Source organism: Rosa rugosa, chromosome 4 (genome assembly GCF_958449725.1).
Source record: "Rosa rugosa chromosome 4, drRosRugo1.1, whole genome shotgun sequence".
Classification (NCBI taxonomy): domain Eukaryota; kingdom Viridiplantae; phylum Streptophyta; class Magnoliopsida; order Rosales; family Rosaceae; genus Rosa; species Rosa rugosa.
The window spans coordinates 9,061,000-9,132,269 of NC_084823.1; the positions used below are offsets into that span (position 1 = coordinate 9,061,000).

The following is a 71,270-nucleotide window of genomic DNA, read 5'->3' on the forward strand; positions in this document are numbered from 1 at the left end:
CTAAAAGCTTTGGGCTTACAATAGGAGCCCAATTTGGAAAGCAATTAGTGAACTTCAGGTATAAGAGGCGCACCCCAGGGTTACGGGCCTCTTGAAGTTCTGGTAAACGAGGAGTAAATAAATAAATAAAAAGTAAATAAATAAGTGACTCCAAAATCCGATAAGGGTCCAAAACGTTCTTTTAATAAAGTCAAAGAGAAATGCATCAAGCTGGGCCATATGCCTCCCCTGTACGCTCCCCGACCACATGTTCAAAACCTGTACACTGTTGTAGGGGTGAGCTTTCATCCTTGCTTGCCCAATAGGGGCCGACCCTCCCATGCTAGATTTGAAAATAATATACTTGAAAATATTTACTACATAATATTGTGCACGTTTATCGAAAATACTTTAAAAAGAGGCAACCACAAACATTTATTCTCTTTTATAAAATATATATATGTAGCGTGCTTCACACAACTTGGACCTCTGAGATACTTACCTGCCGGCTACTCTGAAACAATCAGTGACCGGCCCGGTTCGTCATCCTTCGAGAACCGGCAACTACTTTGTAGTCCTTGTGACTACAAGTAGCAAAAGTGTCTATTTCCTGGCCCTGAGTGTCCTATGACTGTTCACCGTCAGTACTTACCTTTCCTCGATGCACATAGGAGCATAGCCTCCTCCAGAGGTTCACGGTTATCAACATCGTGGGATACCTAGGAATCAACCCGTCTAGGTCCCATTCACTTTCAGGTCACAAGTACAAACATACAATGGGTACTATCTCAACATACAAGTCTAGCCTCGGTTTTCGCAATTAGCAATTATCAGTTATGCAAACACAAATATCACGAGGCATCGACTAATGAACAACCAAAAACGTACTTGCAGGCAACATACTATCATACTAGAGCATTCTACATATAGAAAAGCCTGTAACAAGGAAGGGACAGCTCACCCTACCTGGATATGGAGTGCTCGTCCACAATTAGATTCATTCTCGACTTTCAATACTTCGTCCAAATCCAAATGCACACTCACGGGTCCTTTATAATAAAATTAACCAATGAGTAAGTTGATAACATTACAACTCAATTAACCAAGCAACCCAATTCTTTTACTCAAATCTCTTTAAGTCCATCGAATTATCTTTTGATCAAAACAACGATCTAGAACTTATGCTTGAAAGTCTTTTAGTAGATAAAATCTATTACCCATTCCCAAATAATCCAAATATGTAGCATTTGATCATTTGGGAAATGGGAATCATGCTCTTCGCGTGTGTCCATTAAGTGTGGTTCGAGTCAACCCTTTTTGATCTCCTTTTTGCTTGGCGTTTAAATCTTAAGCGAATAATTATCAATTACCATTCGCGAATGACTTTGATTCACTATAGTCGTTCCGAGATATGGTAACATTAGAGTACTTATAATTTGGCCCATTACCTTTAACTAGATCCTACTTTAGCTTAAACATGTAAACTTCACCATTTTCATTTCCGAGTCCCACTCAACATTGATAATTACTCGACTTCTTCATTTTCTTCCACCAAAACTATTTACCTTACAATATGACAATTCAAACTCCATCACCATTCAAACTAACCAAACTAATCTTCTTTACACATTTAGCCATTTCATACTTGTCCTTATTTAAGCTAAATTCTCAACAATCAATCACTCAAAGAAGCATTAACCATTCAAGGAGCATACCAAATTCATTCCATTCGATAACAACCACTAGAATTTTACAATCACCACACCAAAAGTACTCGGGTAGCTAGAGACCCAGTCCCTTACCATGTTCCTTAAAAGAATTCCTCGACTTGGCGCAGCGGTGGTTTTCAATTTACTGCCCTACATCCAAACCTCAAGTCTCCATCTCCACAACAAAACAACAACTTATTCAATTAATCTCAAAGTCCAAACAACAATCAAACTCATAAATTCATAGGCCTGCATTCCTTACCCATTTTCAGTTCTACCGAGACCACATCCTTCACCACGTACTGCATCCTGCAACCCCCATCATTTCTTCATCACTCCTTTAAGAACACATTCGAATTATCGAGGCCAGAAGCCTTCCCTTCTAATCTGTATTCCTCCTTCTCCTCCAAACCCAATATTCAAATATCCCAAATCGAAGAACAAAACATCAGAAATTCATTATTTCAAAAGTGAAACTCAATCGAATAAGGAAAGGGGCCTCCGGGTTGGCTTACCAGAACGATTGTTTACGCCAGCGGTATACACGGCGGAGCTATGACGGTCCACGTGCCAGCAGCAGCATGTGTAGCGCGTGTGGTGGCTCTAGTCAGAGTCGGAGGTCAAGAGTCTGGGTGTTTAGGAGGTTATACAACGATGATTGTATCCATGCCGGTATTGTATCCCAATTCAAACCAAAAATTGGAGATTGGAGGTAGGCAGTGGCGGTACTCTGACATGAAGCATGTTTATGGTCTTCCGGTGTCAGACGGTGCAAAGGCTTCAGGTTTTGTGGTGATTGGCCTGGTCTGAATTGATTGGTGATGGCGGTGAGTGCAGAAAGTGATCAGAAGTAGCCTTTTCGGCTAGGATGGCAGCGAGAGCTGTGGTGGTCGCATGCGGTGGCTGGAGGCGGTGCATGTCGTCGAGTCGGGTTGGGTTTTGGTTGGTTTTGGGGGTAGCGTTGACTGGTGGTGGCGGCTTCGTGAAGTGGTGGCCGAAGACGTGCTTTTCGGCGAAGGCATAGGGACCTTGAAAGAGGGGGGGGGGGGGAGAGAGAGAGACACGACCGTGAGGGAGAAAGGAAGAAAAATGATGCTAGGGTTTTCTCAATGGCTCCCCTTCTATTTACACTAGGCCAAAAATTCAATCAGACAACACATATAAGACGACAGCAAACATTTTAACTGTCGTTTGAAATAATCAGACAACAGCAAAAAAAATTCTGTCGTCTGAATTTTAAATCAGACGACAGTTGTTACATTACTGTTGTGCAATTGTAAATCAGACAATGGTTGTTTTTCCGATGTTGTCTGAATCATCAATTCAGAAAACAATTATTACATTGATGTTGTTCAAGGTTGATTAACACAATGGATGAAAAAAGATGTCGTCTAATTGTTTTTTATCATACAACAGTTATTACTTCTCTGTTGTGCAATTGCTATTAATGGTTGAAGAAGATGTTATCTGATTGTTATTCACACAACTAACAAACTATTATCTGTTGTGTCACTTTCTTTCAGATAATGCGCTTGAATTGATGTTGTCTGAATTTTAGGGTTTATATGCTGGCGCTCTTACACTTGGGCTGAATTTTCAATTTTCACTTCCCTCCATTCGACCAAATTTCAATGTTTACATGGAGTACTATATAAAGGAAGGATTCGGCTTCTCTGCTAGAAAAGAAGTTGCTAAGATCTGCTTGGATAACACTGTGAGCTCGCCACGTCAGCCTAACTCGATCTAATGGCTATTAAATTGACAACACAAAAAGCCATAAACCACACAAACGTCGACGTTAGAGTACTAACGTCAACACTGGTTCGATTCAAATCTCGAGTCTCCTCGCATCTCCCTCTCTCTCTTTGCCCAATTTCCTCCTTCCCCTCACCATCTAATCGTGAACTGAATCGAACAAGATCATGGTGGAAGTCGTCGGAGCTGAAGAAGCCGGTGTCATGGTCATGGTGGAAGTACTGCTCGACGGGAACCGGAACAGGAACGTAATCGTAGACTTGGGCGTGTATTTCAATTTAATTGATTTGGGTGTATTTCAATTTATTGGATTTGGGCGTGTTTTGTTGGGAGGTTGTAGGAATGAATTCTAAATTGTTTTGTTGATGTAGTAGATCGAATTTCAAGATTTTATTCATGGAGCTGAGCTGATAGCTTCAAATGATACACTTCTGTTTGATAGAATGTCTGTGCAAAACCTTAATCTCGAATTCTGTCTTTTGTAGGTAGGAGGTTTTCCAAGTTGGTTGGAAGGAGGAAATTGAGACTATCTTAGCTTCTTGTTGTCTTGGCAGGAGACTGATGGTGTGGGATCTTAGCAGGTAATCCCTTAACCAACCAATTGCACCATTTCATTTTATTACATAGGAAGAGGAGATATTGACGTTATCGTTTGCTGTTATACTAGATATCAAAACATTTTAAGTGCCTATTTTTTTACAAAACAATTTCGGAATTTCCTGATTTCATGCATGTATGTAGGGTTGTGAATCTATAGCATTTAGTGGTTTGGTTGGTAGCCCAGATGGTAAGAACAATGATTGGTCTGGACAGCCAGATCAAGTGAACTGTGTTATAAGAGGGAGATATGTTCACAAAAGAAAAATAAAAATTGTTGCGTCTTATTATGAATGTGGTTAGAATACTTTGATAAGTAGAAAAAAGCTAGACTGTTGGTTCCAGTTGGGGGTTAGGATGCTGGTTCATTGATGAGGACATCATTGTCAAACCATTTAGGGTTTATGAGTGGAAGAAATGGAAAAGGAGAACATCTAATTCGTTGGAGCCTTAAAGTTTCCTCTATTAAGTCTTGTATGCTTCAGCCTCACAAGTTTGAGTCTCATCTTTAATTGAGTCGTAACTGATAGTTAATGGGAGTGTAAGTGCCTTTTGTCAAGTCATGTTTTGATGAATAAATAATCAGAGTTTTCTGAGTTTCCTGAGATGGGATTGTTGGTGTGAAGTCTCGTAGAGCCTCTAATTCTTGTTTTCTATCCCCTGTCCTATTATTTCTGACCTAGTTTGCTCCTAATAGTAGAAGTTGTTGATCCTGGTCTCTAAGGCAGTAGGTATATTGCACCACTTGTAAAAAAACCGAGGCACATGAAATGGATAGTAAAAGATAAAAGGGACAGGAAGAAACAGAAAAGAAAAGGAAAAAAAAAAACAGAACAAAAAAGAAAAAGTAGCGGCCTTAGACAACAGACGAAACTGTAGGCATTATCCTCTTTGTATTGAAAGGCAATGTATATGATCAAGGCTTAAACTTTTGAAGAAACATTGACAGTTCGATATTGAGCAAATATGACATTATTGTAAGGATAAATTATGCACAATTTTGTATTTTTGTATTGTAAGGATAAATTATGCACATGTAGATGACAAATCCATATACATCCAGCAAGAGAGTGAAAAGTAATGAGTATATGAAATTCGATCGAATTTAAAAATCATGAAGTCTATGAAGCTAATGTTATTCATCTTCACCTTATCAGGTTTATCATGCTCATGTTGTCAGTGACAATTTGTACAAGAAGCCATGTTGTTGTAGGACTCACTTTGATCTCTACAACGAAAGATCCCGTGAAGGAATGAAAATTAGAGCACAACATGCTGGTTAGGATATGGAAGTGGAGCTGATGATGTTAACAAATAGTCTCTTTTTCATTGTTGAAGGCTGTTGGGTTTTGGTGAAGGTGTAAACTTTTACTTTTGGCCATGACTCCAATTTGGAATGAATTTTTAAGTTTCTATGTATGAAAAGATTGTGCAGGACTCCAATTTGGAGTGAATTGATATGAAAAGTTTCTATGTATGAAGAAATTCTGCAGAGTATTATTTACATGAATGAGAATTTCATTTTTTATCTTAACTTGGCAAATGACCAGCCATGTTATTCAAAGTTCTCAAGCTTCTTTAAGTAAAGTAGACAAGCAAGAAAAAAACTCACATTGATTGTAATTGTTAGTATTCGAAAGATGAAAACACGAGAGAATAATTCAAATTGAGGTGTGTGATTGCCTATAATAATCTTTTCAACATCTTCAGTACCCATTCAAATTATTAGCAATTATGTCAAATGCCCCAGAACAAATTCCCAGACCATCATGCAGATTGAGCATCACAAAGTCAAGGAACTCTTTCACCAGAAGTAAATCTTAAGAGTGTCCATTCATTATCAAATAGGTAATGCTTAAACTACAAAAGCACAGAGCATTGAACAGTTCCACAAATAAGCATCTTATTATATAATATGAAACTCCCAAACTGTAGAAGAAGACACCAAGCTGTACAAAGCAACGATTCTGTGATATCCTTCACCACAGATGGCAAAAAGAAGAAGAAACTAAACTCTAAGTTCAAATAGCATCAAAGACCAATCATTCATCACCACAATATGAGTCTTAACCATCATCTGGAAAATCTTGAGAGTTAAGTAATGCTTGGAATAAATTGAAATACACCCATCTCCCTCTCTCTCTTAGCCCAATTTCCTCCTTCCAACCAACTTGGAAAACCTCCTACCTACAAAAGACAGAATTCGAGATTAAGGTTTTGCACAGACATTCTATCAAACAGAAGTGTATCATTTGAAGCTATCAGCTCAGCTCCATGAATAAAATCTTGAAATTCGATCTACTACATCAACAAAACAATTTAGAATTCATTCCTACAACCTCCCAACAAAACACGCCCAAATCCAATAAATTGAAATACACCCAAATCAATTAAATTGAAATACACGCCCAAGTCTACGATTACGTTCCTGTTCCGGTTCCCGTCGAGCAGTACTTCCACCATGACCATGACACCGGCTTCTTCAGCTCCGACGACTTCCACCATGATCTTGTTCGATTCAGTTCACGACTAGATGGTGAGGGGAAGGAGGAAATTGGCCAAAGAGAGAAAGGGAGATGCGAGGAGACTCGAGATTTGAATCGAACCAGTGTTGACGTTAGTACTCTAACGTCGACGTTTGTGTGGTTTATGGCTTTTTGTGTTGTCAATTTAATAGCCGTTAGATCGAGTTAGGCTGACGTGGCGAGCTCACAGTATTATCCAAGCAGATCTTAGCAACTTCTTTTCTAGCAGAGAAGCCGAATCCATAAAGGAAATAACCCAGACTTCTCTCGTTTCTCCTTCTTCCTCTCTCGGACCACACACGCCCCTCTCTCCATCGATCTCTCACCCGGCTCCCCCTTCTTCCTCTCACCTTCTCTCTGTCACGCCGGAAAGCACGACTTCCGGCCGCCGACTTTTGGCACCGCCACCACCAAAAGATAGCCTAGGCGATGGAGAACAAAACCCAGCCACCCCGCCCTCGATCGAGATCGCCGAACCACAGCACACGATCCCTAAAGCTACGCCGTCGCTATTCCTTAACCCTCTTCGATCTCTGGCCATCTTTTCAACACATCGCCACCACCAACGTGCTCAGACTAATCCAAGATTCAAACCCCAGGATTTTGCTAGACCACCGAGGCCGGAATACCATCGGCCCCGTCGCCGGAGCTCTCAGCTCTGTGGTTCTCGTTCTTCAAGCTCCGGTAAAAATCGAGCCATACCACCACTAAGCAAAATGTGTAAGCTTTCTTTGTTTTTAGTCCTGTCCAAGCAAAACGTTTTCATTTTTCTATGAAACATTGAGCAAATCTTTCATTAATTCTTCCCAGTATCAAATACAACCACAAATTTGGACTATTGGTTATATAATCCATTAAATTTCCACTATCAAGCTGATGATGTCTCATTGCTCTGTAATTTCAGTACGTGATTGTTTTCAATGAGATGAAAGGAGATGGGGTCTGCTAAACAGGCAAGTTTGCATTTTTCTGATTCTTCTGTGCTTATAATTCTCTTTGAACCAATTCATTCCCAATGCGCATATAAGTTTATTGTCGAATTCAACCTCTTGGGATCAATTTATGTCTATGGTGCTAGTTTTTTTAATGTTAAATATACCTGCTGGATCATTTCATGCCTTGTTAAGGGATTTGTATTAGTTTTCTGTTAGCTTGTTTTAAAATGAACTCTTAGTCAACCAGGTGGCATTAGGTTGGGCTGGGGAAGTTGTAGATCTTATTGGGTACCAAGTAATGAAGACATTGAGTCCCACCCAATTCGTGAAAACCTGCATTCATCTCACTACTATTCGTATGTCAGAACACATGCCATTAGTAGTCCATTATTTGTGTTAAGGTTTAGGTTATTAGGGAAGACTTTAATGCTAACACTTTATTAGTAGTCTATTATTTATGTTAAGCTCTTCGTTGTGCTTGGATCTCTAATGCTAACCTGAGGACAAGTAGTTAGAGAAGTCTAGATGCGTCCTTTTATCGAGTTGTGCTTGTTTCTTTCAGATTAGGTTCTTATTCCCGAATTGATCTGATTTATTTGCTTTCCTCAAATTGTGAGCAGGAGGGAACCTAAAAGATCAGCAACCATTCTAGGATCAGACAATGAGGAATGATGCGACTAGTGATATTCAATTTATGATCTCACTGTCAAGGTAAAGCTTCATATTCAATCAGTTTGCAGTCCCTTTGATGGTTGACTTGTTAATTTTGTTAATGCAGGATGCTAATGGCAACGATGTGGATCTTAGTGTGTACAAGGGGAATGTTCTACTTATTGTCAATGCTTCCAAATGGTATTCACCTCATATTCGTCAATTCTCGCATTTACTGATTCTTTGTTTTGTTGTTCACTGCTATTTTTTCTTTTTCTGCTGATTTGTTGTAGTGGACTGACCTAGTTGTAATATAGTTGGATGATCTGTTGTAAAATGAAAATGGAGTAATGGTTTTGTAGAGAGTGCTAGCAAAGTAGCAAATGGTTTTGTACAAAGTGCCAGAAATGATTGAATCTATACTTTTCTTTTAAAAAGCTGAATTATTGATTTGATACTTGTTCTACTGTTTTGATTGTCAAATTGAATCTTCATTCTATTTTTTTTAGTATGTGTTCCGAAAGCTTGCTTCACCTATTCTCAGTCAATATTGGAAAACTCAATTGCGCCAAATCTTTGTAAGTCAAAATATAAGATCTACTTCTACTTCTTAACAGTTAATATTTGGCTTACTTCTACTTCTTTACAGTTAATCCTTCTTGTTTCTCCTCTAAAGGACAGCAGATACTATTTAATTGATTATCTTACAATGTCCTTTCCAGTTTCCATCCCTGCAAGAATTAAGTCCAATTCAGGTATATCTCTTTTGCCCACAAAAGGTCTAGCAGCATCTCTGTTTGCTGCATGAAATTGATCTTTGATAGTATATTAGTCTTCTAATTGCATAAGGGAAACAACATTCGAGTTGTTTGAGCATCAATCATGGAAACTTTTGTTTTAAGATTCATTCATGGAAGTTTAGACATTATCTTATAAGGAAGATAACAATTCTTTTCATCTTACCCTTCTGAATGACCCGTTATCTACTATATCACATGTTCAGAACTTAAGTTAGCAATAATTTTTTTTTCTTTTCCTTATTATGTATGTCCTTGGATCATCTGTGGTGAAACATTTGAATGTGGTGTTAAGTTGTGCTTATTAGCTTGGTTGGTCATCTAGAAACTGGACAAATATCTATTTAATACTTTGACTGGTTTTTAGTGCCTTCACTTTCATTTTCACAATGGAACCCACATCAATGCATCAGGGGACTCTGTGTGTGTGTGTGCGCGCGCGCGCGTAAGAAAGTAGGCAGCTTAAAAATCTTTACGTTTTGTTACAATATGTAACATGCTTGTTGGATTGAATTGTCTTTAAGATCTGGTTTTGGAGCAAACCAAATATGGGTTTCCACTCTTCTACTCCGCTAGAAATCTTTGCCAGAAAACCCAGAAAATCATGGAGATGTTCATAGATTGATTGAAAACCTAGAAAGTAAAAGCCAGACAACTATTCGACTGTCAGTTCGTCTTACCGAGTTACTGACGAGGAGAGCGAGGGCCGTCGACGCCTCGATGGTCGAAGAGAGGGGCTGAGATGGAGAGGCCCATGGAGAGAGAAAGAAGAGACGGCCACTGCAATCTGTATTTTGGGGGTGATAAGGATGGTCTGTGTCTTCGGATCTCGTCCTTGCTGATTGGGAGCTCCGGCTTCGGCTTCAAACTAGAGAACGGTCAGAGGCGGACAAGGAGGAGAAGAGCGGTCGGAGCCGGAGAAGAAGGAGGAGAACGGTCGGAGGCAGAGAAGGAGGAAGAGGATGTCGGTTGCTGGACGGCTGTCGGGGTGGTTAGGGTTTGGGAATGAAAATTGACGAAGTGTAGGAAAACATAGTCATGGGAAAACTGACTAAGCGTTGGGGGGAATGAAATTTTGGTTCCGTGCTTCCAAAATTTTGTACTTAGTAATTTCCGCGTTTTTTTTTTTTAATTTTGAAAAAAAAGGTAGATATCGGTCAAATATAAAAAACGATGTTAATTGTATGTATAGAAATCGGTTTTTCAGGAACTGATGTTAGAAAAACAATTTATATCGGGTGAAATCTTAACTGATGTAAATGACATGATGTCTATTAACATTATTCTAGTAGTGGTTGGGATAATTGGCTAGTAGAATATGTTGTAGTTTCAGCTGTTGTTTAGTCCAATGTATAATTCTTAGTATATAGCCTATTCACTCATCTCTGCATTATTATATGCAGGTTCTTACCCTGCGAGAAACTCAATTGTAAGTCACCTATATTCATTAAGATTGATTTGCCTCCTACCAAGTGTACTGATGGCTCATGAATATATAGCACGATTGTGTAGTGTTTAATAGCTGTAGGTTTACATTTGTTGGTATGTTCTGTTCTACCATTGTTGGTCTGTGGCATTTCACATTTGTATGATTGGTCCTGTTAAATACTGTGCTCTATATAGAAACAATGAACTATAGAGTGGTAAGAAGATTTAAATGTGTACATAAGAAGATTTAAATTCCATAAACTTGTGCTTTGCTAGTTGATGTTATAAATAGGACTATCTTAGCAGATAGAAAGGAGTAAATTCTTGTAAGAACTCTAATTTGCATTTCATTAATTGAACGCCTTTATCTCTAATATTTCTACAATCTCTTTACAGCTTCTTAAGATATACAATACTAGTATATAATGTATTCACTCATCTCTACATTATTATATGCAGGTTCTTACCGAGGGTAAACAAAAGGATGTACTTAAAGCTGCTGGTGCATTGTTTTCACATATTTGTGAGGTTTAGACAGGGTTAATGTGCATCACATTTATTATGGACAAGTATCGTGGGTGTTAATGCTGGGATAGAATGACTTTGTTGGATATATGGATGAATGTATCGAACCTTTACATAAAAAATGTGTTTTGGGTTGTCATTTGGATCCTATATATGCAGAATGTAGGTCTTTTGAATGTCTCTCGAACCATTCTATTACAGCTAAAAACTATTGTCCAATAATTGATCATCATAAAATGCCTAACAAAAACTATTCTATGAGTCATCTAACTATAATACTTTAAGGACTAAAAGAACGAGAAAGCCATTTTCCAGCAAAACAACAAACAACGGTTTTTTTTTTAAGAAATCTATAGTATCAATAATAGATAGACAATGGGATTTGCAAGTACATATTGTCTGATCAAGTCTTCAGACAACAGCAAGCATATAAGCTCCTGTTGTCTGGCACAGCCTTCAGACAATAGTAAGTATATAAGCTACTATTGTTCTTCGTGGTATTCAGACAACAGACGTGATAGTAGCTGCTGTTTTCCCTAATGAAAATGACAATTTTGCCCTTATGACGAACATCACAATTCTCTTAGCGGAACTCGTTCGGGTTTTCGTGTTCGTAATCTTCGATTGTTTTTCGTCGACAATACCCTTTTTAAATTCTCGACTTTGCCTTAAGTCCAAAACTCGATTTCGTAAAAGCCCAAAATCCAAGACTCTGCTACAACTCAATTTATCGTTTTCGAAACTTCAACAACTATTGCCTCAATAAACTTCTGTGACTTTCTAGGCCCAAATGAAAGAATCGCGGCCCAACTTAGTTCGAATAGCCCAATTGGTAGTCTCGACACCAAAATTAATCTCCAAAGTCAATTCCTTCACTTAAATCACTTTGTGAAAAATCTTATTGGCGAAAAATTACCTTCGAAAATTTATTTTTCAGAGTCCCACAAAACACTTCCCCAAATTCTCGCAAAATCAGAGAAAAAAATACACGAGCACGATTCCCAATCATATTCGAAATATCCCGTGAGAAATCAAATTAAAAAATTAACGATGTGCCCCACATGCCAAAGTATTCTCGATATAGCAACACAATTCATAAATAAAGTTCATATGCGAGATTAAATTATAAACCAAGTATCATACTCAATGCTAAACTCATCAAGAGCCGAATAAATAATAGATAGTTACAGTTTCCATCAAAAATCTCATTTTCAAAAATCTTTCAGAAAGCTTACAGTTGACAAATAAAACTATATTCTAATTCTGGAAATAGCCTGAAAAACAATTTGTCGAAAACTATCATAAATCATAAATCGAAGTTAGTTCCGAAAATACTCATTGGAAAATATATTCATAAAATGTAAGTCATCACTGAGCTCAATTCCATAATATAAAACAAAAGGAAAATGTTTGATAACAGTACATGAGGTACAAACTACTGAGAATTAAGGTGAATATACTTTCCAAAATATCACAATGGTGCCTAAGATTAAAAACCAGACCCAATTTAAGCACACACCTTTAATAACGCTGTTAATCCATATGCCATTCTCTTTATTTTTCAAAGGGTAATTTGATAATTTCCTATAAACCTTTGCCTCACCTACAACTCTCCTTCTCTGATCCAGCGCCGCACCTCATCACTTTCCCCTGCTTTTGTTTTGGTGTAAATACAATAGATTCTGTATGAGAGCTTTGATTTTTGAGTGCTAGAGTTTTAATTGAGTGGTTGAGATAATCACAAAGCCCCAAAACCCTTTGAGATTTTGAATTCCCAGAGTTTCCATACCTTTTCCGATGAAGATCCAACTGATTGATATCGATTCAGCTGAGAGAGCCATTCCGGATCGACTCGGTGGCCAAGAAGCATGTCTTTGCTATATCTGCAGTGGGTGACCTTGAAGCAATGGCAAGATCAATACCTTTTTCGTTCAATAGGTACAATTTGCCTCTAGCATGGGATACAATGATGGAATTTCACGTTTGGGGTGACATTCGCAATAGAAAGGCCAAAGAGTGTAATCAAGATAAAAGACAACCAATCTGGGAAGCACTTGGAACATTAACTCTAAAGCCTCTGCCTTCACCTTCTCGTCCCCCATCATTCTTCCTCTTTCTTAGGATTACTTTATCTCATCTCGTTTATAAGTTATAACATTGAAAAATCATCTTCTTTCTCTGCCGGTAGTGCACCGTAAAAACCACCGCTCTTTCAATTCAATTTTTTAGCTTGTTTTGAGCATTGGTGTTTTTGGGTGGATTAATGTTGGTTGCGGGGCTTATTGTGTTTCGTTTACTGGTTTTAGGACTTAGGTTTTTATGGTGGCTGGAGGTTCAACTGGTGGTAATGGCGGCAACGACAAAGGAGACGGTGAGGTGTCTCTTATTGGGTGTAGAGATAAATATTTGGGTATCCATAGTAATAACATACCAGTTATATTCATTTTTTGTTTATTTATTTTCATCATCCTTGAAGTGACGGATTTGCCCTTATAAATATGACGGAAAATATACAAACTAACGGAGAAACTAACGGTGTGTACTTAAATTAATTGGGTTGTATTTTTAAGGGAAAATGTCAATTTACCCAAATTTGAGCTACACTAATCCTGCTTATCCAAACATCTTGTAAGATTGCCCACTTACCCAACAAATTACATATTTTTTGCTCTACTACCCAATTAAGTATTATTTTATTGTTTTTTGTTTATTTTTAATACAATTTTGCCCTCCCTCCATCATTTTATCACTTAAAGAGAGAAGTCATCGGAGACTTCACAGACTCCGATCACCGTCACCGTACTCCGGTACCGGTCGCCGGAATCCAGTCATCTGCCGCGGGACTTCGGCGGCCGGTTACCGGAGTCCGGTGAAGTCTCCTAAGAGGTCGTCGGAGATTTTTATTGGGGGGGGGGCAATAATAATTTTATTGAGGGCCAATAATTAGTACAAAATGAGCATTTTCTTTTTTTTTCTTGTATATCCAGGATCGAACAAATTTAGAGGATGGTTGCTGAAAAAAAAAATTGATATTTTTTCTTTTATTAAGAAGGAAAGAGAAAAAAAAAATTGATAAAAGCACCTAGAAAACTGATATGGGAACCACCAAAGTTATGGCGGGGTGGTCGAGCCTCCAGGTGTGGAACCCCCACACCCGAGTTCGAACCCCCTCTCCTACACCTTGTGGCCAGCTTGTGGTGGAATTTTCCCCATAGGCGTGCAGTGGATCAGTCTGGCTTTGGCTGAGATACCCTGCATGGGGTGTGTGTATCGCTAACTCACTAACGCTGACACCCCCAAAAAAAAAGAAAAAAAAAGAAAACTGATATGGGTGTTATAGTATAATTAAAACCCACCAGTAGCTACCAAGCCTACAATGTCCTTCGTATAATTAAACCAAACCAGTAGCTTCCAAGCTCACCATGCCAATACGCCATAATTAGAGTCATCAAAACATTGATCAGTAGGACCCCATAAATAAAAGAGAGCAGCAACCACGTTTTGTGAGCTTGAGACAACAACAGTCCCATGAATAAAAAAGGGACGAGCAACTGTGCTTGTCAGCTTGAACCAACAGCACCTCCAACTCCCAGAACGAGTGAAAGCGTGACGTAGCAACTCGGAAGCACCGAGCCCCTCCTCCTCAATGGAATCTATAATTAGGACAAGAAGATAAATCATCATGAAACATAATTCAAATCAACATCATACATACCAACATAAACAACCCATATACAAATTCATTGAGATGATTCAAAAATCCAACTCACATAGTAGGCTGCCCAATTCAAGTTTCCCTTTTTCCAATTCTGAACTCTGAACAGAAGCCAGAAATTGAAGGCTGAAATCTTCACCACCCAGGTGCAGATTTCAACAAAAAGGAATGATTCCCTCCACTGAAAATACAGAAAGCCCACCTCATGTGATATCCCCAAGACAGACCTCTACGAAAACGAAAATGAGAAAGAAAGAAAAAGAATTAAGATCGGTCGGCGTCACGATCATCGAGGAAGAGAAGCTCTTATCGGCACGCTGGATCTTCAGGCCGTCAAACCCGACCAACGACGGAGAACCGGTCGGCGTTCGCAGATGAAGGCTGGGAGGAGAGAGAGAGAGAGAGAGAGAGAGAGAGAGAGAGACGATTTCTTCGACCTCGTCGCAGGAACCGACATCGGAGCTGTCCTTGCCGCCATGCTCGTCGCCGATGAAGGCTGGGAGGAGAGAGAGAAACTCGTCGCGGATAAAGGTCGGGAGAAGAGAGAGATTGAATATGACTGAAAGTAATTTAATAATTGAGTTGAGACTAAAAGTGATATTTTGCCATTAAATGGAGTGAGTGGGCACACAAATTTGTTAGTGGGGTAAGTAGGTTCATATTGACCCAAATTTGGGCATTTGGTCAAGGACCCTATTTTTAACCTCATGCACCATTGTGATGTTTTGAAAAGTATATTCATCTTAATTCTCAGTAGCCTATACCTCATGTACTGTTCTTAAAAATTTCCCAAAAAGAAAATCAAAAGTTATGACTGAAGTCATAATTTCAACTTAATATGGCACAGGGCCGGCCCTGAGTTTTTAGGGGCTCTAGGCCAAAAGCAAAAATGGGGCTCCCCATTGTAACATAGCAATATAGCAATCCCAATATCATTTACCAAAATATTATATTAATTCAAATTCTGCACTTGAATCTTTGTTTTGATCATCTTCCGCAATGATATTTTCTTCCTCATTCACTGGAAGATTTGGTTCGTCTGTACCACCACTTTCATTTATAGGCTGACTAAGATAATCATTTTCATTGGCATTAAGACCTTGACTCAGTTCTGCACTCTCATTTTCAGTCATTAACTGATCATGTTCTTCAACATCCTTCTCATTCTCATTCTCAAGTATACTTGCATCAACTGAAGTCTATGCTTGTTTATTATTTGTGTTGAAGTACTTACTAAGAGATCCGGCTTGAAGCTTAACTAATGCATCTCTCTTTTGCTTTTCTTTTCTATTTTGTGCACCCAAAGGATATTTTCTAATTTTAGCCATGATATTATAACCTGCAAAACGAGTGAAAGACAAAAATTTAGCCCAGAAGAATATTTTTGCACACTAAACAACTTATCTGATCATATATTCATGATATATGTAAAATAAGAAGAGTGCTAGCTTGCATCATTGATACCACTACGGCAACACTAGTACCAGTTATCCATCATTCCATTTACAATTATCAAGGAATCAAGGATGAACTTATATCATAATCAGTTTTGATCTCTATAACTCTATGTACCTACATGTACATTTGCAAGCATAATTAGCTATAATGAACTACGCTCATTGTACCGCCAGAGGTACTAACACCCACCAAAGGAGTGACTGACGGACAGACAGCCAGGCGGGCTACAGCCTGAGCACAAGATCACCCCCAGATCACCGCCGACGCGCCGCCACGCGCTGCGCCAAGATTACATCAGAAGCCACTGAAACTGAAGCTGAAGCACATCAGTCCCACATCGAAAACAAAGAGAAGATCAGACCTCCCCTCACCTATATAAGGTCCTCTCCTCTCTCCTCATTGATTACGCAACTCACTACTCATTTATTACTATGCTATCTATGTGTTTGGACTGACTTAGGCATCGGAGAAGTGAAGACCGCCCAACGCGGTCTCCCTTTGACGCCTTACCTTTCGTTTGACAGCTAGCGGAGATCGTCAGATCCAGACAGTAGCGGTCCGCCCGCCGGACCCACGTTAAGCAGCGGTTCAGCTACCGCCGAACTTTAAGCATCAACATTGGCGCCGTCTGTGGGAACCCTTGAACGAAAGGTCATCCCATCACTACCATGACTAGCGGTAGCGGGGGAAACGCTGAAGAGCAGGCAGACCAATCCGCCATCCCCCAACCCTCCAACCCAGCGGTAGGTGTTAACCGCGCACTATTCAACACCCCAGCCAACCCCGGCGGTGAGGCTAATCCAAGCAGCAGCCGCCCACCAGGCCAGGACCTCGCCGCCATGTACGAGCTGGCACTGGCGGACCTTCACAAGGCAAACAGAGAGCGTGAAGAGGAGCGCAGAGAGAAAGCTGAGGCCCAGAAACAAGTGGCTACGCTGATGTCACGGTTTGATGACCTAAAGAGGACGCTGGAAAGAACCGCCAATCCAGCGCAGAGCGAGCAATCACGCAGCACCAGACGCAGTCAGCCCAACACTGGCACATTGGTACCGGGACCGGTTATACAAATGCAGGTACCGCTGGACCCACCTGAACTATTGGGGATGGGGCCACCGCCCATCCCCCAGCTAATGTTAGAGCAGGAGGCGGAGTCAGTGCCGCGCACCAACCGCTCGGAAGCTAGGGCAAGGACTGAGGGCAATCCACCTGCGCCAAGGCGCAGACTTGTCCAGCGGAGTATCCAGGCAGGTTCCGCCGGTAATACAACAGCCCAAATACTGGAAAGGATGCAACAGTTGGAGCAGAGGTTAGTCCTGGCGGAGTCAGGCATCCCAGCACCAACTCAGAGTCCACTTTTCGCATCCAGACCAGGACCCTTCACCGCTGCGATTCTGCAAGCTGTCAGACCGCCATACTCAAAAACCCCAAAGATATCACACTATATCGGCGTGTCCGACCCCTTCGTCCACATGGACACCTTCAAGAAGGTCACCAACAATAAGGGATTTGACGACCCCACCCTTTGCCACTTGTTCAGCGAAACCTTGGACGGTGAGGCAATGAACTGGTTCTTCGAGTGTCCGCCAGGATCCAATGACTCATTCCATGCGTTATCACATGCCTTCCTCTCTCGGTTCATCTTATTATCCGCCGGACATCACAACACAAGTCAGCTGTTCAGCGTCAAGCAAGGGGGAGACGAATCACTGAAGGCATTCGTCACGAGGTGGCGAGCGGCAGCATCTCAGTGTCGCGACCTAGATAAATCAATGGCATCAGCGGCCTTCAAGCAGGGACTCCTCAAGGGGCCGTTCCTCTATCACCTCAACTACAACCATCCAAATGCGGCATATGACCATGTCATGAGTGAGGCGGTTGTTCACGCCCAGGCGGAATTCATCACGTATGGAGAAACCCCACCGCCACCGGCAACACCAACAAAGACAACACAGCCCTCCTCAACACAGCCCTCCTCCAGTCATCAGGAGACCGCTAATAAAGCACCCGCCGCACCGCCAACTGACAAAAAAAGGGAATGGCAACAGGGCCACTACCAGAACAAGCGGCAGAAGGACCAATACCACAACAAGGGCAACCGCCCATCCCAGGAGGATAACCGCAACAAGCAAACGGAGTCTTCTCAGCGGTATGCAGTGTTCACGGTCCTCACAGCCTCGTATGAGGAAATATACAACCAATGCAAGGATCAGATCCCACCGCCACCCCCAGCAAAATACCCAAAGACGGGAAAACCTAGAAATACCGGCAGGTGGTGCAAATATCACGAGGACAGCGGTCACAATACCAACAGCTGCAACGCACTAAAAACGGCCATTGAGACCTTGTACCGTGACGGCAAGATGGAGCAGTTCAAGGTGCGCCAACCGCCACCTGTGATCGCCAACGTCGAGACATTGGGCCGCATCAACGCCATCTATGGCGGTGCTCCAATCACTGGCATGTCTCACAGGGCAAGGAAGCGTTACGTACGCGCTAATCACCCAAAGGAGGTCTGCAACATCCGCTACGAGAGGTCCGCTAAAATCCCAAAGGCGGGTTGGGAACCTATCACCTTCTCGGAGGAGGAAGAGCGCGGAGTGCATCTACCCCATGACGACCCATTCTTGGTCGACGCCATTCTTGGCAGATTCTCAGTGGGGAGAATATTGGTGGATAGCGGCTCCGCTGTCAACGTCATCTTCAGCGGTTGCTACAACCACCTCAAGCGGAACAACAAATTACTTCAGGACCATGAACCATTGCTCAGTTTCTCCGGTGACGTCACGCAGCCGCTGGGCTCTGACTACATGCGGTTGACTATCGGCACTAGTCCATGTATGGCGGAAATACATACTGAGTTCATAGTCGTTGATTGTTTCAGCTCGTACAACGCTATCATCGGGCGGCCGACACTCAACAAACTCAAGTGCATCATAGCCGGATATATGCTCCTCATGAAGTTCCCCACACCCAATGGCACGGGCTGTGTGAGGGGAAGTCAGCAGTTGGCACGAGAATGTTATTCAACGACTATAGCAGACATCGTTTGCTCAGTAAATCCATGGTTGACAAACGCACAGACGAGAGGTTAGTCCTGACAGACGGCGTTTGCTCAGTAAATCCATGGTTGACAAACGCACCGACGAGAGGTTAGTCCTGACAGACGGCGTTGTCCGCTGGCGGTACAAGCATATCATGACAAACAACAAATTCCAAATTTCATTCCATATATTGAGGACTGGGACTCCTCACCCAAAAATATTCTTTACATCCAAAAATATTCAGCCTTAGCGGCTACACAAAAAAAAAAAGAGGGCGTCGAGCGCCGGAAAAATTTCAGCGTCTCAGGGATTGGCTTCAGACCCTCGGGCGGTGGGACTTGGAGTCTCCATGGTCCCATCCGGCCGAGTATGAGCCACCAAGAAGACGGCACGGGACACCTCCGACTGGGTGGGAGGAGGAGTCCGCTGGGGACCATCCGCCGGCCGCGCAATATTCTCTCCGCCGCCTGAGCCAGCGCCTTCAACTTGGACGCTTTGCCCTGCCGGAGCACTCTTCGCCGGCGGAACATTCTCCGCTTGTGGCACTGTGGGCTGGGACGCCTTCGCCCAGTCGATGGCACCCTTCTAGGTCAGCATCTCCACATTAGCTAGGGCGCCAGCCTTCGCCGCTTCAGTCATTGCTTTTTTGTAGTCCGCCGACTGTTTAAATTTCTCCACAGCAGCGGCGGCGGCACGGCTCCCTTCATCCCTCAAACGGGCCACCTCACCCTCCAGTTTCTTCACCTCCCCTTGCCTGGCGGCAGACTCCCGCTGCAGGATATCAATCTTCTTATCCTTAGTGGCTACCCGTTCCTGCAGCAGGGCCATGTCCTGCTCCAGCTTGCAGACGTGGTCATTTCGCTCCACATCCCGCTGGTTGGCCACTTCCAGCTTGCCACGAGCGTCCGCAGCATCGCAGTCCGCCTTCATCAGGCGCCGCTCCACATCCGCCAGCCTATCCTTGGCATCCACCAGCTCCCTCTCGAGTCCCTTAATCTCCTCCCTGAGCTGCACCTCAATCCGGGGCTGCTTCGACGCCGCCATGAACATTTCGTTCAGCCCAACCGCCAGGTGACCAAATGCCGAGCTGAAGGGCGACTTATCGATCGCCGTTGAGCGCGATATCCCCACTAGGCCGCCAAAAGACAACCGCTCGCAGAGATGGAAGAGAAATTCCTGCTCGCTGTCGGTCATGAACTCGGCGTATGCGGCAAAGGAGTCCAGATCGCTCGTAGGCACCTCTTTTTCGGCAGCCGCCGGTGCCTTGGGCGGGGCTTGTCGAACCTTCTTAATTCTAAACGTCGGCTCCCCCTCGTTGGCCTCCGCATGGTATTCCCACCCTGCCGTGGCAACGCAGAAGGTCCCCCGCCAGTAGGACATCGAATCCCTCAAATTCTCGATCAACTTGGGCGCTCCTTGGCGGCGGCTCAAATTCACCTGCCCCCTACAGCCTTGGCGCTTCACGTACACCAGTTCATAGAAGTGCAGTACCTCCGCCACAGTCGGCCCCTCGCAGCCGGACAGCCGCCACAGTGAGTTCATCGCCAGCATCAACCGCCACATGTTGGGGCAGATCTGCCCAAAGGCAAGACCGAACTCACACACCAATATCTGAAGGTTGGGCACGAGCGGGAGTGTCACTCCTTGGCGGAATATTGCCTCGTGCACAGCAGCGTACCCCGGCGGAAGAAATGAGGCCTTCTCATCCACCGTCGGCGGCCGCAGTTTCACCACGCCAGGCAACCGAAAAATCCGCTTCAACCAGTTGACAGCAACGGCATTCATCTGCCCTCCAGCCTCGTCAACGGGGGTCCCATCTTGGAGAACCCATGCCGACTCTGTATCTTCACCCGTCACATCTCCCCCGTCAGCGGAGCCACTGGCGGCGCTGTTACTTGCCAACCGCTCCTCACACCTATTCTGGGCAGCGGCTGCCTCCTGGCTGCGCGTCGGCGGTGATGTTGTGCTCAGGCTGTAGCCCGCCTGGCTGTCTGTCCGTCAGTCACTCATTTGGTGGGTGTTAGTACCTCTGGCGGTACAATGAGCGTAGATAATTATAGCTAATTATGCTTGCAAATGTACATGTAGGTACAAGTCCCCCAAGTCCCCAGTCAAGGAGGGCAATCTTGGTTGGGGAGTTGATCGGCGGTTTGAAGCGTTTCTTCCGCTAGACTTTGTAAAAGCATAATTAGCGTCAGTGCGTTTGTCAACCATGGATTTACTGAGCAAAAGCTTTATACCCTTTCGGGTGGGCCCCTGCTAGGTCCCCCAGGGAGTCCCCCACTCCCCGGCTAAGATGGACCTCCGGACGGTCGCTAAATTGTTTGTTGAGGGGGAGCTGCACGGAGCAGAGGGTGTCGGGTAGCGAGCCCAATCTTAGTACCCAAGTGACGGGGGTCAACGTACCTGATCAGGGCCGTCGTAGACTGTTGACAAGTCCTCGTGTCCCGTAGGGACAATCTGACTGTAACGCTGCGTGGCGGTCGTTTGTCAGAGTGAGGCGTAGCCTCGGGATCCGCCGCTGGCGGATGTCCCCCCGCTGGCTGCAGCAGGTAGCAGCGTCCAGTAGACGTGCTTGGCGGTATTTTATTGAGCGGTACGGCGCTGAATAAAATACGCAGCTTGTCAGATGAAAGAGGGTTCCGTTAGAAGTGTTTGTGTAGCGGAAGACGCCTCGTTTGCAAGATGACAAGGGAGAAGTTCCACTGTTGGGGACTGCGATGGTGACAAGACAAGTGAGGTCCGTTGGCGGGGTTTCGCTCAGCGGACACTAAGTCACTTGGAAGATGACAAGTGAGAAGTTCCGCTGGCGGGGTTTCGCTCAGCGGAGACTTCGGCGATGGGTGATGTTTTCCTAAGTGGTGGCTTCCATTAGACGCTTCGTATGATGGTGGTTGACACGTGGCCAACTGCAAGAGGGTTAGCGTCCGGAGGCGTGATCTCCTGACAAGACGGCGTTGAATGGTTACTGTTATTGTCCATGGTTGCATCCCAGCACCAACTCAGAGTCCATTTTTGATAGCCGTCGGGTTAGCGTCTGTGGGAGTGCACCACCTTCACCACCGACAAGGGCCTATACTGCTACAATGTCATGCCTTTCGGTCTGAAGAACGCCGGGGCAACTTATCAACGACTGATGAACGCCATGTTCGCGGAACATTTGGGACAGATAATCGAGGTCTACGTGGACGACATGCTAGTCAAGAGCATAAAGGCCAGCGGGCATGTGGCGAACCTCAAGATCATAGTAACCATTCTCCTGGCCTATGGCATGCGTCTCAACCCAGAAAAGTGCTTCTTCGGCGTCACCGCCAGCAAATTTTTGGGTTATATCGTCAGCGAGCGAGGCATCGAGGCTAACCCGGACAAGGTCCAGGCCATCCTTGACCTGGCGGACCATGAGTATAAGGTACACGTCCAGTGCCTCCAAGGCAAGCTAACCGCCCTTTCTCGATTCATCTCCAGACTCACTGACCGGTGCGCCCCATTTTTGAAACTTCTCAAAACGACTCACAAGAAGGTCATCAGCTGGAACCCGGAATGCCAGGCGGCGTTCCAGGGCTTGAAGGATTACCTAGCGGCAGTCCCACTACTCTCTATCCCTGTGCAAGGAGAAACACTGTTCATATACCTAGCGGTATCAGTGTCAGCGGTAAGTTGCGCCATTGTCCGGCGGGAGGGACAGGATGAACTCCCAGTGTTCTATGCCGGCAGGGGCATGAACGGAGCAGAAACTAGGTATCCTCCATTAGAGCAACTGGCCCTCGCACTCATCGTGGCCGCCAGGCGCCTCCGCCAATATTTTCAAGCCCACACAATCCATGTGCTAACCAACCAACCGCTGAGACAAGTGATGCAGAACCCTGAACATTCAGGTCGCCTCAGCAAGTGGGCCATTGAGCTCAGCGAGTTCGACATCGAGTACAAACCAAGAATCGCCATGAAGGGCCAGGCGGTGGCAGACTTCATCGCTGAACTCACTGATCGTCAACCCGAACCCGGCACGGCGACAGGGCCCGGAACGGAAATGATAACCGCTGAGGTACCAGCTCCCCTATGGTCAGACTGGAACCTGCATGTGGACGGCTCCGCCAGTGCCAATGCCAGCGGCGCCGGAGTCATCTTGACAGGACCGGGGAGGCTAAGCATGGAATACGCACTCAAATTCAACTTCAAGGCCTCAAACAATATGGCGGAGTACGAAGCACTCATTGCCAGCTTGCTCCTCGCCATCGATTCAGGGGCTGACAGTGTCAACATCTTCAGCGACTCTCAGTTAGTCGTTAACCAGGTCAATGACAGCTTTCAGGCCAAAGACCAACAGTTGGCGGCATACTTGGGATACGTCAAGACGCTGCTCAAAAAATTTAAGTTTCATACCATCACACAAATCCCCAGGGAAAAGAACGCCAAGGCTGATTCACTGGCGAGATTGGCTACCGCCCAACCACATCAAAGTCCAGCGGACACAAGAGTGGAGTGTCTTGATAAACCAAGTATCGCAAAAACCCTCGCGGAGATCTTCAACATTACGGTCAATCCCAGCTGGATGAACGAGATTATCGAATACAAACGTAATGGGACATTGCCAGAGGACAAGGTCAAGGCACGACAACTTCAGCGGAGAGCAACCCGCTACAATATCCAGAACGGCAAGCTTTACCGCCAGGGGTTCACCCACCCCAACCTCCACTGTTTAACCCCAGAGGAGGGAAAGGTCGTGCTGGCGGGAATCCACGGCGGGGAGTGCGGAAACCACTCCGGCGCCAGATCCTTGGCCAATCGCACAATGCGACAAGGCTACTTTTGGCCTACACTCGGTGATGACCCCCGACAGGTATCAAGATCTTGCCACAAGTGCCAGCAGTATGCTGATATCCCACATGCGCCGGCGGAGCCACTGTCAATTATCATCGGCCCATGGATTCACTCTACATGGGGCCTCGACTTGATGGGGAAATTCCAAACCGCCAAGGGACAGTTCAAGTACATCATTGTTGCTATCGACTACAACAGCAAGTGGATAGAGGCAGAGCCACTGACGGCAATAACTACCGCCAAGGTCATTCACTTCCTCTGGAAGAACATTTACTGCCGCTATGGCGTCCCTCATACAATCATTACAGACAACGGCACACAGTTCAACAACAAGGAACTCATTTCTTTCACCGCCAATCTTGGCACCAAGATGAGTTTTGCATCTGTCGCTCACCCCCAAACCAACGGCCAGGTCGAATCAGCAAACAAGCTAATCAAGAAACTGCTCAAAAAGAAACTATACACCGCCAAAGGCTTGTGGGCGGAGAAGCTTCCAGAGGTGCTATGGGCCATCAGGACGACCCCAGCCTCCGCCACTGGTGAAACTCCTTTTTGTATGATGTTCGGAACTGAGGCCGTCTTGCCTATTGAGGTAACTCAACCTACCGCTAGGGTCGAAGGCTACCGCCCAGAGACCAACAGCGACGGCATCGACCTGGACAAGGACCTCCTAGAGGAAAAACGACACAAGGCCCATTTGCACAACCTGCAAAACAAGCAGCGGGTTTCGCGTTTCTACAACGCCAGAGTCAAGGCCCAGAACCTCCAACTGGGGGACTGGGTAATGAAGGAAGTCATTCCACCGCCAACAAAACTCCGCCCGACTTGGGAAGGTCCATACAAAATAGTAGAAGTCGTTAGCCCAGGCACCTTCTACTTAATGGACAAGGATGGCGTCACAACAACCCACCCTTGGAATACCGAACACCTTCGGTATTACTACAAATAGTCATGTCGCTACCCAAGAGCATCTTGACTTAGCTAAATTTTTGTTCAATGTTTAGCTAAGGGAAGCTACCCAACGGGTACATCCCCACTTTTGTAAACACTGCTCGGTCAGCTATCAATGAAACGGGGAATTATTCAAACCATTGTTACCAAGTCTAGCACAAAGGGCAACTGGCGTCGCCAGCAATCGTCAGCGGACCACGTCCGCTACGTCGTGCACTTGGGACCAATCTTAATTCCTTTAATGTTTCATTGATTACAAAAGAAAATTCTAAGTCAAAACTCTAGCGGTACAAGCATATCATGACAAACAACAAATTCCAAATTTCATTCCATATATTAAGGGCTGGGACTCCCCACCCAAAAATATTCTTTACATCCAAAAATATTCAGCCTTAGCGGCTACACAAAAAAAAAAAGAGGGCGTCGAGCGCCGGAAAAATTTCAGCGTCTCAGGGATTGGCTTCAGACCCTCGGGAGGTGGGACTTGGAGTCTCCATGGTCCTATCCGGCCGAGTATGAGCCGCCAAGAAGACGGCACGGGACACCTCCGACTGGGTGGGAGGAGGAGTCCGCTGGGGACCATCCGCCGGCCGCGCAATATTCTCTCCGCCGCCTGAGCCAGCGCTTTCAACTTGGACGCTTTGCCCTGCCGGGGCACTCTTCGCCGGCGGAACATTCTCCGCTTGTGGCACTGTGGGCTGGGACGCCTTCGCCCAGTCGATGGCACCCTTCTGGGTCAGCATCTCCACATTAGCTAGGGCGCCAGCCTTCGCCGCTTCAGTCATTGCTTTTTTGTAGTCCGCCGACTGTTTAAATTTCTCCACAGCGGCGGCGGCGGCACAGCTCCCTTCATCCCTCAAACGGGCCACCTCACCCTCCAGTTTCTTCACCTCCCGTTGCCTGGCGGCAGACTCCCGCTGCAGGATATCAATCTTCTTATCCTTAGCGGCTACCCGTTCCTGCAGCAGGGCCATGTCCTGCTCCAGCTTGCAGACGTGGTCATTTCGCTCCACATCCCGCTGGATGGCCACTTCCAGCTTGCCACGAGCGTCCGCAGCATCGCAGTCCGCCTTCATCAGGCGCCGCTCCACATCCGCCAGCCTATCCTTGGCATCCACCAGCTCCCTCTCGCGTCCCTTAAGCTCCTCCCTGAGCTGCACCTCAATCCGGGGCTGCTTCGACGCCGCCATGAACATTTCGTTTAGCCCAACCGCCAGGTGACCAAATGCCGAGCTGAAGGGCGACTTATCGATCGCCGTTGGGCGCGATATCCCCGCTAGGCCGCCAAAAGACAACCGCTCGCAGAGATGGAAGAGAAATTCCCGCTCGCTGTCGGTCATGAACTCGGCGTATGCGGCAAAGGAGTCCAGATCGCTCGTAGGCACCTCTTTTTCGGCAGCCGCCGGTGCCTTGGGCAGGGCTTGTCGAACCTTCTTTTGCTGGCGGACCCCGACGACCTCCGCGTCATCCTCTTCCTCCTCGACGGAGTCATTCTGCCGGCGCTTCCGCAGCAGCACCCGTGTGTTCCCGGCGGGTCCCCTTTGCGTCTGCTCCAACCCAGCCGCCGTGGCAGTCCCCGCCGACTGCACCACCCTCTGTGGCCCGCGCCTAACGGCAGCCACTTTCTCTTTCTGCGGCGCGGGGGCAGCAGATCCCTTCTTCCCGCCCTCCATGTTGGCCCCAGCCTGAACGACGGGCAGACCGTCAACGCTGAGGTGGGAGTGGTGCGGCATCGGTAGCACCACCGGAACCTCGGACGGGCTCAATGCCAGCGTTTCCGGGTTCACCACCGTCTGCTGCGCCGCCAGCCCGGATGCATACATCGTCTCCAGGAAGTTGTCAATCTCAGCGCGATCCATGGCTTTCTTGAAAGCGTCGCGGCTCGCTTTGTTACCTGGCGGAGTCTCTGAGAATATATAAACAACAGTCAGCTTCAGACAAGCTAGCCAAAGTTACGATGTGGCGGAGGTTTCTTACCAACGGCGCGAGTAAATTTTTGATCGACCAGCAACTCCCAACCGGTAAGGAGACGGAAGTCCAGCAAATTGCGATTCCGCCAGCAGCCTTTAATGCGCGCCACGCGGCACTCTTCTTCACGAGTCAAGTTATACCGCAAGCCCGCTGCAAAACAAGAGTAACAGTTAGTCCATGATACAGATACATAAACATAGCCCGCCAGGCAAAGTTCAACGGAGACCGACAAACAACCTCGGATAGGCTGAAACTCCGACTTAATTCTAAACGTCGGCTCCCCCTCGTTGGCCTCCGCATGGTATTCCCACCCCGCCGTGGCAACGCAGAAGGTCCCCCGCCAGTAGGACATCGAATCCCTCAAATTCTCGATCAACTTGGGCGCTCCCTGGCGGCGGCTCAGATTCACCTGCCCCCTACAGCCTTAGCGCTTCACGTACACCAGTTCATAGAAGTGCAGTACCTCCGCCACAGTCGGCCCCTCGCAGCCGGACAGCCGCCACAGTGAGTTCATCGCCAGCATCAACCGCCACATGTTGGGGCAGATCTGCCCAAAGGCAAGACCGAACTCACACACCAATATCTGAAGGTTGGGCACGAGCGGGAGTGTCACTCCTTGGCGGAATATTGCCTTGTGCACAGCAGCGTACCCCGGCGGAAGAATTGAGGCCTTCTCATCCACCGTCGGCGGCCGCAGTTTCACCACGCCAGGCAACCAAAAAATCCGCTTCAACCGGTTGACAGCAACGGCATTCATCCGCCCTCCAGCCTCGTCAACGGGGGTCCCATCTTGGAGAACCCATGCCGACTCTGTATCTTCACCCGTCACATCTCCCCCGTCAGCGGAGCCACTGGCGGCGCTGTTACTTGCCAACCGCTCCTCACACCTATTCTGGGCAGCGGCTGCCTCCCCCGCCCTAGAGCTCTCGGGACGCGACGCACGACCCATGGCTACTTCCCAGGGTATGGTTTGTAGCGGCTCGACTTCTAGCGGTTCTGGCAGTGAGGTTCCTGCACGGGCAGACGGACGCAACGAGTCAATAAAAATCCTATCCGCCGCGCTGAACGACACGTCAGACCCGGAGTCCTCACTGCTCGAAAACTCTACGACGTTAGCCATCCCAAACCCTAAAACCCAAATCAGTTAGCTCAAAAATGGATCTAACCTATCTCTACATCAGTTTTAGCCAAGATCACCAAGAACAGTTACCCAGAAATTACCAAACCAAGAAAAAATACCCTCAACCCAGATTCGACCATCTAGTGAAACCCTAAAAACCAACCCTCTGTCAAAACACCATAACCCACCCCCAACTCTCACACTACACCCTCCGGGAACACCAAAGATGACGAGTTCATACCCCAATCCCAGAAACAAAACAAAAACCCAGAAATCGAAAAAACCAATGAACCAGGACAGATTCAGCATACTAACCTCAGAGGTGAACTCTCCGGAGTACTGATGCGTGCTGGTCTCCGACGGCAGAATCTTTCGTCTTTCCGGCCACGAGAACTCCGCAAAATCACAGCAGCCTCTCTTCATTCTCGGACGCGCGGAGCTTGAGGACAAGTAGGGTTTTGAAGTTTTGCCAAACTAACAAATCTCGCTACGTTCCCCCCCCCCCTTTTATGTCCACATCAAGGGATTCTGGGCCGTCGAGTAAAAAACGACATCACATACCAGCCGTACACGTGTCCCACGTCTGCATTAACTCTCCGGATTAACCGAGGCGACGCCTCGGTTACGAAATCCATCATTACTCGCATTAATGGCGAGGAGACGGCCAGGCTGAGGAGATCACGCCTCCGGACGCTAACCCTCTTGCAGTTGGCCACGTGTCAACCACCATCATACGAAGCGTCTAATGGAAGCCACCACTTAGGAAAACATCACCCATCGCCGAAGTCTCCGTTGAGCGAAACCCCGCCAGCGGAACTTCTCACTTGTCATCTTCCAAGTGACTTAGTCTCCGCTGAGCGAAACCCCGCCAGCGGAACTTCTCACTTGTCATCTTCCAAGTGACTTAGTGTCCGCTGAGCGAAACCCCGCCAGCGGAACTTCTCACTTGTCATCTTCCAAGTAACTTAGTGTCCGCTGAGCGAAACCCCGCCAGCGGAACTTCTCACTTGTCATCTTCCAAGTGACTTAGTGTCCGCTGAGCGAAACCCCGCCAGCGGAACTTCTCACTTGTCATCTTCCAAGTGACTTAGTGTCCGCTGAGCGAAACCCCGCCAGCGGAACTTCTCACTTGTCATCTTCCAAGTGACTTAGTGTCCGCTGAGCGAAACCCCGCCAGCGGAACTTCTCACTTGTCATCTTCCAAGTGACTTAGTGTCCGCTGAGCGAAACCCCGCCAACGGACCTCACTTGTCTTGTCACCATCGCAGTCCCCAACAGTGGAACTTCTCCCTTGTCATCTTGCAAACGAGGCGTCTTCCGCTACACAAACACTTCTAACGGAACCCTCTTTCATCTGACAAGCTGCGTATTTTATTCAGCGCCGTACCGCTCAATAAAATACCGCCAAGCACGTCTACTGGACGCTGCTACCTGCTGCAGCCAGCGGGGGGACATCCGCCAGCGGCGGATCCCGAGGCTACGCCTCACTCTGACAAACGACCGCCACGCAGCGTTACAGTCAGATTGTCCCTACGGGACACGAGGACTTGTCAACAGTCTACGACGGCCCTGATCAGGTACGTTGACCCCCGTCACTTGGGTACTAAGATTGGGCTCGCTACCCGACACCCTCTGCTCCGTGCAGCTCCCCCTCAACAAACAATTTAGCGACCGTCCGGAGGTCCATCTTAGCCGGGGAGTGGGGGACTCCCTGGGGGACCTAGCAGGGGCCCACCCGAAAGGGTATAAAGCTTTTGCTCAGTAAATCCATGGTTGACAAACGCACTGACGCTAATTATGCTTTTGCAAAGTCTAGCGGAAGAAACGCTTCAAACCGCCGATCAACTCCCCAACCAAGATTGCCCTCCTTGACTGGGGACTTGGGGGACTTGTACCTACATGTACATTTGCAAGCATAATTAGCTATAATGAACTACGCTCATTGTACCGCCAGAGGTACTAACACCCACCAAAGGAGTGACTGACGGACAGACAGCCAGGCGGGCTACAGCCTGAGCACAAGATCACCCCCAGATCACCGCCGACGCGCCGCCACGCGCTGCGCCAAGATTACATCAGAAGCCACTGAAACTGAAGCTGAAGCACATCAGTCCCACATCGAAAACAAAGAGAAGATCAGACCTCCCCTCACCTATATAAGGTCCTCTCCTCTCTCCTCATTGATTACGCAACTCACTACTCATTTATTACTATGCTATCTATGTGTTTGGACTGACTTAGGCATCGGAGAAGTGAAGACCGCCCAACGCGGTCTCCCTTTGACGCCTTACCTTTCGTTTGACAGCTAGCGGAGATCGTCAGATCCAGACAGTAGCGGTCCGCCCGCCGGACCCACGTTAAGCAGCGGTTCAGCTACCGCCGAACTTTGAGCATCAACACTCTATTAGTTCAGACGAATCAAATAAGGAAAAAAAGTAAAGAAAACAGAGCCAAAATCTTAATCATTGATTCATTGAAAATTATTTGAGTTTTCAAAGAATAATTACAGACTTACCCAACGAAATTGTTGTGTTAGACTCAAAAATCCTTCTTGGCTCTTGCCAATTCCCAAATCTGCCAGAAATTCAGAAAAATCAATAAAAACAACGAACATATGAAGAACAAGAAATTGAGACTTTGATGATGAATTACCTGTTAGATTTGAGATGGGAGAATTTGGGATTTTGGAATCTAGAGAAGTGGAGATGGGGAAGATGATGATGATTGCAGATGAATGAGAAGATGATGACTGTCGGCAAAGAAAAAGACGGCGACTTTAGGAGTCAGAGAAGAAGTAAAGAATGACAGTATATTGATATGATATAATAATATATCTCCAGTTTTTTTTTTTTTTTTACATATATATAAAACTTAATTTGATTTCGGGGGCCGTGAAACTTGGGGGCCATAGGCACAGGCCAAAGGTTCTTGCCAATACCACGATGCGGTACTTTCTCCCTTCCTCCAAGATCATCTGAAACGAGTGAGAATGGGTCTTGTGGTTCCTGCAAAACGATTTCGGTGCCTGCAGACTAAAGGATATTTATAGCTAAATAGTCATGCCCTTTGACACCATCATATGCATGCTGCGCTTTAAATGCATTCAGTGGATTGTTTGTTGTGTTTTATTTGACCAACAACTTGCTCCAAGAGACGCGCTTTCCCTGCTGCTTCTTTTGTACGAAGAATTTGTCCAAGTCAGAAAAAGATTATAGGAGCTCCTTGACATCTCGTAGAGTTTCAATGAAGTGAAGTTCATTCAGGCCTGTACCGACCCATTGAAGCTCTGCAAGTTTGGACGACGGCATCTGCAAATTTCATGGCCTCTACCCATCAACTCCGGATGGAGGCTACTAATTAATTCTTTTGCTCCTTCTTTTCTTTAATTTCTTTTATATGCCATTACTGTTTCTCATAATCCTTTCTCACCTTACAGGATATTGTGGACGTCATTATATCGCCTTACCGAATTGAAAGTGAAGTCATTTTCTTTAGAAGCTTGTCGTTGACAGCAGCAGTTGTTCGCTGCCTATCAGTTTCTACGGTGCAAGCTTCATCCCCCATGTTCTCCCCCAAGTTCTCTCTCATTTTCCTAATGGGAGACAATGTCTAGAGTATCCTAGACAAGTGCTTTGTTATGAAGTTTTGTTCAAGTTCAGTTTTGTTCTCTGAGGGTTGCCGATTCGACACAGCCTCAATCTGGTCGAAAGTACAAGCATCAGGTGGATTTTGATCGACTTTCAGGAGTTTTTTCTAGTGTGGATCATGCTGGTTTCTGTTTTGGTCGGTGGGCAGGTGATGAACAAGACGGTGGTTATGCAAGATGAGGTGGTTAGGCCACCGGAGGAGGTTGGCTCTTCACAACAGTTACAGATGGCTCGTCGATGCTTGTCGGCCATCACCTTAATGCTTCCTTGATTGCATACTTGTCGGCCATCACCTCACCTCGCACTTGGTATCCGTGAGCATGTCTTGGTTACAAATGCACCTACATGTGAGTTGTCCTTAAAAGCAAGTGGGCCGGCCATTCCATGTTCCCCGAAACATCATCGTGTGTTTCACTTTTGGCGTTTGGCGTTTTGCAAAGGGTTTGGCGGTTAAAGCAGTGTCCGCAAATATGTTCCTCTTCTGGTTTGCTCTCGAATCAGGTTTAGAATATGTCCTCTCCAAAGAACCTTGGTCTTTTGTTGGGAATTTGTTGCTCATGAAAAAGGTGGACCCTTCGTCTTCCCTTAACAATATGGAGATGACTCATGTCTCCTTCTGGGTTAATGTCCACAGTGTTCCTTGGTTGTGGATGACTGACACAACAGCTAGATTGGTTGGTGATACTCTGGGTGGCTTTCTGGATGTTGGGAAAGATGAGAATTTTGGTTGTGTTGATGGTACTCTCTGTGTCCCATTCGTCTCAACGCTTGCAGGCCTCTTTGTCGGAAAACAGTTCTGTGCTTTGATAGTTTTGGTGACAGAGAGGTGGAGTTCTCGTATGAACGATTACCACAATTTTGTGCCTTCTGTGGATTGATTACTCACTGGACTGAAGATTGCCCTCTGAGTAAATTCCACCCTGGGAATGCTGAAGACTTTTTATTCACTAAGAAACTAAGAGAAGTGGATCGTGCTCCACAGGTGCCAAGACATCCAAGATCTACCCCGGTAGGTAGTGTGCTGCTTCATGCCAGGTCGACCTCAATTGATGTTGCCGGTGGCTCTCTTGCACCGGCGGTGACAGTTGGACGATTCCCAAGCAGCCAGTGGGCAGTTACTTCATCCCCAGTTTCTCAGGGGCATCTCCGTCCAGTTCAGATGTTGGACGACCTTACTTCTACTCATTTTGAGGCACAAAATCTGGTAGATGTTCCGATTGGTCAGACAACTTCGGTAGGAAAGCGGGTGTCTCGAGGAAAACGGGTGGCTGAGGATCAGGCCGGTTCCTCGCAGTTTTCTTCAAAAAGATCTTGGAAGAGAAATTCTTCCAAGTGCTAAGAGCAAGTTTCATCGTTGAAGTTTTTAGAAGATGTGTCCGTTGGACACAACCAACTTGTTCTCCCCCCCTCCCCCCGTTCTCTCCCTTTTTTTGGGAGACAGGTCTGGGTATTCCCAGACAGTGCACGTTTTGTGTTGTGTGTTTTGTGCGTGTGTGGTACTCTTTCCTCGGTTCGGAGTTTTTCCCACTGGGTTTTATCCGAACAAGGTTTTAACGAGGCCACCACTGTTCCTGTTCTTCAACCAAAGAACTTTTAGATTAGGTTGATGAGAAGAAGTGAAGACATTTTTCCACTTCTTCATTTTCTTGGTATAAGTATTTTCTTATGAAAGTTACAGGCAGCGCAACTAGTTAGTAGCGATGACGCTTTTGTTTCCTGACTTTCATATTAGGTTGTGGATTGTCTTTCTGACTTTCCCGTACTCATACCTTGTATCTCAATTGCGTTTAGCAATTTAATGCAATGCATTACCTTCTCTCAAAAAAAAAAAGTCATAATTTCAACTCCGAGCATGGGAAATTCATCAAGATAATTAATTTATAGAAAATCACAACCGAAAATTCAATCAATAAACCAAAATATAATCCAAAACCAAATCATATTCCAAAAGCCAAAACATATGCTCAATAAATAAAATGATAATTAAATAAAAATTTAATTTAGAAAAAGAAGTGCATGCATCATTTAAAACCAAAAGTCTAGTCGTTGTACAACTTAGACGGTCATGGGTAAGAAATTCCTCGTTAAGCAAATGCTCGGTACGTTGTCATGTACACAAAAGTATATCTTAAATAACCGAATGAAAAGTCCAAAATAAATTTGCGATAATCAAACAGAAAACTCAATATCGTCGACCCTCCGAAACCTAAAAATCTAAAACTCCTAGGAATCAAACCAAACTTCACCGACATTATCATTTCATCGATTCTAAGCATTCTAGAATGGAAACGAAAAAATCAAGTTGTCGGATTTTTGAAAATCAACACCTGAAACTCCGAAATTTGGAATTCTTCGATCAATATCAAACCTTTACCAATTCAATCAAAATCATATACAAAAGTTCCATATGTTAAGCTCTACCTATTGGCTAAACCAGAAGGCTAGGAGAGGTGGCACACGCCCCCACGCGCTGCCTGAATTGGTGGAGCGTGGGCCCCACACACCACCGATCTGACCAACCAATTGGGCCGCAAGACTTGTACGAAAATGTTCCTTACATCAACCCCAACTATCCCTAAAACTACAACAACGTCCAATTTTTAGTGTAGAAGCAATTTACCTCTAAATGATTCGTGGTTGAAACCTTCAAACTCTCGATTCGTCCTTCAAGTTGAGAATCGTCCAACACCACTTAGAGGGTTTGATATATGTTGGAAGAGGTCCAAAACCCAAGTGGTTTTGTCGCCGATGATGGCCAAAAATCGAAGCTTTAGCCAGGTCGAGATGCGCGGCTGATCGAGAGGTTTTTCACCTTGTTTCTCTTTCCTCAATGTGAGTTGCCTCGAACCACCACCATTGACCTCGAGGGGAAGACAGGTGGTTCGAACAGCACCAGTGGCGCGCCATCAGGTGGTCGGACAGCGCAGATATCGGCGGGTCACCAGGGTCGGGTCGGGTCTTGAACCTGGTCGAGCTGAGAGAGAGAGTCTCAATTAGGGTTTGGGTAATTTCCAAAATGGAAAGTTACCAAAGGTAGATTTTCTATTTATAGAAAGTTTCCCGAAATAGTAAATTTCAATTCTTAGACCTTAACTTCTTCGTATGAACTTTTAATTTGAGCGTGCCACATGTCCCCGAACTTGGTTCAACGCACTCTACAACTTTCATGAAGGAAGTTTTCTAAAAAAATAAATAACAAAAAGTCAACTTTTGGGTCTACTAAATGTTCGATAAGAAGGTAAAAAGTTAAGTTCATTGTCATTTACTGTCCAGATAACTAGTAAATCGGTAAATTAAGGTATGAGACGTAACAATGTCTCCATTCCTTCCCTAATCTTTCTGCTCGTGTCTTTGGTTGTGTTGCTTTTGTTCACATATCAAAAAAATCAGAAGTCAAAGTTCGATGCCTAGGCTTTCAAATGCGTCTTTATAGGTTATTGCTCACATCAATAGGGCTACAAGTATTATCATCCTCCTATAAAGAAGTTCTACATCACCATGAATGTACCATTCTATGAAGTCATGTGCTATTTCTCCCCCACCAACACTTCTCTTATAGGGGAGAATGTGTTTTTCGAACAGATGTTTGTTGGTGGAGGATTGAAAAAGACTCCAGACACAAAGGAAACTACAGGGATGCAACAAGAAGAGCCATTTATGGTCAAGGAGGGGATTCTACAAGATTTGGAGGAAGAAAAAAGACATGAAAATAAAGCTGAAAATATCGGAAGAGAAGGAAATTCGACTAGTTGAAAATAATTTTCTACTAGTCGAACTGAGGAAAGTCAGCAAGCCGAGAGGTACTCGACTAGTCGAGAACAATTTTTCGACTACTTGAACTGAGGAAAGTCAACATGTAGAGAGGTACTTGACTAGTCGAATAGAAACTTTGATAGTTCGAAAGTCAAAATTTGGAGGATCAAGACTTGCATAAGAATTCCGTACTCGACCAGTCGAAGGATAATTTCGACTAATCAAATTCTGGAGCTGAAGAAGATTTTACTCAGGTTGTTCCCTCTTCTGATACTTCACCCCTATTGCTGAACTCTCTGGTCAGAAGCTTCAACTCATGTATGCCCAGTAGCTACTCCTAGTGATCCTATAAAGTAAGTCTCTTCCACATATGTGTTACTTAGTAGAACTACCCATGGTAAACCAACTAAAAGATATGAGCCTTCCATAACTGCTAAAGCCGAGTATCCAGTTACTAACTTTGTGTTACACCATAGGATGTCCAAACCTTATGCCTCATTTATGAATCAAATATCCTCTACATCGCTGACTAACAAAGTGCAGCAAGACATGGAAAACCCAAAGTGGGCCAAGGCAATGGAGGAGGAAATGAGGCATTGAAGAAGAATCACACCTGGGAACTGGTCTCACTTCCATGTGGGAAGAAGCCTATTGGATATAGATGGATTTGCAGTGTACGTGGAACATAATGCATATGGCACTATAAGCAGATATAAGACAAGGTTGGTGGCTAAGGGGTTCACTCAGAAATATGGGATTGACTATGATGAAACTTTTGCTTCAGTAGCCAAGATGAACATTGTCTGAGGATTATTGTCACTTGCAGCAAATCTGAATTGGCCTCTCCATCGATTTGATGTCAGGAATGCCTTTCTTTGTGGAGAGCTTACTGTAGAAGTGTACATGAACTTGCCTCCTGATTATCGTAATGTTGTGTGTAGATTGAAGAAGTAACTTTATGGACTCAAACAGTCTCCCCGAGCGTGGTTGAGCAGATTTACTCAGTCCATGAGACGTTTTAGTTATAAGTAGAGAAATTTAAATCACACCTTGATCCTGAAACACCAAAAAGGGAAGGTAATTGTGCTTATCATATATGTGGACGATATGGTTATTACATGGGATGATTTGGCAGAAATTGGAAGCCTTAAGAAAAATTTGGCGAAAAGAATTTGAGATGAAGAGTCTAAGCGACTTGAAATACTTTTTGGAGATTGAGGAAGCTAGGGGTAGAGATGGCATATTCCTATGTCAAAGAAAGTATGTACTTGATCTCTTGGCAGAAATGGGCATGTTGGATTGTTGTCCAATTGATACTCTGATTGAACAAAATCACAAATTGGTAGAATATCCTGATCAAGTTATAACTGATAAACTTCAGTACCAAAGCTTAGTGAGATGTCAGATTTACTTATCACACACTAGACCTGATGTTGCTTATGCAGTAAGTGTTGTGAGTTAGGTTATGCATAATCCAAGTGAAAGGCACATAGATGCTATAGTAAGAATTTTGGGGTACCCGGAAAATAGTTAATGTTCTATAAACATCAACATCTTGATGTTAGTGGCTGGTTGTATCACTGACAAGAAGTTTACATCTAGTTATAGAGGTATGGCACATGGAGTGAGTGAGCTCTTGTGGCTTTGTAATTTGCTACGAGATTTGGGCTTTAAACTCAAGTCTGCTATGCAGCTATTTTGTGACAATCAATCAAGTGCAATTGAAATCTCTCATATCACTGACAGGAAGTTTACATCTGGTTATAGAGGTAGGGCACATGAAGTGTGTGAGCTCTTGTGGCTTTGTAATTTGCTACGAGATTTGGGCTTTAAACTCAAGTATGCTATGCAGCTATTTTGTGACAATCAATCAAGTGCAATTGAAATCTCTCATAATCCTCTGCAACATGATTAAACAAAGGGTGTGGAAGTTGATTGATACTTCATTAAGGAGAAGTTGGATGCGAAGTTGATCACCTTTCCTTTTGTTCCAACTGAAGAACAATTAGCAAATATACTTACAGAAACAGTATCTAGCAATTTGTTCTATGACTCACTAGGCAAGTTGAGTCTTCGAGATATTTATGCTCCAACTTGAGGGGAGTGTTGACTTGTGAGTCATTATTGAAATTATTAGGAGAATATATGTATTTAGTAGTTATCTTATAGGAATAGATTTCCTATATTAGGTTGTACTAACTTGTAGTACAATTGGTTGTGCAGTACTTTAGTTTAGGGTTGTATATACATCCCAAAGGCCACTCATTTTACCTATTAACATCTTAAGAGATTTCACAAAACCGTTATCACTTAGTTTTCGACTTTTCGGAGATATTTTAGCTGATGAATTAGTAGTTGTTGTTCTTGTTTCTTTAGTACCTTTAGTAGTTCCTATACCTGTCATGTTCCTTGGATCATTTACAAGTGGTATTCAAGCTCTTATTTTTGCAACCCTAGCTGCGGCTTATATAGGCGAATCCATGGAAGGTCATCATTGACTAGTTTTCGACACAGTCTTTTTTAGCTTAGCTTGACGCAATGTATACGCCGTTTAAGGCAATCCACCTAGGGAAGATAAATATACAAATAAGGTATAAATAAAGATATAGACGATCTAGAATAATTGTAAAAAAGGTTACAAATAAAAAAAAAACCATCTTCACACTTTTCCTCACTATCTCTTCAACACTTTTCTTTCGGCGTTTAGGCAGGTCAAAGAACAAAGCTGGTTTGATATAACCTCCAACTCCTCGTGCCCTACCAGGATGCTTGGGTCTCCCCAACGCCAAAGTGAGCACATCATCAGAACCTTATCTGGTAATCGATCCATCAGACTCTTTCTGCTTTAACTTTTGCTGACACAAATATATACACACACACTTATGATTCAGGATGTAATACTTGTACAATACCAATATCATCCATCAAAGTACCATAAAATGACTTACAATTTTATTAGTCGTCTCATGCACCTCAACTGCTTTGAAGTTACCATTCTTGTCTTGTCGTGCTTTCACCCACATTGTGGCACGATCGAGTTCCTCTATAGGGATTGTAGCATATCATTTCCAGGCTGTTTCGGTCCAGATATTAACAATGTTAACATCAAGTGCTTCCTCTTCATGCATAACCATGGAGGAAGGTTATACGTAACAAGGATAACCGACCAGCAAGAGTACCGGCTACTTAAAGAACTATGGGGATTAAACCCATCTGAGAAAAGGGCTAAACGAAGGATCCTGGCTTCTCTACCAAATTCTGGCCACTTTGTGTCGACCAATTTCCAGGTCGGAGAATCTGATGGATGCCGCATCATGCCATCTTTTTTCCTATTCTCAACATGCCAAGTCAAGTCCTTTGCTGTCTTCGTTGATTGGAACATCCTTTTGAATATTCGGGTTGGTGGGAAGTACCACAATACCTTCCCAGGCACCCCTTCCTTCTCAACTTTATCCCTTCCCAGTTTCCATTGTGATTCACCACAGATCAGACAGCTTGTAGCTTCAGAATGCTGCTCTCTATACAACATGCAGTCATTTGGACAAGCATGAATCCTTTCATACTCCATCCCTAATGCTGCAAGTGTTTTTTTAGCCTCATATAGAGAACCGGGTACCTCATTCCCTTCGGGAAGCAACATGCCAATCATGACTAGCATGTCGGAATAATAAACATCAGTCATTCCGTGTTTTGCTTTCAAGTTGAACGTTTGAATAAGACAGTTCAACTTTGTTGTCTTTGTACAACCGGGATACAAAGGTTTATCTCCATCTTTCACAAACCTTAGAAACTCATTCGAGTCACTAGATATCTCCTCATCCTCACTTTCCCCCATATCTTGGTTACAATTCATATCTACTGTTTCAGATTCACCTACTCTATCGGTATTCTTGACAGAAGGTTCTCCATGCCATTTCCAATTCTTATAACTAGTCACAATGCCATTAAAAAATACATGGTCGTTAATAACTCCAATGGAAAATCCATTAGTGTTACAACACTTCAAACAAGGACAGCAGATATTTGATTTGTCAGTAGCATTCACTTAAGCAAACTTAAGAAAATCCTCAAACCCTATTTGAAACATCAACGATCTCCTATCAACATGCATCCATCCTTTTTCCATCTTATACATACACAAAAATAACAATTAGGAACTAAACTATGACCTAGGATCATAGAGCATTGAACTCATACATCTATATATAATGTATATGTATATAGGTACATAGAACCAACTTCATTTATAAGCATACCAATTGGTTAAACTATCATAATTCAATTCTATACCATGCCATCAATTTTCCAGATATATACACATATAGAACAATTAGGAGCTAAATTTAGCAGCATCATAGCATCATCAAACTAGGTCACCACATGCATTTAAATATATACAAACAACCAACTAAATTCATCAACAAATGTGGTCAGCTAATTTAACAAACTAACTATGCTATTCACGTAAAACACACCAGAAGATTACTGCTTACCTTAATTTGCTTTAGTCACAGCGTAGCTAATCACCACTCCCAGTACTCCAACCTTTCACTACAGCAACAACAACAACAAGGCATTATCGAAAGATATTAAATTTACTTAAAACATACAATCAGTTGCTTGAAGAATAAACACCCAAATCGAATTGAAGAATAGTAGTAACAAGGCAATCCAAAATCCCAGTACCAAAATGAATTTTCAGCAATTCAGCTTCTCAATTTATACCTAAAAAACCCCTAAATCGAATTGAAGAACAAACCCCATCCCCAAATTCATAAACCCAAATTCACCAAAAATTCATTATAAGTCCAATTGACATGAAATTAGTTTTGAAACAACCATTAGAAATGCATAATTCAATATACATAAGAACCATAGGTTAAATAATTCAAATAAGAGTTCAAATCCCAATAGATAATCAGAAGATACATTCAAAATGCTGTAATTTTCCCAAATGCAGACCAAATTTGGAAAAATCACCGAAAAATCACTTTGCTTCAGAATGAGATGAAACTTTCCAGATCTTTTGTTAACTAACAGAACAGAAACATGTCAAAATTTCAGGATATTTGAAGATTAGTAAGTAGGGTAAAACAAATACCAAAAAGAGCTGTGCTGCAGGGCAGTTTCTGCAGAATTCCAGCTAATTGTTCTTTCTTCAAGAAGGAGCTAAGGATTCAAACTTATCTTTCTTCGGGAAGTCAGCACATTTCCATGACTTCTAGGATCAACAACTTGGCGAACCTTTCTGTTTTCAGCACCGGAATACTGCCTCACTACACAGGCATAATCTATTGTCTATTTGTATCCTACACATTTGTTAACACATAAACATACCATTAGGAGAACTTTCAATGCAGGTATTCTATTACAATAAATTCAATCTTAAGAATAAAACATTCCCACACCGGAGAAAAGGCATTCTCCTAACTAAAAATATATCTTATCTTTATGTACACCACTATAATTTTAGTTAGATACCACATGTTAAAGTTCATTACTGTCCGACTAATATGTTATGGAGAAGCCTACAGAAAACCCAATCTGCACCTTACCCTCTTCATGCATCAAAAGAATGGAAGTGGGATACTAGAATGGACAATAATATACAATAATATACAAACGCGCACACACAAGCTAATAAGGGTCACCACTGCATAATAACAATAATATACAAGCACACACACAAATAAGAAAAGATGACAGTCAACTAATAGATATAGCTTAGTTTAAACTCGATCATCAATTTCTCAAATGCAGAAAAGATGAGAATCAACTAATGACAACAACAACATTCATACCCAACGATCAAACAAACAATTACATTCGTATATATACTATTTTTGTAATAAACTAAAATGAACTAAAGTATTCGAGCCATCCCTAAGGCCCCTAACAGTCAACAAATTATGCTCTTCACAAGACTTGTTGCATTTACATGCATTACTAATAACTAGACAAATTAAAACCCAATTGAAACTTACAATCTAGACAACACAAAAGGCCCATTGTACTGAACTTTAACATCTTCCAGAGTCAAATTAAAGCCTTCCAGCAAGTTCACAATGTCCCTCTTCAATGTTTTCCTTGAAGTCCCAAGCAACCTCCTATACACCACACCTATAATTTCAGTTACATACCACATTTTAACTAATCAACTTGAAATCCTAAACCGTCGAAACCCTTACTAGTTTTGTACCTCTGCTTAGGTTTTGAAAAAATTGGTCAACTGTTGCCTCCAAAGACTGTGGTGGTTGTACGGGTGCCAATCAAAACCTAATCAAAACCCAATCAAAACATCAATATCACAAAACCCAATCAAAACCCAATCAAAACATCAATATCACAAAACCCAATCAGAAAATTTGAAGAATTGAATCTTGTCCTGCAGTACAAAGAACAAACCACTGAGCTGGAGGTTGAAGATTAAAGCGATTTGCGATCGAGGGAGAGAGCCCACTGAGAGTGTATCTAGTAAGAGTGACAGCGATAGTGAGTGAGAGCGATGTTGAGATGCTAAAAGAACAAACCATCCCCAAATCAAATTTTCAGCAAATTTTAATAAAAACGTATACCCATAAAACACCCAAATCGAATTCAAGAACAAACCATTCCCAAATCCATTTCCAAACCCTTAGTAAAACCCCCAAATCAATATCCAAGAAAACCCTAGAACCCAAAACAAACCAAAGTCGAAACCCTAAGATTGATGAAGAAAGAGGCTTACTAATGAACAATAGTGAATTAATTCTTTGGGCTCGTTCCTTCTTCAAGTTGAAGAACTCCACCAACAGCGACGAGAGCCATAAGCTCGGAGAAAGGTTGAGAAGACTCTTCTCTCTCCAAAAAGCCAGCTTAGGAGGTACCTCTAGGTCGATTGAGACATGAATGAATCAATTTGAGTTTCTATGGAATGAACCTCTAGGTCGAGAGAGGCGCGATGGGAGAAAGCTAAGTTTATGAAAATTTCAGTTAAGTGTGGGAAAAACACGGGGTCTTAGGGCAAAAAAGATGAATAAGTGTAGTTGTGCCAAAAACTTATTTTTGGTCAGACTGGGGCAAATTATTTTTCTGTTTGCTCAGACAACATATAAATGTTGTTAATGAGAATTTATCACTTTTTTCAAACGACAGTTATCTGTTGTCTGAATTTTCCAACTTACAAAAAAGATGGAAAAACTGAAATAGTATGGATTCTCATGCTATTCAGACAACATAATTAATTTATATGTTGTATGAAGAAGTTTAAAAATTTCAGACAACAGAAAACAAGAATTCTGTCGTCTGAAGTGTGTCGTCTGAAGGCATTATTGGCATAGTGAGTGCTTTTCAAGCTTCATCATGATAATTACGTTGTGTTTTGTTTGTGTAGCCATGGCAGGCTAACGTGGTTTTCATTGAATTGTTTAAACGGAGTAATTATTTATACACCCCACATGTCTACTAAAAAGCTTATACCCTATACTCAAGATTGTTTGCAATGTCATATGCTTAACTATTTCAAGAAAATAAAATACAGGACTAAATTCAGTTTGCCTCTCTAATTTTGGGTCGATCTTCATTTCAGTCCTTGATTTTTTTTTTCCAATCACGTTGGTCCCTGCATTTTCAATAATTTCCATCACCCGAGTCCCTGCAGTTTCAAAATTGGCTCCAAATATGTCGTTATAAGTTGAGTTGGCCCCGACATGAGGGCCCACTTTTCAAAAGTTGACCCTTGATTTGGATGAAATGTCCAAACTATCCTCCTCTCCTAAATCCAACAACCCTCTCTCTAACCCCAAAAACCCAGATCCCTCTGTAGCTCTGCTCAACCGGCACCATGAGTGCAACCACACACGCTCAACAATAGTTCTTGAGAGTCTTCATACACCTGAACACTTGCATACAGTGCTCCACCGAGCCAAACAATTTCCAATTTCACATATCCAATCGCAAAGAATACTGACAGTTCTAATCAAGAATGAACCTTACTCTAATTAGGATGAAAAAGTTCTTCATGGCGAAGCGTCCGGCCCATCTATTGAGCACACCGTCAATGTAGTCTCCGCGAAGGAGTGATAAACTCGATTGATGAAGTCAGAAACGGCCAAGTCCTTCTGGAAATGCTCCGTTTCGACGCGTACACGGTGGGATTTTGGAATGTCGATCTCGCTTCCTGAAACCGCCGATATGAGTGGAGAGGTTGTGAGTGTCATTGTCGTAGTCGATGGAGACGTGATTCTTCTCCTTGAAAGCTGTTGAGTCGTTCTTGCTATTGTTGGGCTTGTTGCAGAGAATTCGGGTCTTGGACTGCGGAAAGTGGAGGAGGGGTGGCTGGGATACTAATACATCTGATAAAACACAAGTGAGCCAGAAATCACTAAAATCCAGTATATGCAAAATTTTGAAACGTAATCAGATCTGACGGCCGATTGCTCCTTGGGATCTTCTTCTTCCCGACTGTCTTAAAGTCGTAATGGTGGACCGCTGCAATAGCAACCTCTGTTTTATCCTAATAGGGGTGGTATCAAGCAATTGTGCCGGCGCTCCGGCGGGGGACAATGTCGTTCATAATGCTCCATAAATGTCAAATTCACCTGCAATTTCAGCTGGTAAATGAGGTTTCTATCGAGACAAGGTATCAACTCCGAGAATTGCATGTCATAAATCTATTGAATCATAGCGATCACAGTACCAATTATTATCAACAAACCCTAAATGTTTGCATGAATTTCAAATGAGAAAGAAGAATTACGTACAAGAATGCTTTTTTTTTGGGGGGGGGGGGTGTTCGACCTTGTAATGACTACAATAGGTGAGGGAGCCACCGAAAATCGGGTCGCAGCCATCTGAACAGGAAACCTCTTTGTCGTTGGAGCGGCAGGAGCCCGGAGCAAAGGACCAGCCGTAGTAGAAGCAGAGCAGACCCAGGCACACAGTGAGGCCGAGTAGAACGGACTTGAGCAACTTGGGGAAGCGAATGTCATTCCTGTGCTTCATTTTTGTTTGAGTTCAGGGAGAGAGCGGAGACGGACGCGACTTCCTCAGGCATTCAATTTGGGTTCGGATCCGGTTCAGGCAACGGCTTCGTCAATAACTTGGCTGCAAAGGCGGATGGAGGCGGCGCGTGTTGGCTTGCAGTCTTGCACCCAAGAACCCTTCTTAGGGGTTCAAAATTCTCCCAAAAAAAAAACAAAAAGTGAGGCAGATAAGAGAGACATTATAGAGAAAAAAGAAATTAGAAATTAGATTAAATTAGAAATATCCATTTTACCCTTCTTAAGGGTTGAAATTTTGAAAAGTGGGTCCTCATGTCGGAGTCAACTTAGTTTATGACGTCATATTTGGAGCCAATTTTGAAATTTAGACTCGGGTGATGGAAATTGAAACTGTAGGGACCAACGTGATTAAAAATAAAGATCAGGGACTGAAGTAAAGATCGACCTAAAGTTGGATGGGGCAAACTGAACTTAGTCCTAAAATATAATATGCAGTAACCAAGTGAACTATAATGCCCACGACCCCACGTAAACATGAGCTTAGTTTAAACGAAACTTTTACTATACACGTGTGTATCCGACGATGTGTGAGCCCTGTAATGAATAGTAGAAAGCCTCTCGTTAATAGAGATTTTTAGGTGCACCTTAAGAGTGTTGATGTCTAAAATTCAGCGGTGGCCGAACCTTGGTAAACACGGGGCCGATGGGCAGACCGCTACTTATGGTATTCTTCCACTACCTGTTAAATGAAATACAAAACGCGTCAGAGGGAGACCGCGGTGGGCAGTCTTCTCTTCTCCAATGCCTAAATTAGTCAATGTATTTGTGTTGACAGAATAACGTCATGTAAGTAGTAACTGAGTAATTAATGAGGAGAGAGGAGTGAACCTTTTATAGGTGGAGAAAAGGCTGACCTCTTCCTTGTTTTCGATGTGGGACTGATATGCTTCAGTTCCCAGCTTCTGATGCTTCAGCGAGGCTGTCTTGGCGCGGCTTGTGGCGGCGCGTTAGCGGTGATCTGGGGCTCAGGTGATAGCCTATCTGGCGGTGTTTCCGTAGGTCACACCGTTGATGGTAGTTGGTATCGCTAGCGGTAGTATGAACATGGCTCATTATAACTAATTATGCTTGGCAAATGCTCATGTAAGTACAAAGAGTATGGAAACGATCTTTGGAATATTTTTGGCCAAAAATAAACTAGCTTCTCTCCATATTATTTTATATTATGTGGTTTGATATAATAAAAAAAATAAAATAAAAAAATGCAGTCTATCTAGTATAGTGCTCAAGAAGAAGACAAGTTGAAATGGTGTCCATTGGAGAGATATGGTCGTTTATGTGAAACATACTTGATGAAATTAATCAGTGATATGTCCTAATGAGAACTTTTAAAATGAGAACTTCATAATGACTTTCCAATCAACGGTTGTGAGACCCACTTTTCGATTACATCTGGAAAAATCAACATTTAGAGATTTAGGTATCCACAAGTAGATTACTTTTGAAAATTTTCTTCCAAATTGATAATCATTAAGGTACTTAACTAGATCAAATCAATGGATGAACTAAATCTGTTCAAATTGAACATTTCGTGTTGATAAATGATAAATCTTAATTTTGAATGTCTTAACGATTTTCAATTTAGTTGAAATTTGCATAAATGATCTACTCATGAAGATCTAAAAATCTATTTGCTAAAATGATCTCACAACCGTTGGTCATAAAGTCTTCATTTTAAAGATCATCATTAGAGCCCCACCTTTCTTCCAATTTCTCGATCATTCCACTTCATTTGATAGTTGGTATAAAGGTGGTTTGGTCACTGAATGCTACGTGCACCTATTTTATACTTTTCTATTTATCCTTCAAACACACTGAATTGAAGCACACTGTCAACTAGTGTAAAAGTGTAAATTTTAAGTATATCGCCTTATCGGTGTAATATGAGAACCTTTTAGAAAAGAAGGAAGAAGGTATAAAAGTAATTCGGATTCTTTATTTTATGCCATAAAAAAGGCGTAACCATTGAAAATTAAGTGGGCATCAATCAATTTTAGGTCCGAAATTGTTAAGATCCAGCCCACTTTGGGTCCACTAACCCACTAGTTTTGCCGTGCAACAGCAAAACAACCAAACAGAACAGAACTATCTCTAACATCTCCTTGTCTTTGGTCTCTTTACCCAGACAACCAGAGACTCAGGACCAACAGGTACTCTCTTCCTCTTCTCTCCTCTCTCTCTCTCTGCCACAACTCAATTTCAGACCCATCAATGTGGTCAAGAATTCCCAAACTTTCTCATTTTATTTCCCAACTGATCGCAAAATTTGATTCTTGATGGGTCTGGAGTCTGGACCCAGTTTTTAGTTTTTTTTTTTTTTTTTTTCTTCTGTAAATGTGAAAACTTTTTCGTGTTCCTAATTCATGGCTTCTGCACTTTATTCATAAATCATGGCTTTTTCTTAGCTGCTGATCATTTTCAGCGCAAACAAACAGCTGGGTCTTGGTGGTCAAAGGAGTCTAGGTTAGGGTTGATAGACGGAATAAATTAATTTACATTTTTATTTCAAGAAGTGTGTGATATATGCAATTCTACTGCAAAATATGATTTATTTTTCGAAAGAAAGTTGAAGACTTTTCGGGGTTCTTCATTGTGTGTAAATGGGTGGATTAGTATCTTTCAGTATTGCTTATTTTGTTGATGTTGATAAGCTCCTCCATTTTAGCCACACTCTTCTCACTTGTAATCTCTTAAAGTATTATGTCTTTTATTCTGATTTTTGCATAGCTGCTTATGCTAACCGCCCTCTTTTTCGTTTGCTTTGCTCAGTGTGAGGTTCTATCTGGGTGTCAATCTGTCAGTTTGGAAGACATATTTCAGTTATGGCTACCAATGCAGAATTTAAAGGTAATCTTTTCATCTGTCTTTTTTTCAAGGCCAAGTCTATGAGAATAAGTATTAGGTTGTTTCGTTGCAAATAGCTTTTATTGTCACTATTTAGTAATACCCAGGTTCATTAGTTGAATCAAATTGTAGACTATTTAGCTCTTTCACAGCACTGAAATTGGATTATCTGATTTGCCCATCTAGGGTTGTGTGACAAATGTTCTTTCCATACAGTCAGGAGAAATGCTATTCACCATATCCTAGTTTGTAGACACTGTGTGTGAGAAGTCAAACTTCTAGGATTGATAAACTGTGGAAACTAAGTTAACCTAAAGTTTACATGCCAATGTGTTATTTCTGGTTTTAGGGGACACATGAGGAACGGAATCCTAGCTCAACCAACAAGCTTTCTTCCCCTTTTATTCCACATTTTTCTTAGGAGGATGTATGTATGTGTAATTTTATTTGTGGGAAGCACAATGATGTACAAGAATTTTGGGGTCCCACTCCCTCTATAGTGGTTTATATCCTGTGCGACTTGTAAATTTCATTGTGCATCCCTTCTGTAGGACAGTCCTGTATGTCAGTAAGATACGTTCATGTTAGTTTAGTCAGTAATTACTTTTCTTATATTTCCTGTCATATAAGGTGTTTCAAAATGCTATGTATTCAAGAGCCGGTTGCAAGAGTATGCACAGAAAATGGGAATAAAGACACCAGTATATGAGACTACAAAAGAAGGTCCTTCACATGAGCCTTCCTTCAGGTCTACTGTGATATTAAATGATGTTAGATACGACTCTTTGCTTGGGTTTACTAATCGTAAGGCAGCTGAACAGTCAGCTGCTGAAGTTGCTCTGGTGGAGTTATCTAAATCTGGTGATGCTGCACAATGCATCTCTCAACCTGTTGTAAGTTGTTTTATCTTATTCTGGATTATACACTGAAAGTTGATTCATTATTAGTTCTGAGTTTTTTACCCTCTTATTATCCTTCAAATGCAACCATTGTTTTCGGCGCTCCGATTACAGCTTGTTTCTCTGTCTCTGTCTCTCTGTCTCTTTTTCACACACACACATATGCACAGTGGTTACATAGGTATTGGGTATGTGGATTATTGGTGTGAGACAATACTTTCTGCAGTCGTTACTTACCATATGGACTTCGTAATGTGCATGTTTCTACATAAAAAAAAGAAGAAGAAAAATCTATATAAAACAAGTAAGAAAAATAGACATTCGAGAATTATCTAGGCCAATAAATTTATCCCCCATTTTTTTTTTTGGGAAAATAGATTCCCTTAAAGTGCTGAAATAGTTATTTGTAGTGGAGGATTATAACCCAAAAAGAGGCAAAGATTGTGTGGTGTTATAATCTCGTTGCAGACTTGCAGTTGTATTGTGAAGAAGCATACAATATATAGCCAAAGTCTATGGTTCCTAAGCTGTATGATCTATGTTTTATGTTCTCATAAGCTGCGGAGCTTTAGAAGTCTACGGTTAGATGATTTTCCCTTTTAAAATTGACCAATTTAATATGGGTCACCCCTGGTAAACAGGGGTATACTAGAGGAATACCAAGTAACTAAGAAGGAAAATCTAAACAGATACTGATATATTCTATAGAGGAAAAAGAATGGCATTTCCACCAGAATGAGACACCGAATAAAAAATAATAAAGGTGGAGAGATAAGTAAGGACTTCAGCTTTAAAATTTTAAAAATTCAGAGTTGAATTTCTTAGTTTTGTTCTTTCCATGTGTATTGGTTGCTGAACTTCAATTCTAGTGCCCTGGTCGCATAGATAGATGACATGCATCTGTATGTTTCCACCGCTCTGTTTTTTATATGTATCCAGTATTTAATTTAAATTTTCACATGCCTTGCAAAACAAGATCATGGCTGACCTTGTTTGGATGTTTGTTCCAGCATGAAATTGGCTTATGCAAAAATCTGCTTCAAGAGTATGCACAGAAGATGAATTATGCTGTTCCTGTATATCAGTGTCAGAGGGATACTTCTTCTAGCAAAGTACCACTGTATTCATGTACTGTCGAGATTGGGGGAATTCGTTATATTGGAGCTGCAGCAACAACCAAAAAGGAATCTGAGATAAAAGTGGCTAGAACTGCTCTTCTAGCTCTCTTGTTAAGTGATACTGAGTCATCCATGGGATCAGTTGGCAGCTCTGAGTTAACAGTGCTTCCATCCAAAAGAAAGCGGTCAGAATGTGAAGAGATTGCTAATGAACCTAAACCAAAGAAACCCCCATATAAGAGGAGAATGTTCAAAAAGAAAGCCTATGAAGAAAAGGTGGGCCAGACTGAAGTTGGAAATATAGCACCAGGATCAGAGAGTAATGAATCCGTTAAGCCAATGACTGCAGAAGCTAGGCCAAAAGAGCCAGTGTCCGAGGATATTCCCCATGCTAATAACGTCAATGCTGAACATGGGCCGTCAATAGCTTCAGATTTCACCAACAGCAGCATTGTGAGTGGGAACGTGGGTTCAATTTCACTGTCCTGTGGAAACATAACTACTTTGGCCAAGGAAGTGGATATGGTGTCTGCCGTTAAGCCAATGACTGCAGAAGCTTTGCCACAAGACTCAGTGTCCGAGTATATTACCCGTGCTAATAATGTCAACGCTGAACATGGGCTGACAACAGCTTCAGATTTCACCAACAGCAGCAATGGAAGTGGGGATGTGGGTTCAGTTTCACTGTCCTGTGGAAATACAACTGCTTCAGGTAAGGAAGTGAATATGGTGTCTTCTGTTAAGCCAATGACTGCAGGAACTATGCCACAAGATTCAGTGTCTGAGGATATTCCCCATGCTAATAATGTCAATGCTGAACATGGGCTGTCAACAGCTTCAGATTTCACCAACAGCAGCAATGGGAGTGGAGATGTGGGTTCAGTTTCACTGCCGTCTGGAAACATAACTACTTTGGCCAAGGAAGCGGATATGGTGTCTGCCGTTAAGCCAATGACTGCAGAAGCTATGCCACAAGACTCAGTGTCTGAGGATATTCCCCATGCTAATAATGTTAATGCTGAGCCGTCAACAGCTTCAGATTTCACCAACGGCAGCAATGGGAGTTGGGATGTGGGTTCAGTTTCACTGTCCTGCGGAAACACAACTACTTCGGCCAAGGAAGTGAATATGGTTGCTGCTGTTAAGCCAGTGTCTGCAGAAATGATGCCACAAGATTTGGTGTCTGAGGATATTCCCCATGCTAATAATGTGAATGCTGAACATGGGCCGTCAGCAGCTTCAGATTTCACCAACGGCAGCAATTTGAGTGGGGATGTGGGTTCAGTTTCACTGTCCTGTGGAGACACAACTACTTTGGCCAAGGAAGTGAATATGGTGTCTTCTGGACCTTGTTTGGAGGCTTCAAGTGTCATGCCTGGACCTGACTAATCGCAGTAAGTATTGCAAGCTGGTGCGGTAAATTGTAGGCGTAGGACTTATTACTAAGAGAAACAGATGTTAAAAATTATGGATCGAGAATTCAGTAGCTTATATATAAAGCATGTATGTCTTCATCTCCGAAGTTATGGATATTGACTTTTGGATCGGGATATTGAATATTACCACCAGACTCGTAGCTTTGCTTTGCCCAATTGTGGTTGTATTTATGTATAAATTTGGAACAGTAATTATGAATATGGTTAAGCAGTTTTGCTCGATTGGCAACCCTTTTCTTTTGCCTCCTTTGGATGTTTATTTGAACTAACGAGATAAATGATCCTTCATTCTTAGAAATTTAAAGAGGAACTCTGGACTATAAAGGGAGGTCCTGTCCTTACATGTTTCCGACACAGGATGTAAGAGTAGTATTGCTTGTCACAACAGGTCGCTCCTTATGTTGGTGTTTGAAAGTATTTATAATTGTAAGATTGAGCGAGTGTAAATTGAAGATTTGAAGATGAAAAACAAATCGAATTGACCACTCATGAAAATCATGATAAATGATTACAAAATTCTTGGTCACCTATGTGAGTAAATCACCACTGTTTTTTTTTTTTTTTTTTTTCTAATCTATAAGATAATTTTTTTGTTATCAAGAGATCAGACGGTATTTCCAAAAACTGCTTAGAAACTAATTCGTGCGTGGAGAATCATGTCAAAACGCTTCCTCCCCTTACCACAAAAAATAGATTGAGATTTAAACTTCAATTAATATCGACGGAATTCAAACCCGGATATGGGGATTCTTACCGACTCGACCATCTGTGATGGTTGTTTATAAATAAAGATTAAGCTTGCTTAATCTATAAGATTATTGGGACAGAATTGTCAATCTCTGACCAAAAATTTTGATGGACTGGGTAGTATAAATACCGAGCCCAGAAATGAGAAATGTGTCAATCTCGACTGTGTTTTGACTGAAAGAAAAGACGAGACGATCAGTTTATTTGAATCGCCGATTCGAAAATGCACGGACTTCCTCGGCGAGCTCCGAAGCCAGAAGAAGAAGAAGCTCTAGCCGCCAAAGCCAAAGACCTCCGCGCTCTTCAGTCTCAGCTCCTCTCCAACCACCACAGCAAGACTTACACCAAGGAAGCTCTCGATGTAAGCGCCAAGCTCCTCGAGAAAAACCCCGAGTGCTACACCGCCTGGAATTACCGAAAGCTCGCCGTCCAGCACAACCTCCTCGCGGTCCAGTCCGACTCCGACTCCGACTCCGATTCCGCCGCGATCAAGGCTATTCTCGACCTGGAACTGAAAGTGGTAAGGGACATCGATTTGATGCGGTTTTGATTGTGAATTTAATTGAGATGAGATTGGGTTTCAAGTGAGGATTTGAAAATTGGGGATTGGATTTGTAGGTGGTGGATGCGTTGAAGCAGAATTACAAGTCGTATGGAGCTTGGCATCATCGGAAATGGGTGCTGAGCAAGGGGCATTGTTCTTTAGACTATGAACTGAAGCTTCTCAAAAAGTTTCAGACGGCGGATTCCCGGAATTTCCATGCTTGGAATTACCGGAGGTGAAAGTTTAGTTCTTGCTGGTTCAAGAATTTCAGATTCTTTTGTGCTGAATTAATTGTCTGAGTTTAGTTGTCTTGAATTTTATTCTTTCCAGATTTGTAGCTGCATTGTTGAACAGATCAGAGAAGGAAGAATTGGATTATACCACCGAAATGATCGAAAACAATTTCAGCAATTACTCGGCCTGGCACAATCGTAGGTATGGCCAATATGGCAGTATGTGCTTCCAACTTTTTTGAGTGCAATGTGGCAAATTTATGTTACTAATTTTTTTTTATCTTTACTCATTTTACAAGCCAAATGATGGACCATGCTACTGAAAATACTGCGTACTACTAACTAGTATTATAGTTTATATGGGCTCCTAGTATGTTGATTGAACTACCTATGTTGCACTAGTTAGTGTTCTCAATGCTAAGTCATTAATGGAAATGGAGTTGTGATTGCTTCAGATGGAAGTATACAACAAAAGATTAGATCAGTGTACACATTCCTTGCATATGCGTCTTCAGTGTCTACTTTGTGATTATGCCACAAGAAATTTACAGATTCAGAAAGCTCAATGTTGTATGGTTAATCTTTTAATGCTTGATTTGGCTAAATTATGTTTATCTTTATCACCGATTGACTATAGTGTGCAACTTGCAGTGTACTCCTGTCGAGTTTGCTGAAGAAAGAAGCTCCAGGGTTCTTTCCAAAAGAGAAAGTTCTGAATGAGGAGTATGGGATTGTACAACAAGCTATTTTTACAGATCCAGATGATCAAAGCGGTTGGTTTCACTATCGTTGGCTTCTTGATCAGACGGTGAAAATGGATGCTCCTTTACTTGCTTCTTCTTGGCCTGCCCATGGATCCAATGTCATTCTATCAAGAAATAGGCACTTATATGATTGTTCGGCATCACCTTTTGATAGTTTCCATTCCGATTCAGGAACATTTCCACTGGTTCTATATTTTAATCAAGCTGTCAAAGGTGTAAATTCATCTACCGTAGCTATTGAATCTTCGTTTTGCACAGAAGATCTTGATTGGAAGCCACTTTTACAAATTAGCTCCCAGTTTTCCCAAGTTTGGGTTACACATATCCGATTTCCAGAAGCAAACTCCCAGTATGAAGAAGCCTGTGCGGTGGAAGTTAGTGTCGGACTGTCTCAGGGCATTGTTTCTTCAAGTGGTTTTGACTATAGCCATCTTACACGGTTGTCCTTCAAAGTGTGTCTGTCCCCTGTTGACACTGAACCGTCTAAAATGCAGGGCAGGGATCAAATTTTGTGGAGAGATGAAAATTTCTCCTTGTACCAAACACGATCTGAGGAGCCACACAAATCACTCTCTATTGATAATCTAATAATTCACAATGTTGATAAGCCAACGACTTCAAATTGGCGTGCAGAGACTATTGCTAATGAAATTGCTATTTTCCGAGAGTTGTTGTCAGAGACAAGCTGGTAAGCGTGCTTCATTTCATGTGCAGATTGAAAATTTGAAGTTTGCATTTTCTTAATTTTTTTTGTATCTTTCTAATGCTCCTCTTGCTCCTTGCAGTAAAATTGGGAAACTTACGTTGGCAAGATTACTAACAGCTTATGATGTTATTCAGTCTCAATGTGCAAACAAAATGGTCAATTCTGAAGAAGTTCTGGAGCTTTATGCTGACCTACTAAAGTTGGACCCGACACATTGTCAGTATTACAAAGACGAGCACAGCTTAGTTTTCTTGCAGCAGGTAATTTTCTTTTCTTCATGAAATAAAGCATGACCCTCTATCCTTTCAGTATTTCTAGTTAATTGTTGATGGTGTTGCTACATTTCATCTTGATGTGTATTCATGTTTCTATGTCAATATCAGAGGCTGCATCTCAAGATCTATTTCTTGCATACACTGACTAATGTTTATGATCAAATAATCCAAATTTCTGCAGTGGAATTATGGAAATACATTCATTATGATGCTGCTGCTGAATGCATCATCGTGTCTGAGTTATTTCTAAGTTGAACACTTATTTTTTGTATTTGTAAAACTCCATCTTCTGATTGTTTCAAGTGGGCTACTGTTGACAATGGTTGAATATAATATTTTTATTTATTTATATTAACTTCATTTGAAATGCTCGGGAAGTAGACAACTATTTTATCTGACACCTAAGTACTCAATGTGCTCTTCCACTCCTTTTTGTTTTTGTATTTTAATTTGTGGTTGCAATTATGACTCTATGAGGATTATCTTGTAAAGAGCTTACTGTACTTTCGGTCACTTTATTTTTACATTTCTTGAAGTTTCATTGGTTCTTACATTTTAGTAAATATTGCAGTTAACTTCTAGTAAGGAGTCTCTGCTGAAACACTGCTTTAGCCATAAAACCCTGGCTTCTTCAAGCATTGGCAATTACATATGTCTACGTCTAAATAAGTTATCCCTAACGCGGATGGGATCCATTGAAAAATTATTGTGGGTTCAAATGCTGGACCTCAGCCACAATGAACTTCATTCAATTGAAGGTACGCTTCTTGCTCATACTTTGTGAATCTTGTATGTCAGTGTGGCAGTCTTCACATATTTGTATCCAAACTGCCTGTATTTTCCTGGATTCAGTTTGAAAGTTCCGATTCATACTGGTTTTTAGCTAATTTATCCAGCATTTAGTTCATGTGGAACTCATAATGAAAAAGTTTTCAATACTTTATACTTTAGGCACTTGACAGTGCAGGAAAGATGTTGGAGGACATATCTATGATAACAAATATGATATTTGAAAGCTGAGCTGCAGAATTCTGGAAATGGACAAAACTGGACAGTTGCATCCTAAGAGACTAATCAATTTAAGCAATCCTGCATATATTTAAAGCCCTTCATCTTGGTCTTCATCTTCTTCTTTTTTCTTCTTCTTTTTTTGTTGGTATGGGAGGTGGGTGGTGGTTTTTTGGTTTTGACCTCATCTGAAGTTACTGAAGATATGAATTGCATAGTTGTCTCTAATTCTTGAACTAATCCTAGGTCGAAGGTTGTCTTGATTGTTTTATTGTTGAGAGAAAAAGCATCTTATACTTGGGTCTTTGGACAGGATTGGAGACCATGCAGCTTCTATCTTGCTTAAATCTGAGTAACAACAAGCTTGGTAGTTTTACTGCTCTTGCGCCTTTGAGAATGTTGAAGTCTCTACAAGTGCTGGATATATCATACAATGAGATAGGTTCACACACTATCGACAAGACGAGGTATCTATTCTCGTCTCCTCTTTGTCACACAGAAGAAATTAGTTGGAACAATGACGAAAATGTGAATGGATGTATCAATCTGACAAATTATTGGGATGCTTTCCTGATATTTAAAAGCATGAGGTTGACACAATTGGCCATATTGGGGAATACAATTGCTGGTGAAAACTTCAAGTCATTTTTGGTCAAGGTAGTTCCTACTCTTGAGTGGCTGGATGGCGATAAATTGCACTGATCTTTAGTCCTTTGTCTACTTTTATACCTGGTTTCTTTCATTTCTCCTTTCCCCTAGTTAGGTTTACCATGTAATCTGATCTTAACAAAAGTAGTTATTCGTTATACTGGTAATATACATGATAAATCACTAGTCCTTTATCAATCATGTTTACTTTGCCATACCTATTTTCTCTTCATGCCTCTGGATTTCCACTTCTGTTTTTGTTCTAGTGGATATGGGTTTGTGTTTTCATGATTTTGCGTTGCATCTGCAATTTAGAGCGTAAGCTTAAAGGTGTTCCCTTGGCAGATGTTTGTAAGCGAAGAGAAAGGAAACACCATGGTGTTGCCAGCTTTTGATTGAAATTGTTAGGTAATTACAGAATTTCTTGAATTATATCATCTTATTACAAAGAGGAGTCGGACATGGTAGAAACTGATCGAGTAAGTGCTACCCAAAATAGCATTGATGTTGCATAAGATGGTGTCCCCAGAGGGGACGAATATCGGAACTGTAGACACCTTGAGATGAAGAAATGGAGGAATTTAATTACGAGAGTGATCAAGCCATCTTGCATGCTTCTTGCGACGTAGCCTTGTAAGTCAACTGCATTTTGAGATTACCGGGTCGTATTTGACGAATTAGAGAGGTGCTATAGGATTAGAGAGTGATGAAGATGAAATAAATATCAAATGCATTTCCATAAGCGTTTGGCTTAGGTTATATAAAACAAGTAGACAACATGCAATAGCAAGGATATTATAGAACTACTCACCCATGTTTTGTGTAAAATGGCTTCTGTTGAGTTGTTCCTCCATATTCAGTTGAATCCCATGAAAACAAGAGCTGAAAATAGCACCTACCAACAACCCTAATAGGGCCTGAAAATAAATATCCTGCTTGTTCATCATCTTGTTTAACTTTGACACCATATTATCGATCTCTAGCTCCTTTGATATCTTCTCTGTGCCCTACTTTGGTAAGGAGCTTCTCTTGAGTTAAGCAAATGAAAAGTGCAATGAGATTTTTCAATTAGCTGTGATTGCAATCAGCTAAGAGGTACTCCTTTATATAGGAATTAAGAAGAAACTTCAAGCTTCCAACGTACCTTTTGATTTACCAATGGTGGGAAGCTTCTTTGGTCAAGCCTAGCTATTTGAGGATTTTTTATGTTAAACCTTTGTTTATGTTTTCTTAACTAACTTGCTCGATAAACAAATCCTTAATAGGGGTTGTTCATCAACAATGAGTAGTGACTAATTCTTGAGGCGCACGATGCCAACTTCGAGTTGATTATAAACATAAGAAAATCCGAAACCTTTTTCTTGGGGAGGACGCACAACTCGGTCATCTCAGTCAAACCGAAACCCCTCATTAGTCATTACCTCATACCTACCCCCAAAGCTTCCTTCAACTTCTCCGACTGCTGGTGATCCTCACTAAGGACTGTCGACGTCCATGCAAAGTTACTACCCATAAATCCATGCATAATCCCTTCTAATAATTAGTTCATCAATACGTAATGGCTTTCTCTAATGAAGGAAGTGTATCCCATGCAAAATAGAAAAGGTTCGGATAGGAATAAGATGTATACATCTTACGCCTGGGCTCCTATGATAGGCCATAAGACATCAAAAGAAGCAGAACTTGATTATAAGTTTTTATGGGTGATTTGCTCTGAAGTCACTCGAGCTATGAGTTGCATGGTTGTCTCTAATTCTTGAACTAGAGCTAGGTCAAAGGCTGTCTTGATTGTTTAATTGTTGAGAGTAAAAGCATCTTATATACTTGGGGTCTTTGGACAGGATTTGAGGCCATGCAGTTTCCATCTTGCTTAAATTTCAGTAATAACAATAAGCTCGGTATTTTAAGTTTTTAACTGCCCTTGCACGTTTGAGAGCGAATGTCGAAGTCACTACAAGTGCTGGATATATCATTCCATGCATATATGAGATAGCTTCACACTATTGACAAGACAAGGTATCTATGCTCTTCTCTTCTCTCACACAGAAGAAACTAATTGGAACAATGATGAAATCATGAATGGAGGTGTCATTCTGTAATTTATTGGGACGCTTTTCCTGATATAGCTAGCTAGCTTGCGCTTGACAGAATTGGTCGTATTGGGGAATACAATTGCTGGTAGAAAATTAACTGTCAAGTCGTTTTTGGTCAAGGTAGTTCCCACTCTCGATCGAGCTGGATCGCGATAAATTACACTCATATGTACTCGTTTGTCTACTTTTATACTGTGATTCTCTTTCATTTCTCATTCTTTCCCGTCGTTAGGTTTACAATGTAATACGATGCTAGCAAAAAAGTACTGTATTTGTTATTCTGGTAGTATACATGATACTTTATTCATGTATGTTAAGATGTTAACTTCTCAAATCTCAATAGCTATTTGACTAGAGAATCGCCACAGTTCAGTTTTGTCTTCAAGCCACCAGTCTAGACTTCCAGTTACGCTTTTGTTCTAGTAGAAATGGAATTTTTTTTTTTTCCTAGCTAGTTGAACAATGTTAAAGTGTGGCAACTAATGTGACATAGAAAATACCCAACACATGATTGTTGCATTTGCAATTTAGAATGTCCTTAAGGTGTTCCCTCTGCAAGTGAAGGGAAAGAAAAAAACGTACATTTTGATAGAAATTGTTAGGTAATTTACATTGTAGACTTGTAGTCACCAAATTTCTTGATTTATCTTCTTATTACAAAGAGGAGTCCCACATGGAAGAAACTGATCGAGCAAGTACTACCCAGAATAGCATTGACGTTGCATAAGATGGTGTCTGCAGCAGGGATGAATACCGGAATTGTACACAACTTGAGATGAAGTAATGGAGAAATTTAATTACCAAAGTTATCAAGCCATCTTGCATGCTCCTCGCCACATTGCCTTGTAATTCAACTGCATAATCAAATTACACAAAACCATCAATGTACTGCTGATGAGGAAGATGGTCACAGAAGAAAACAAACTCACCTGCTTGTCCCTCCATTTAATTTTATTAATAAAAAAGAAGAAATGTGCTTTTAACGTCAAAAGTGCTTTTAGATAACCATAAGAGTTTCTTAATTTGTTGTATTTGGATGAAGTAGAGAATTGCTTTAGATAAGCATGGATGAAGAAATAGCTATTAGATCCACTTTCATTGGTGTTTGGAGGTATGCAGAAAACACTTTGGTTATGAAATTGTGTATATATAACAAGCAGATAGACAACTACAATGAGAAAATGGAATAGTAAGAACAATATAGAACTCACCCATGCTTTCTGCAAAATGGCTTCTATTAAGTTGTTCCTCCAAATTCAGTTGAAACCCATGAAAACATGAGCTGAAAATAACACCTGCAAACAACCCTAATAGGGCCTGAAGACAAATATCCTTGTTCCTCATCTCCATTGACCCCATATTATCTAGCTATTTTGTCTTTGCCTTACTTTTGGTGTGGAACTTCTCTCAAGTTGAGCAACTGAAAATTGCAGTGAGTTTTACAATGAGCTGTGATTTCAACTCTGCTGAGAGGTACTCCTTTATATAAGAAGATACTTCAAAGCTTCCCAAGTACCTTTTGAATAATAGTGTGGCCGTGTGGGAACCTTCTTTGGTCAAACCCATTTGATCCGGCCTGTATTAGTTAATTGCACAATAAATTAAGTCTTTGTAAATTTATGTTTCTTAACTAACTTGCTTTATAAACAATACTTGAGAGGGCTTGTTAATCAACAATGATTAGTGACTAATTCTTGAGGCGCACGATGTCAACTTCGAGCAGATTATAGACATTAGAAAAACTGAAACCTCTTTCTTGCGGAGAACGCACTATTTGTCAATTCAATCAAACTGAAACCCCTCAGTTTTTACTCCACAGCTTCCATCAAGTTCTCCGACTGCTTGTAACTCTCTCCGAGCACGTAGGAGGACTATTGTGGGCAAAGTGGTGAGGGTTACTAGTGGTCGGAGAGGAAGTGTTGATTGAAGCTTTCTATAATAAATAAAGTGCATATTCCATGCAAAATAAAAGTTTCCAATAGCCATAGGATGAGATATATATCATAATTATTAATAGGATTAAATTTTGTTTAGTCCTTATATTATGCATCCAAAATCGTTTCAGTCCCTGACATTTCAATTTAATCTGTAAAGTCTCTGGCCTCTTAATTTCACTCCAATAGGTCCGCTCCTTCCAATGGCTCCGTTAACTTGCTGACGTAGCACAAAATTTAGATGCCAACTCAGCGCCATGTAAGCACAGTGAATGGTAAAATGTCAAGAATAGCCCTGACTTTCCCCTTTAATTTCTAAATTTTTTTTTATATTCTTCTCCATTTTCTTCTTGCTGCAACCTCTTCTCCCTCACGAGTTCTCTCTGTTCAGACCTAAAGAACAAAACCTCTTCTTCCTCACACCCAATCTCCCAAAACCCAAAATCCCGGTTGTCCTTCCCCTCCACCATCGCCACCTGATCGCTCTCTTTCCCCACCCAAATTGACGACCATCACTTGCATGTCCTCCGACACGCCGACATCAGCCACAGATCGGTTAATCTCAGTCGTAAGGTTGAGTGAAAGGTTGACCGGAACGGTGAAGTGGTTCAATGACCAAAAGGGGTTCAGCTTCATCACCCTGAAGATCGGTGGCGAGGATCTCTGCAACCACCTGTCCTCAATCTGAACCAAAGGATTTCGGACTGTCGGCGACGGCATCTGACGGTGGCGGGCTCGCTCTTTTCTCGGAACCAGGTCCAGCTGTCGAGGGACCTCCAGAACGACAATGTATTGTCGTGAGAGGAGGAATTAGCGGAGGAGCCGGGTCGCTGCTGAAGATGAGATCCTCAAAACCGTCCGGTTGATCTCAACCTCAAAACCGACAACGCCGAATACGAGATCCTAGCCCCAGCTCCTCATCCTCAATCCAATCTCAATTCCCAAAGCCTAGCTCTCTATTTTACCAGAGACGCTGATCCGTACGGCGGTCCTAGGGTTGGGTCTGTCCAGGAAGCTCTCAAAACTTCCCAGCTCGTCCAGCCGCGCTTTCTCCTCCGACCAGGAAGATGGTGATGCTTATAATTATTAGCTTTGTTTTATCTTAATTGTAAGAGCTACCTAGTTAAAGATTTCAGTTTTCGAATCAATTTTACATTAGGAGGTCAATTTCTCGATCAATTTTACATTTGCTTCGGCTTTAGAGTTTTCTTTTGGTGTTTCGGCGAGATGAGGGTTTGGTTTGGTGTATTTGAGATTTGTGGTTTAAATGGTGGGGTCTTTTGATTTTGTATTGATGGAGGAGCAATTCGTACTGAGAGTTCCACATTCTGTTGTAGAGTTTGGATTGTGGGCTTGGTGGTGGTGGTAAAGAGTTTTAGAAAATTTTAGTCGAAATGGAATTTTGGAGCTGATCGATGGTGAGCAAAGGAGGAAAGGAGTAAAGAATTAAGGTTCATGGTGGTGGTTGGGCTCAGAGAGAGAGCTCGGTGGTGGTTATGGTGGTAGTGATGGTGATTTTCTTATGCTTTGGATTTTGGATGTGAAGAAGAATAAGAAGAATGGGGAGAAATGCAAGAGGGTAAATTGGACAATTTTTCAATGACGTGGCATGTAAATAGCTGAGGTGGTGTGGAATTGATGGCCTCGTTAGCATCTTAATGGTAGATTTGGATGGAACCCTAACGGAGCGGACCTATTGGAGTGAAATTAAGAGGTCAGAGACTTTACGGATTAAATTGAAATGTCAGGGACTGAAATGATTTTGGAGGCATAGTACAGGGACTAAACAAAATTTAATCCTTATCAATATTACGGCTGGGCTCCCATGATGGGCCAAAATCTCATGGCGGTTGCTATCTCAAGGGAAAATAATTACCAATGAGCAGAGATATTCGCGAAGAAACTTGACTAATGACTCGTCATTTTTATGCTCCTACCACATGGAGTCTTTGAAGCACCTTTTGTTATCTTGTCCGAAGGCTCAGTTGGTATGGAATACCATTTATGTTCCTCAAGTTGCAAGGCATTTCTTCTCTTACAGGTTTGAAGATTGGTTGTTAGAAAATTTCAAATTTTATTTTGAATTCTCCAATTCTAATTAATGGAATGAAGCCTTTGCTTCTACCTGTTGGTTTGTTTGGATATAGAGATGCAGCTCGGTTTTTTTATCCTAATTTCATACCTTCCTTCAATCAAAGGTCAGTCATTTGAAAATTTTATGATGACTGGTTTAGTGCTAACAAGATGCCGAATGATAAATTAAACCTACTCGTGATCATATTCTTCTTTCTTGGTCTCCTCCTAATGGAACAAATTGACTACAAGAGCCGAGTCTGATTCCACACCAACATTGTCAAAGTTATTATGCAAAGCAACTTCAACCGAAAATATAATGCCCGTAGTTCTGCCGAGAAAAACTCTCCTACTTCAAGATTGACAGAAAAGCTACATAATCAAGCACCCACACCATTTCTAATCAAACCTCCAGTAGCTACACAACCCGTCGAAGAAATTCTAAAACCATCAATATATTAATCTTAACAATTCCATTAGGGGGGGCTGTGACTTGTTGGTTAGCTAGCCTAACTAACACCGTGGAGGTCATGGGTTCAAATCTCGGTTGGGGTGGGGAAAAAATTGTCGTCCAGAATATAAAAAATATAAAAATGAATCTTAACAATTCCATTAGGAGAATGCTAGCAACTTTCCCTTTAGGAAAGGTAGAATTCATTGTTCACCACGTGTATTCCATTATCCCTAAAAATCAGATAATTAATAGACTAAAAAGACACAATTTCAATTTCCCTCTGTACCCCTATTTATCTTCATTTGCATTAATTTTCACATTTATTAATTTCTTCTTTTTTTTTCTTTTTTTTTTCCATAATTTTTCTTTCTTTCTATTAACATAAGCATATATTCTCGGATATTAGCGATCAAGCAACAGTACTGCTTCAATTTCTTCTTCTTCTGCAGCAAAATTTCCTACAGATGCAAATGAGCTGAGATCTAACTCCTGGCATCAATTTTACCATCAAGGATTTCTTTAAAGATTTCTTCTTTGACATTGTTGATCTAACTCCATGTCTCCATTACAAATGTTGATGTAGTTTTATCCACAAGGAGTGCACAACCAAGCAATGTAGACTGGAAATGATTATTTACTCCAATAAAAGGAGCAAAAGGCATCTTATATTTGTTTGTGATATATGTCGTATCAAAAGAAACCACATCTCCAAAAATCTTGTAGTCCTCTCGGCCTTTTGCATCAACCCAAAACACATTTCTTAAGTGTTGTTCTTCATCTAGATCCATTGCATAAAAGAAATTAGGATTCTCCTCTTGCATGCTAGTAAAATGCTCCAACATTGCCTTAGCATCGCTAGATTCCAATTCTAATCGACGTTTTTTATCCAAAAAATTTCTCATATCTTTTTAGTAAAAAACCAGTGTCCTGATATCCTCCACACTATTTGGCTAATGCAACAAAAATCTTACTTGGTTTCACTCCATTTGAATGCAAAGTAGTAATATTGTTCAAATCATTAGAAGTAATGTTTCTATAACATGAAATGTCCACGACATCTTCCAGAGAAGTTTCACGATTATGCTCTTTCACAAAATTTTGAACAACCCATTTCACATCCTGCCTAGTTGCCTTCTTTTGACATGCAACATTGCCTTGCAATCTATTTTCATGCAGGGGCAGGGTTACGAGCATCAGTTTTTTGCTTTGTCCAAAATCTTGTACAAGCATACTTTGCCTCGACCCATTCTCGAGTTACCTTCAATCGACGACAAGTTATTTTTGAAGCAACAAACCCTGCCATCTTGACATACTCTAAATAAGATGACTGTGCAATGGAATCATAATCAAATTCCATTCCAACATACGGCTATGAGTTTTTCTTCACATTAATGGAGCTTTCACCACCATTACTATGACCACGTACATTCTTCTCATACACCATCTTCATTAATATATATAATTTTCGTCATTCATACCATATTCATTATAATTATCATCATCCACGCCATCTTCATTATAATTATCATCTTCCTCTGCAGTCAAATTTAAGTCTATTTCGAGCCCCATAAACACCTAAAAAAATAATGAGAATGGGGCACATGAAGTAAAAAACAAAGAGCATCAACTTTAGTCTAGGTTCATAATCCATAATTCTCTAATCCTATTAAAAATCATAAGCATAATTTCAATTGATTGCATAAAGCCACAAATTATAGATGTACTTCTGTACAATTGCACAAATCTACGATTGATTGCACAATTTTAGAAGCATAATTCTCTAATCCTATTATGAATGGTAGAGGGTTACAATTGAACAAATCAAAATCATAATTTCAGAATGATTTTTTCTAGCATACTCCTCAACGAATAACTATTGTTCATAATCTAATGTAATCATGCATGGGTTAAATTACAAAAACAAAAAAACAAAAAACAAAACAAAACATGAATATTTAGATTAGTTGCCTTTGTTGTCTTTGACCACCGCTGCTACTTGCAAACTCGGTGAAGAGAAAAGATAGAGACTAGAGGACTGCATCAATGGAAGTTGAAGAGTTTCAGTTCCACAATGATTCTGAAGAAAAAAAAAAAAAACTTATAAACGTGAGATGACCGAAGAGTTTCAATATTGTTGAGAGTAAATAGGGGTACAAAGGAAAATTGAAAATGCATGTGTCCTTTTAGTCCATTAATCATCTGATTTTTAGGGATAATGGAATACACGTGGCGATCAATAAATGAGAAAGGTAGAAATGAGAACGTTGGAGAGGAAGGTTGCTAGCATTATTGGGATGCTATGCATCCCTTCCATGGTCTTCTCTCATGTTGCAAAGCTCTACGGAGGGGTAATTGGCAATGCGAAATTGCTCATGTTTACAAAAAATGTAACATGGCTGGTGACGGATTTGTTTAAAGGGTTTTTGTCCATTTACCCCATTTCTAGGGTTTTTTTTTTCCACTTACTCCATTAAGTTTTTTTTAATTCCCTCTTACCCAAAACACTCTAAGGAGGTATTCCCTAATACCCCATTAAGATTTTTTTTTTAGTTTTTTTTTTTTTTAATACCATTTTACCCTCACCCTTTTGTTACTTAGAGAGAGAGATAATGGAAGAGAGAGAAACCATATGAGACTTCGCCGGAGCCCGGTCACCGGCCCCCGGAGTCCGGTCACCGGTCGCCGGATTCCGGTCACCGACTGCCGGATTCCTGTCACCGGTCACCGGCCACCGAAATTTGCTGAAAATCTCACCGGAAAGGTTTTTTTGCCCCCAATAGACATCTATTGCCCCCTAATAGAGGGGCAATAGACCTCTATTGCCCCCCAATAGACGTATATTGCCCCAATAGTCTATTGTCCCCTAATAGACGCCTATTGCCCCTTAATAGACGACTATCAGCCATGTATTGCCTCCCAATAGACGACTATCAGTTGTGTATTGCCCCCCAATACACGTCTATTGCCCTCAAGTAGAACTTTCGGTTGCCGGAATGGGAACTAATCTTCCTAAAATTAGACAAATAAAACTTTGATTAAAGAAAAAAAACGAAGAGATTATATAAATTCAAAAAGTCTATTGCTCTTCAATAGACGTCTATTGCCCTCCAATAGACGTCTATTGCCCCCTCCAATAGACCTTTAACAGACCTCTATTGCCCCTATAGAACTTTTTTTTGTCATTTTTCTTTCCTTCCGGACCTTTTGCCCCCATTTTACCAAAAAAAAAAAAAAAGAGAGAGAGAGAAGAAAGCCAATGTTGCAATCATCAAACCAAAAGAAAACCATAGGTGCAAACGACCAGTAAGTATTACTAACAGTAATGTGATGTTTAAAAAATGAAGCTAAACTAAAAAGAAATGGGGGCATAGTAATAAGCTTATAAGCTAAACCATAGGTTCTAGCACCTATGTAAAATCACATGTTGCCGTCGAAATACTTTCTTTTTAGTTTATAAGCTTTTAAACGAAAGTAAGTGAAAAAATGAAGCTAAAACCACAGGTGCAAACGAGCAATAAGTATTACTAACAGTAAGTAACCAAGGGAGCGAAAATGAACACTTGCAAAGAGAAAAGCATTATTGCTAAAACAAGCAGCCTGGACTGGAGGCACGAAGCAATGAACACCGAGGCCAAGACAATATGTAGAGTGAACCCCCAGATACTCTGCCCCCATATTTGGTTGCGGTGAAACTATGACGGTTTTTTCCGGGACTTGGTTTTACGATCCATCTGTGAATGAACCTCACCATCTGCGAGATCGTCGGCGAATAAACCTCACCATCTGCTAGATCTGCTTGGAGATTGGAGTCGAATCGGAGAAGACCGATGGAGGAAGCCGGTGCCGGAAGTCGTCCGCTGTTGGTGCAGAAAAATTTCGTAGAGGAGTTTGACTCACCAATGAATGCGGACTGGAGCGGGAGCTGACCGGGAACAATCGAGAAGATTCCCTCAAGCGTTGACTCGAAGTTTGACCGTCGGCTCGAGAAGGAGGGGGGGGTACCTGCAGAAAAACCCTCCGATGCCTAAGTCAGTACGTTTCTTAGTAGTGAAGTAGAGAGAATTGGAATTCGATGGTTTACCTTGACGTTGGGCGTTCCTTAAATAGGCGACGATTTACTTAGAGAGCAAGCCGACATTATTCCGGCTTTTATGGCTGCATTTATTTACACACTTATGATGACAATTATTACAGCACTAATAACAGTTAATAATTGCGTACTTACGACGGTCATTCATTGCGCACTTATAATCGTAATCATTGCGCGTAGTTATTGTCGTAATAATCGCCGCATTCATGACTAAAATTTAACGCCATACTAACTACGGAGTTAATCGCTTTAATTGCGGGCCCAGCAGAATTTGACCACTCCCACATCCGCCGTGTTGAACAATTTGGAGAGAGGGAGGGCGTCCGCCGTGTTGAACAATTTAGAGAGAGAGAGAGAGAGAGACAGAGAGAGCTGAGTGCAGATCGGAGAGGGATGAGAGAGATGGCATGGATGTAATTCAATAATTAAGTTGAGGTCAAAGTTGTCATTTTATTTGAAATTGGGTAAGTGGGAATAAAAATCTGTTGGTGGGGTAAGTGAGATAATTTTGGCTCATTTTGGTGCTTTGGGTCAAGAACCCTTGTTTAAATGGGACATTCTCTTGATTTGGGTCTTCACATTTTTTATCACCCACCTGAGTGCATAAAAGAGAGACTTAAAGAAATAAAGGTAAAAAAAAAAAAAGTTATATATTGTTTCAAATTAATTCTCTCTATTTAAAAAAAAAAATTGAACTCATGACCTCTACGGTGTTAGTTAGGCTAGTAACCAACAAGTCACGGCTCACTGACTTAATTCTCAACTAACTAGTGAGGCACTAAGATTTTCTCTAGAGAATTACAACAAAAAGGGAAATTTTAATTAACAAATTACATATAAGTTATTGACAAAAGATGACTTAACAAATACATCCATTAAAGATTGAATTAAACATATAAGGACTAAATCTTACAAATAAGGACAATGTGCTCTCCACTTGCCACATGTTATGAGCTAATTTACTTTTTTACCCTTAACTACTTCTTTTGACTTCTAATCTCTTTACAAGGATTAAATCTTACAAATAAGGACAATATGCTCTCCATTTGCCACATGTCATGATTTAATTTATTTTTTTTATTTTTAACTACTTCTTTTGACTTTTAATCCCTTTATGTAACTTTTTTTTTTTTAGAATAATCAATTTATGTTACTTTTTTTTCTGAGAATAATTCATTTATGTTACTTTTTATTTTTTTTTTCTTCTGAGAACAATCCATTTATGTTTTTTTTTTGTAAGAACAATCCGTTAATGTTACTTTTTTTTTTTTTTTTTTTTTTTTTTTTTTTTTTTCTGAGAACAATCCGTTTATGTTACTCTTTTTTTTTCTTGAGAATAATCTCTTTACGTTACTTCACAAAACTTCACTCTCCTACTACTCTTATCTCATCGCCTAATCCTGCTACTGCACTCATACTCGTCCAATTCTGCTACTGCACTTGTACTCGTGTTCTACTACTGCACTTGTGATCGCCTAATCCTGCTACTGCACTCATACTCGTCCAGTTCTGCTACTGTACTCGTCATCGCCTAATCCTGCTACTGCACTTGTCCAATCCTGCTACTGTACTCATACTCGTCCAATTCTGCTACTGCACTCGTCTAATCGTGCTACTGCACTCGCTGCACTCATACTCGTCCAGTTCTTGAGAATAATCTCTTTACGTTACTTCACAAAACTTCACTCTCCTACTACTCTTATCTCATCGCCTAATCCTGCTACTGCACTCGTCCAATCCTGCTACTGCACTCGCTGCACTCATACTCGTCCAGTTCTGCTACTGCACTCGTCCAATCCTGTTACTGCACTCGCTGCACTCATACTTGTCCAGTTCTGCTACTGCACTCATCATCGCCTAATCCTGCTACTGCACTCGTCCAATCCTGCTACTGCACTCGCTGCACTCATACTCGTCCAGTTCTGCTACTGCACTCGTCTAAGCCTGCTACTGCACTCGCTGCACTCATACTTGTCCAGTTCTGCTACTGCACTCGTCATCGCCTAATCCTGCTACTGCACTCGTCCAATCCTGCTACTGTACTCATACTCGTCCAGTTCTGCTACTGCACTCGTCATCACCTAATCCTGCTACTGCACTCGTCCAATCCTGCTACTGTACTCATACTCGTCCAGTTCTGCTACTGCACTCGTCATCACCTAATCCTGCTACTGCACTCGTCCAATCCTGCTACTGCACTCGTCCAATCCTGCTACTGTACTCATACTCGTCCAGTTCTGATACTGCACTTTTTCCTACGTGCCGGAGCTTTTTTTCTCACTGGTTTTGTTCGATTATTTCTTGTGTTATCACCCTTTTGCACCTCCACACAATAGCCAATTTGAACCATAAACAATGAAAATCATATCATTAACATAAACCATAAACTATAAAGTAGCCGATCAATTCAATTTGAACATTAGCAGATCATATCATTGACAGTAGCTGATCATATCAAAGTAAACCACAGAACCTTAGTGATACTAAATTCATGAATCTGCTCCTCATGTATATCAAAGTAAACTACAGAACCTTTGTTACGCGCGCCCGGAATCAAATTTTTCATGTTTAGTTGTTATTAAACGAGGAATGACGATTTTCTATACAATTTATTTAAGTTTCGATATTTTAGGGGGCCCTGAAAGTTTACTTTTTGACCGGGTCAAAATTTGAAAATTTTTTCTTCATGAAAGTCGTAGAGGACGTTAAACCGAGCGCGTGCATATTTGGTTCGTAAAAATCGGACTTCATATGCAAAAGTTATAAGCGAAATACGAAAGTTACTGTTTATGGTAATTTAGAAAGTTACTGTGGGTAGGTCAGAAACCTACCCAGCCACTTTTCTCTCTCTTCTTCCCCGATCTCTCACTCTTCCTCTCTCTCCCCCGCGTCGGCCCTCTCCCGTTTTTCCTTGATTTCTCCGGCATCCGGCAACCAAACGGCGCGCCACCACCCATAAAAGAACCGTCTCTTTCTCCTCTACACGTTGGTACCCGTGGGTCACGGCGATTTGGCCAGAAAACCATCAATTTTGACCAAAACCGTCACTGTAGCAGTTGTGTTCTCCAGCAAAATTCTCCATTTTCCGGCCACTTCCAGAAGTGAAATTGATCCTATTAGGAGCGCCTCGAGTCACTGATCATCTTCCCTCAAAGCTTCTAGCTGAAATTCTCACTGTGGAAGGAGAATTTGAAGGATTTCCAAATCGGTGAGTTTGGAAATTGATGAAACTCGATTTAGGACAGTGGCAGTGTCGTAAATTATGATGAAACTCGAGTATTTTAGTCATTTGTCATTAAAATTAGGAATCAGGCTTGATTCATTTGGCTTTTGGGCCTGGGCTCATGTCCTTATTTGTATAAATCTTTTTGCAAGTAGGTTTTTTGTGTTTACATCTTTGGTCATGTGCTACTATGTAATTTTCTAAAAATAAAACGAGAGTGATTATAAAATTAGTTAACAAACATTGCAAACAAAAGTACTAGTGAAGTTCATGACAAGTCAATCCAATGCAAGGAAAATATATCATTGTGAGTAAATTAAAAATATTCTTACCCGTTCATGATTTCTTCCATAGTGATGTAATATGGTCTTAGGGGTCTTCAATTCAACCAGGTGATCTGATTGAAAACTAAATCACCAGAGATTCTAGAAGACATTCAAGCCATTCCAAAACCCATTAATCTTTAGAGAGATATTCACAGTGCACATCCAGAAAGTTCAAATTACAATTCACAACAATATCTATATTCAAGAACCAGTCAGCTTTCAAGTGCATTTCTTCTATTCAGCTAAGTTCCTTGTACAAAACCGAAAGATCGAAAGATATGAGGTTCAAATTTAATGTGTAATTAAAGCATGCCAGACATTGCATAGTAATAACAGAAGGCTTAAGAATTGTAACTGAATTAGAGATTAAATTCCATAACAAAACAAAAACAGAAGATTAATTTCAATAAGTTTGCAATGCATACAGGTTCAGATGTTCTAGGACTATTGCAAGGATATATCAAAGATCCTTGTTCAGCTCCCATATCTAACATTTGGGATATTAATTTTTCATTTAATAGTAATTAATACCTATCAGTTTCCAAGATCTTTTTATGCTTCTGTTTTGTTTGGGTCCCTAGATAGTCTATATGTATATGGTAAAGAGAGGTGGTACATAGTATTGACTTGATCTCTTACTGTATTTTGTGAGAGAACATCATGAGCATTCTCATCAAGCCATGACCACCTGCATTACGAAAAAGTAGGATGACAACCAGCTGGATTTGCCCAGCAGTTGAAGAGACTTTCAACAAGCAATATGCCAACCCATCTGTTGTGGACATGCAGAGAACCCTGCATCCCTAGTTCTTTTCCTTTCAATTTTTATCAGGGAATTATCAACTAGGTCATTCGCCCCAATTAAGGAAAAACCACAATATCTTTTATCTATCATGCTTGATCCTCGCCTCTGCAGAAACATGCAATCTTTATCTTCTCTGTATCCATTTCTCTGCGCCGAAGGAGTTTATCTTGAGCCTAGGAAGCCTTTGGGTTCCCCTTGACAAAGTCAAAAAAAAAAAAAAAAAAATCATCCTGATCTTAATCATTTCTATCCAATGCCTCTGACCATGTATCTACCTTTCTTCCAGACATGTATCAACCCATGACTTCAAGAGCTAAAGAAGGCTCCTCAAATATCTAACAAATAGGATTTTCGAGCCATCTGAAACTGTAGATCTATAATGAATCCCTCATTTTCCTTTTTGCACATGTAAGCGGTTGCTCCTGATATATACTTTGCCCCTGCAGCAGAGAGAATGTACTATCCCCTTGGGTTGCATTCAAATCGCAATTCTCTGAAACTGTATCGAATACCAGTTTTAGAGACTCTACATAAAAGAATTGCTTTTGCCCAAAAGATATGCAGGTAACCACCATTGTTTCTATGAGAAAGTTGACTACTATTATCATCTTGCCCATCTTGCAGAATCAAGGAT

The 71,270-nt window shown here is 41.9% G+C and overlaps 3 protein-coding genes and 2 long non-coding RNA genes across 18 annotated transcripts; 4 read left to right on the forward strand and 1 right to left on the reverse strand.

Moving 5' to 3' along the window:
• The first annotated feature begins 3,353 nt into the window (after positions 1-3,353).
• LOC133741879 (uncharacterized) lies at positions 3,354-5,568 on the forward strand. Its single transcript, XR_009862204.1, has 2 exons — positions 3,354-4,024; positions 5,198-5,568. It is a non-coding gene; the product is annotated as an uncharacterized LOC133741879 (long non-coding RNA).
• Positions 5,569-6,787: 1,219 nt separating this feature from the next.
• On the forward strand, positions 6,788-11,081 carry LOC133745252 (uncharacterized). Of its 6 annotated transcripts, XM_062173311.1 has the most exons (8): positions 6,789-7,285; positions 7,470-7,518; positions 8,121-8,211; positions 8,279-8,352; positions 8,661-8,729; positions 8,874-8,906; positions 10,352-10,377; positions 10,836-11,081. In XM_062173311.1, the coding sequence occupies exons 3-8, from the start codon at positions 8,162-8,164 to the stop codon at positions 10,908-10,910; spliced, it is 327 nt and encodes a 108-aa protein (XP_062029295.1). In that variant the 5' UTR covers positions 6,789-7,285; positions 7,470-7,518; positions 8,121-8,161; the 3' UTR covers positions 10,911-11,081. The 6 variants fall into 6 exon arrangements, 5 of the variants coding, with proteins under 5 accessions (XP_062029293.1, XP_062029295.1, XP_062029292.1 ...); XM_062173309.1 differs by having other exon boundaries at positions 6,788-7,249; positions 8,661-8,906; XM_062173308.1 differs by having other exon boundaries at positions 8,661-8,906.
• Positions 11,082-13,844: 2,763 nt separating this feature from the next.
• On the reverse strand, positions 13,845-33,445 carry LOC133707554 (uncharacterized). 2 transcript variants are annotated; one of them, XR_009845171.1, is made up of 4 exons: positions 30,628-33,445; positions 30,491-30,549; positions 14,672-15,955; positions 13,845-14,554 (listed from the first exon to the last, which is right to left on the reverse strand). It is a non-coding gene; the product is annotated as an uncharacterized LOC133707554 (long non-coding RNA). The 2 variants fall into 2 exon arrangements; XR_009845170.1 differs by lacking the exon at positions 13,845-14,554 and having other exon boundaries at positions 14,590-15,955; positions 30,628-33,444.
• Positions 33,446-46,487: 13,042 nt separating this feature from the next.
• Positions 46,488-50,942, forward strand: LOC133742331 (double-stranded RNA-binding protein 6). 8 transcript variants are annotated; one of them, XM_062169999.1, is made up of 5 exons: positions 46,488-46,566; positions 47,186-47,263; positions 47,891-48,153; positions 49,170-49,989; positions 50,113-50,942. In XM_062169999.1, exons 2-5 carry the CDS (start codon positions 47,239-47,241, stop codon positions 50,664-50,666), a joined length of 1,662 nt encoding a protein of 553 aa, XP_062025983.1. In that variant the 5' UTR covers positions 46,488-46,566; positions 47,186-47,238; the 3' UTR covers positions 50,667-50,942. The 8 variants fall into 8 exon arrangements, with proteins under 8 accessions (XP_062025983.1, XP_062025978.1, XP_062025982.1 ...); XM_062169998.1 differs by adding an exon at positions 47,610-47,687 and having other exon boundaries at positions 46,525-46,566; positions 49,170-50,942; XM_062170001.1 differs by lacking the exon at positions 46,488-46,566 and adding an exon at positions 47,610-47,687 and having other exon boundaries at positions 47,891-47,983; positions 48,082-48,153; positions 49,170-50,942.
• A 656-nt stretch (positions 50,943-51,598) lies between these two features.
• Positions 51,599-55,870, forward strand: LOC133745714 (geranylgeranyl transferase type-2 subunit alpha 1). Its single transcript, XM_062173833.1, has 7 exons — positions 51,599-51,980; positions 52,079-52,239; positions 52,335-52,439; positions 52,889-53,689; positions 53,787-53,967; positions 54,554-54,740; positions 55,304-55,870. Exons 1-7 carry the CDS (start codon positions 51,684-51,686, stop codon positions 55,690-55,692), a joined length of 2,121 nt encoding a protein of 706 aa, XP_062029817.1. The 5' UTR covers positions 51,599-51,683; the 3' UTR covers positions 55,693-55,870.
• The last annotated feature ends 15,400 nt before the right edge of the window (positions 55,871-71,270 follow it).

What these genes read in the sequence shown, in the direction of transcription:
- LOC133745252 (XM_062173309.1), top strand. Translation starts at nt 8,162, where the DNA reads ATGAGGAATGATGCGACTAGTGATATTCAATTTATGATCTCACTGTCA. An exon ending in TTTATGATCTCACTGTCAAG is followed by an intron (nt 8,212 to 8,278) that starts GTAAAGCTTCAT and finishes TTGTTAATGCAG; the next exon opens with GATGCTAATGGCAACGATGT. An exon ending in AAGAATTAAGTCCAATTCAG is followed by an intron (nt 8,907 to 10,351) that starts GTATATCTCTTT and finishes TATTATATGCAG; the next exon opens with GTTCTTACCCTGCGAGAAAC.
- LOC133742331 (XM_062169994.1), top strand. Translation starts at nt 47,239, where the DNA reads ATGGCTACCAATGCAGAATTTAAAG. An exon ending in TACCAATGCAGAATTTAAAG is followed by an intron (nt 47,264 to 47,890) that starts GTAATCTTTTCA and finishes CTGTCATATAAG; the next exon opens with GTGTTTCAAAATGCTATGTA. An exon ending in AATGCATCTCTCAACCTGTT is followed by an intron (nt 48,154 to 49,169) that starts GTAAGTTGTTTT and finishes TGTTTGTTCCAG; the next exon opens with CATGAAATTGGCTTATGCAA.
- LOC133745714 (XM_062173833.1), top strand. Translation starts at nt 51,684, where the DNA reads ATGCACGGACTTCCTCGGCGAGCTCCGAAGCCAGAAGAAGAAGAAGCT. An exon ending in TTGTTGTCAGAGACAAGCTG is followed by an intron (nt 53,690 to 53,786) that starts GTAAGCGTGCTT and finishes TGCTCCTTGCAG; the next exon opens with TAAAATTGGGAAACTTACGT. An exon ending in TGAACTTCATTCAATTGAAG is followed by an intron (nt 54,741 to 55,303) that starts GTACGCTTCTTG and finishes GTCTTTGGACAG; the next exon opens with GATTGGAGACCATGCAGCTT.